The 64,572-nt window shown below is 39.8% G+C and overlaps 1 protein-coding gene across 1 annotated transcript; it reads right to left on the reverse strand.

The window, feature by feature from the left end:
- Positions 1-19,078: 19,078 nt before the first annotated feature.
- LOC127626544 (alpha-tectorin-like) lies at positions 19,079-52,788 on the reverse strand. The gene is given in 36 exon segments (XM_052102421.1): positions 19,079-20,234; positions 20,363-20,465; positions 20,896-21,058; positions 21,343-21,588; positions 25,874-26,034; positions 26,214-26,398; positions 26,507-26,629; positions 27,081-27,352; positions 28,563-28,852; positions 28,998-29,186; positions 29,337-29,546; positions 29,743-29,939; positions 30,137-30,692; positions 30,909-31,513; positions 31,610-31,702; positions 31,705-32,173; positions 32,262-32,845; positions 32,944-33,523; positions 33,610-33,756; positions 33,855-34,108; positions 36,593-36,746; positions 36,829-36,924; positions 37,034-37,312; positions 37,527-37,669; positions 41,212-41,292; positions 41,382-41,667; positions 41,669-41,775; positions 44,970-45,059; positions 45,149-45,556; positions 45,703-46,092; positions 46,195-46,266; positions 46,358-46,750; positions 47,063-47,479; positions 52,289-52,315; positions 52,457-52,520; positions 52,715-52,788. Coding segments are annotated over 35 exon segments (8,520 nt in total). The 5' UTR covers positions 52,503-52,520; positions 52,715-52,788; the 3' UTR covers positions 19,079-20,130.
- Positions 52,789-64,572: the final 11,784 nt, after the last annotated feature.

The raw sequence follows: 64,572 nt of genomic DNA on the forward strand, positions 1-64,572 counted from the left end.
GCTAGCCGCGTCAGCTTTTGAGCCACAGTTTGGCATAATGTGCTCTAAGAATCTGATTCAAATGACACCAAAGACTGTTTAGCCCAAACAGAGCACTCGAATGGGTGATATTGGAATGCCCAATATGGTGAATGTAGAAAAGGAAGACATCAGATAGCACACATACGTCTCCGAGATGTCTGCTTTAGATGTTTTCATCCGAAAAGCATCACAATCTAATTAACATCTGCTAAACATCTTAAAAAGATCAGAATCATAAACGTTTCTAGGACATCTGCTGAATGTCTTATTGACATCCGAGACATAGGCCTGCTCACTGACATCCATCATAGACATATTGCAGATTAGCAAACAATGTAAAAAATACAAATTACAGATGTAAACACACATAAAATAGATATCTGAGTTATGTATGTGTGTTATAAGGGTCCCATCATACAGGTAAAAGAGCCAATCACTTTTCAATCACCTGTCCATCAACACAAAGACAGGGTCCTCATTCCACCACCTGTACCTCATCCATTTTTTGGAGTTGTGCCCAAACCTCTTTATTGAGTATTCTTCAAACTATCCCTTATAAATAGTGTAACAAAAAATGATAATGTGTAAGTACCAAAAGTGTGTTGGGTCTCTAGAGAGCTTATGTATATAAAGAGTGTCGTTTTCCCCTTGCACTTCCATAAATTATATATTTTTTACTTATATATAATTTATATATAACATATCTATTTAAGTTTACTATTACAGGATATCTATTTCTATCAGGAAGACTTGGAGACTTGAGTGAGATTTAAGATGACATTTATTTGATGAATATAAAACAGAAATGTAATGTCTGTCTTTGGCGTAGGCCCCGTCTGGCGGTCCGAAAAAGTTGTACTCGGAACCGTCACATCCTGTCGGAGATAGGAGGCAGGGGCGAGGAGCCTACCCCCGTCCAGGACGGGACTCAACTGGTGGTGGTGGGGTGGTGGAGGTTGTTTGCACACTGAAACAGCAACATCTTACATGTGATTGGCTTGGAATTACCCAGCTAATAGTGCGATGATGCACAGCTGCTAGTCTTCCCGCTAGATCTAGGCTGCGCTTACATTTCTGTGTATTACAAGAGAAATTATTCCTATATTCATACAAATAAACACTATATCACATTGATTTTCTGTGCAACAATGAATCATCAACAATGATGAATTATCAGTATCCCATATGTGAGTACACATGCATTATATACTTGATGTGGTTCGCGTGATATGAGCCTGAAGTGATCATCTGTGTTCCACAATTGCTTTCGGGTCCTTGAATGACTTGCAACACGCGACAAAGGGCAGTTGTGCCCTCCAAGAGTAAGATGGTGCCCCCCTATGGAGTTGGTGCCCTACGCAGACTGCGTTGTCTGCTTATAGGGAGCGCCGGTACTGTATATTTCTTACTCAAGGTGGAGCTGAAGATTCAGTTATTGATTTGGGTTACGTTTGACGTAGAAATAACATTGAAGTAAACTATAGCAAGTTTAACACAGGAACATATAATATGACTATGGTCATTTGGGTGTACTAGTGAAATAATGTAAGTTGTTCATCTATTTAGACTCAACAAGTGCCTGCGAAAAATGCACATAAGATGCACATATACTACAGTTACATTACACATGTGTAGATTATGTGTTGCAAATTGCATCTCATGAAATTTTAATGCAAAAATAATGAACCCTATTCTTGATTTGTCCTGATTTGCTGCATCATCTCTTTAATTTATGAACAGTAAAACATAAATATATATATATATATATATATATATATATACACACACACACTCACCTAAAGGATTATTAGGAACACCTGTTCAATTTCTCATTAATGCAATTATCTAATCAACCAATCACATGGCACTTGCTTCAATGCATTTAGGGGTGTGGTCCTGGTCAAGACAATCTCCTGAACTCCAAACTGAATGTCAGAATGGGAAAGAAAGGTGATTTAAGCAATTTTGAGCGTGGCATGGTTGTTGGTGCCAGACGGGCCGGTCTGAGTATTTCACAATCTGCTCAGTTACTGGGATTTTCACGCACAACCATTTCTAGGGTTTACAAAGAATGGTGTGAAAAGGAAAAACATCCAGTATGCGGCAGTCCTGTGGGCTGAAAATGCCTTGTTGATGCTAGAGGTCAGAGGAGAATGGGCCGACTGATTCAAGCTGATAGAAGAGCAACTTTGCCTGAAATAACCACTCGTTACAACCGAGGTATGCAGCAAAGCATTTGTGAAGCCACAACACGCACAACCTTGAGGCGGATGGGCTACAACAGCAGAAGACCCCACCGGGTACCACTCATCTCCACTACAAATAGGAAAAAGAGGCTACAATTTGCAAGAGCTCACCAAAATTGGACAGTTGAAGACTGGAAAAATGTTGCCTGGTCTGATGAGTCTCGATTTCTGTTGAGACATTCAGATGGTAGAGTCAGAATTTGGCGTAAACAGAATGAGAACATGGATCCATCATGCCTTGTTACCACTGTGCAGGCTGGTGGTGGTGGTGTAATGGTGTGGGGGATGTTTTCTTGGCACACTTTAGGCCCCTTAGTGCCAATTGGGCATCGTTTAAATGCCACGGCCTACCTGAGCATTGTTTCTGACCATGTCCATTCCTTTATGGCCACCATGTACTCATCCTCTGATGGCTACTTCCAGCAGGATAATGCACCATGTCACAAAGCTCGAATCATTTCAAATTGGTTTCTTGAACATGACAATGAGTTCACTGTACTAAAATGGCCCCCACAGTCACCAGATCTCAACCCAATAGAGCATCTTTGGGATGTGGTGGAACAGGAGCTTCATGCCCTGGATGTGCATCCCACAAATCTCCATCAACTGCAAGATGCTATCCTATCAATATGGGCCAACATTTCTAAAGAATGCTTTCAGCACCTTGTTGAATCAATGCCACGTAGAATTAAGGCAGTTCTGAAGGCGAAAGGGGTCAAACACAGTATTAGTATGGTGTTCCTAATAATCCTTTAGGTGAGTGTATATATATATATATATATATATATATATATATATATATATATATATATATATATATATATATATATATATTTTATTTGATTATTTTCTAATTATCTTGAAAATTGTTTGAAAATTTGACACTATCTGGGCATTTTGTACACCCATTTTTAATGGTATAAGTGCCGGGTCTCTAAAGACCAGAATATGTAAGAGTGTTTGGGGAAATTACCATACATTTAATCCGATTTTAGTGCTAATTTGATATATGTTTTTATGAGCGTAATCTGTTTTGGAGATTTCTGTCTTTGCCCATTCAAGAAGTTAGGAGCTGTACTATTTAAGCGGCTTGTATCTTTGGAAATGAGTGGACTGACTTGCCTTGAAAGGGACTTTGATGCCTACAGTATTTCAATGGCATTAGTTTTCTCAGTCGGATGAAGTACAGGTTTATTCTTTAATAGGTCATTTCCTGTCATAATGCCGCATTAACAAACACACAGATTGTTTAAATGTTAAACTGCTGCACCCAACTTTACAGCGAGCAGCGTGACTAGTACTTTCTAAATCAAGTTTTGAATGTAACCATTACACAACATCATGAGCTCTAGTGTAATCCTCTGATCTGTGAGTTTGTTGATGCAGAAAAGAGAGTGAGGGGAGACGGAATCAGTCCATTAGGTGTGGATGCAGTCAGTGATAGCCGTGTCCCTGTGTTCTTTGACAGAGACAGAGTGCCTGTTCTCAGTCCGTTCAGCATCACAGGATGTGTGACGGCTCGCAGACACTCTAGAGGGGGACCATTTGAATTTCACATCCAGGAAGCGGCAGTTCATCATTAAAAACCCTAATTTCTGTGTCAGGTAGACTTACAGGTAATCAATCACTGTTAGGTTGATTTTATTCCTCCTATTATTTTACCTTTTGTTTCATTTTAGGCCTTTCATAGTGAATTCCTTCCAATTAAAGTTACTGCTGAGATGGATCAAGGAAAATGTCTTTGGTTATTGTAAAGCTACCTTTTTATCATTAAGCTCCTCCCTCTTTCTCTCTCTCTCTCTCTCTCTCTCTCTCTCTCTCTCAGGTGCTTTCCTCTGGATTATGATTGTAATAATATAATTGTTATATTAAGCACAAAAACGAAACCAAATACAAAAGAAGCAATATATATACACTTTATGTGTGTATATATATATATATATATATATATATATATATATATACATACACACACTGGCAGCCAAACGTGTGTAATAATGTACAGATATTGCTCTTATGGAAAGATATTGATACTTTTATTCACCAATGTGGCATTCAACTGATCACAATGTATAGTCAGGACATTAATAACATGAAACATTATTATTAAATGATTATTTATTGTCTTTTTAATATAGTGTTTTATTTCTAACACTTAAGCAATGCCAATGGTAGTTCCAAATGGTAACAAGCCAATTCCTGTCCCCTAGAATCACTGAATCTGTTCGGTTCTGATAGGGTGAATGGCCTAGGACAAGTTTTATTAATTCATTTTTTTGTTTGGTTGTTTTTCTCCAAACAATCCAAAATAGCGGGAAAATGAAAGAGCGGAGCACAAATGTGATGGTTGTCCAAAAGATTCGCCATGACGCAAGGAATCACAGGAAAATGCATCTGGCTAGTCAGCTGGATTATTACCATTCCCCAAATTTCAAATCTCTAGGTCGATCTGTTTGGTCTGCACGATCAGTTTTAGGGCAGAGTAATAATAATAATAATAATAATAATAATAATAATAATAATCCTAACAAATACAAAAGGGTTTCAACACTTTTTGAACCCCTAAAAAAATATAGGAAGAAACGTCTAGGTTACGGATGTAACCTCCATTCCCTGATGGAGGGAACGAGACATTGTGTCGGAGAAGTGACACTAGGGGTCTCTCTTGAGCACCGAATATACCCGTATGTCCGGGGGCGGGGTATGCAAATACTAGCTGCCAACTTCTCATTGGCCTTTTTTCATAGATCAGAGGTATATTTGGTGCTCAAGAGAGACCCCTAGTGTCAGTTCTCCGACACAACGTCGAAGACAGCGACAGACGGGGAACAAATGTTAAGAAATGTTACTGTGATTTATTCCCCTAATTCATATGTGAAATGCTAAATTACTTTAAATGTTCTTTTAAAAAATGTAAAGAATGGAGACATGACAAATGAGTAATTAATCAGCTAACAAATAACTAATATTGTGGACCAATACACTTAAGATGTGGTGTTCTTTTAACAAAGTTTTTGTTGCTTGATCATAAATTAGCTTGCTTTGCATATAAACTATCTGTGCTAATACATGCTTCACTGTCCGACAGCCTTCAGATAAGGTAGAGAGAGTTGGTAAGGAGATCCAGCAACATTGTTCTGGAAGTGCATCAACATCACGTAGACGTCTGAACGTATGGAAAACCTAAATTACTGGGGCTCACAACTTTAACTAAACATTTCAGGATAACCTGCTTTGACTGGCATGAGGAACAGGTAAATGTTTCTAAGACATTTATCATGAGAAGTATTTGTTACTCTAACTCTAAGAACACGATTATTAATATTTACAGGCTGCTTATTTGACTCTCATTCTGATGGCATTTTCAAATACATCTAACCCTGATTTCTCTTGCCTTTCCTACAGTTTGAGATTGCCTTGCAACACATGCATGTCTTTGCTGATCTCATTTTCTCTGGAATTGAGGAGTACAGATATGCAACATCACAATATAATTTTACCCTTACTGTATATTTGCATTCTGATTGCCTCCTCTGCCCCACCAATGCCCAGCTGTCAAGACATTTTAAAGAATGATTGATAGGTTTTGTTCACCAATGGCAGACAGGATATACTTAAGTATGGCAATGGTTCCTGATTTCATAACTAGACTTTCTTGGTAGATTTCGATCAAACAGACATTTATATTTACTAATGTGAGGCATTGTTGGCACTGAATGTTTACTCTGACATTCCCTCAGAATGGTTAAATTAATACTTTTAAAGAATAAAAACTGCATTTCGAGAGAATGTTTTTGAATGAATAGGATTTATGAACGTTGATTGACTAAGTAACAAACCTCAGGATCAGACTTGACAAAGGATTTCATGCGTTGTTTTTGAATAATAATCCATATAAATGTTCTGTTTTTACAACTTAACCAGTAGCGGTTTTAACCACCATGCAAACCACGCAATTGCGTGGGGCCCCGGACTTCGAGAGGGCCCCCACCCCTGGTAGGAAAGCTCAGCAAAACCACTTGAAGTGACATGTTGCTCTGGGTACACGTGCGAACATGCCGTCGTCAGTCCTCTCAGAGCAGATCACGTTAGAAGCTGCCCGGTTAAGGTCAGTAGGACTTTGGGTTTGTACTTTATGAAAAAACATACAGGCCTTCCAAACTTGTTTCACTCACACGCTCAGATATACGCCAAAGGATGAGTTTGGGGCCGTTCACACCAAACGCGTTTTTGTGTGCATATGCTCTGTTTCTTCATTGCTTTCATATGCAAACACACGCTGGACGGACATCCTTGACTGCTGCACCGCATCTCGCTGTTTCTTCAGTATCTCATGCAGTGACCGGCACATTTATAGAGACTGTTTGAAGTTAATAAGTACTTCAGGTTTCAAAAAGCATGTCAAGACACTTGCGTTCTGTTTCATTCGTTGTGCAGCATCTAGACTGTTTTTAGTGCATTTGTCACTATGATTTAACATTCAGGTTGCAAAGAGGTGACTGTTACAATGTTTAACATTATTCCAGATTGTTCTGCACCAAGCAAAGTTTCAACGTTTGATAAACGCTGATGTTTTTCCCCCTACTCTAGTGTAATGAGGGGCTGCTGTGCTTGTGTGTTTACTGCTACTCTTATGAATAGTGCCACAATGCCTACATAAAATACAGCCTTTTGCAACATGTTGAATAATACACTGCAGCATCAGAATATAACATCCAGGTGAAAGTAAAGTAAATAAGACAGTAATATAATACTAATGTATAAATCCTCAAAGTAAGAATAATAATACTTATACTCATGTTGTAACTGGACAACAATAAATACTGTAATTGATGTGTTATAATATGAATAAATGCCAACTAAATTCCAAAATTTTACTGGGTGAAGTAGTTTTTGCACACCATTTTCACAAAAAAATAAAAAATTAAAATACATGTAAAAAAATATATGTTGGATAGGTAAATATTGCTTTTTAACCTGTGGAAGAACTGGAAAACATGCATTAATTATAGTTAGCAAGATTTTTATTTCTTTAAACATTTTGAATGTACTTGGCTACAACGGCTGATAGGATGAATTTAAAATTATGATTTAAAATAATTTTTTTAAGCAAACATTTTCAAAATGGGGCCACAGGTTGGTTGCTTGAGGCCTCAGAAATCGTAAACCCGCCCCTGACCTTAACTAACATTTTTTTTTTTTTTAGTTCAAATTTGTAATCTCAATCATTGCGGCCATAACAGCTGTCAGATGAAGATCCGCTGTGTTCCAGGGATTCTTTTAAAGTGATTGTCAAAACGATATAAAAGGTTAACATAAACAGTCTTTATCTGAGCTATCTAGAATGAGAGTAATGTGACACAAAGTGGGCCATTTTTATTTATTTATTCCCTTTTGGTGGCACTTGTAATTTGTGTACAACTTTAATAATATTTCATTGTTCATGTTTATGTATCCCTTTGTTTAGATAAAATACTGTAAATCAAAGCTGTTTGAAAAATAGCAAAAATCAATGTTTAAGGCTTGGTAAACGTTTCCATTTTTAACATAAGCTCAAATCTGTTGGTTTTAATAACAAATAAACCTAGAACAAAAAAGTGCCTGTATTTGAAGTAAAAACCAAATACACTTTTTAACAAACCCTGAGTAAGTCAATTACCCCAGTAAATCCATGCAGACTGTCCCAGCATGGCAAGTGACACATTGCTATTAAGAGACAGTTCATATCTTTGTAAGTGAAAAATATTTCCTTTTGATTAGTGAAAATACATTTCTGCAGTCCCAGCGAAACACGTAACTTATTATTGCCATCGATTAAATTATGCATTTGTCAATAGGTAGTGTCACTTAAGCACAGCATTATTCATGTGACCAATCATGTGCAAGCATGGGTTGGATTTACATTTTAATTGGTTGGAATTCTGTGTAATGATCCATTAATAAGGTTATGAATATTGGAAGAGGAAATCAATGGAGCAGAAATGACACAGGGAATCCCCGGCCTAGAATGACTGACAGCTCTCAGCTAACATGTCTCGTGTGGACATCACATTATTCCTATCTAATATATGCTTGTATTATATATGAAGGGTTGTTCCTGTCCACATCTGTGCACAAACATATTGATTAATAAATGAAGAGAATAGGGAGACAAAAACATACGTTATGTGTGAGTGCAGATTGTGCCAAACTGATGCTCACTGGATGTTTTTTGTTTTTGGTACCATTCTTGAGTAAATTCTAGAGACTGTTGTGCGTGAAAGTCCCAGGAGATCAGCAGTTACAGAAATACTCAAACCAGCCTGTCTGGCACCAATAATCATCCATGGGATTATCTAATCAGCCAGTCATGTGGCAGCAGTGCAGTGCATAAAGTCATGCAGATAGGGGTCAGGAGCTTCATTTAATGTTAACCTCATCCATCAGAATGGGGAAAAATGATTTGATCAATGATTTAGGTTTAAGTTTCCCTATCTGTCACTCACTCGACATTGTGTTGATGTAGTACACTATTGGTCACACTTGGGAAACACAAACACCCATGATGATATTTTAGAAGGTCAATGAAAATTGGCGAGTGGAATTTGCATGACACTCCCCCGGACATACGGGTATAAAAGGAGCCGACTTGCAACCACTCATTTAGATTTGTTCTTCGCAGCCGAGCAGTGTCTATGTATTCCACTGCTTTTCCATTCACCTCAAAAGAGCCATTTAAGCTGTTGGATATACGGTGCATTGCAGCGGGTTCTCCCCCTGGATAAGTGCAGAGAATGCCCCTGGGTGCTTCGACAGCCACACTAAGAGAGTATATCTAAAAGAGAAATAGAGCGGGCTGGCACTTTCAGACGCAAATGACTCAGCTGGGTTCCCACTAGGTGTGGTCCCCAAGGCTGAGACTGACACAGAGCTGAGACTGATTGAGTGTCGGGCTGGATTGGAACCCTCCACCCTATCCTGAGCCCTCGCGGCTTGATGAATTGTTCCTGGGCTCAAAAAGTCGTGGCAGGCACCTTATAGTAAAGTTTATTTCTAAAGCGCTTTTCACAGATAAAATCACAAAGTGCTGTACACGAGAAAGGTAAAAGCAAAATCTTATATAAACAATATAAAAATATATACAATACATATGTAAAATCAAAGTGACACTAGTTAAAACCCATCAACCAAAAGCCTTCTTAAATAAACAAGTCTTCAGATCTTTTTAAAAGAGTCAACAGAGTCAGCCAGACGCAGAGACAGGGGCAGGGCGTTCCACAGTCTGGGGGCAACAGACTGAAAAGACAGGTCCCCACGGGTTTTATAACGAGTCTTGGGGACCATAAGAAGGTTCTGGCCAGAAGACCGAAGAGTGCGGCTAGAGGAGTGCTGACTCAAAAGGACCTTGATGTACTGTGGGGCCTGACTATTTAATGCCCTAAAAGTCAGCACTAAAATCTTAAAATCAATCCTATATTTTACAGGGAGCCAGTGGAGAGTCAACAAAGCGGGAGTGATATGAGACCTTCTTGGGGCACCAGTTAAAAGTCTAGCAGCACAATTTTGAACCATTTGCAGCTTGTTCACAGCAGACTTATTCATGAAGGTAAAGACAGAGTTGCAATAATCAAGTCTAGTTGATATGAAAGCATGAATAATAATTTCCAGATCCTTCTTTGACAACATTTTACGTATCTTAGAGATATTCCTGAGGTGATAGAGGCAGTTTCGGACAAGCTGTTTTGAGTGTATCTCCAAAGACATGGCCTGGTCAAACACAACCCCCAGGTTTCTGAGGCTGGATTTGACAGAGGAGCCAAGGGAGCCAAGGTGCTGTTTGATCACCGGGATCTTATGGTCTGGAGCAAAGATCAATGTTTCAGTCTTGCTTGCATTTATCTGCAAAAAGTTTGTGGCCAGCCAGTCTTTGATAGAGGACACACACTCTAAGAACAGTGACAATCGATGGAACTCAGCATCATTAAAAGAACAATACAACTGGACATCATCGGCATAAAGATGATACGATACATCCTTAAAACAACCCATAATATGACCAAGTGGCAAAATGTACAGTAAAAACAAAATAGTTTATACTGCCTGGACCCAGCTTCAGAGCTTCTCCGCTCTAACTACCCTCGACGGTGGGACAGCCAGGGGGTACACGGAGATTCCTCAGGTGGATAAGGCAGTTGCGTGCACTTGTGCCCACAAAATGACGCTACCTGGCGGAATCGCCCGAGACGCCCATCCAAGGCCTTGCATGCCATGGCCCTCCTGCAATTCGACCAGGCCAAGGCACTGAGAGAGCTAGAGGACGGTAGTCCTGACCCAAGAATGTTGCAGGATCTGCACTTGGCGACATGGCCAACAAAGATCTCGGGCAGGCAATGTCCAACATGGTGGTACAGGAGTGCCACCTGTGGCTTAAACAAGTTGAGATGAAGGATGCCGAGAAGGTTTGTTTACTTGACGCCCCCATTTCCCAGGCTTTCCTATTCGGTGACACCTTCGAGGGCTTTGCTCAGCAGTTCTCAGGAGTCAAGAAGCAGACAGAGGCTATCCAGCATATTCTTCCCCGTCGTGGTTTAAGGTCCTGCACCCCATCTGCTCATCGACGAGGCTATCCTCCTGCGGCAGCATCACCGGCTCTGCTGCAGCCTGAGCCAACCGCTTGGACCCTGCAGGAAGTCAACGCACCCCTGTCCCTCAATCCAGTGACAAGAATGCCAGGAAGGCTTCAAAGCACCCCTGAGATGTGCAACCCTGGGGGGAGGAGAGCCACCATAAGTTTGGAGGTGGTGAACAGACCACTCTATCACCCGGTGAAGGGCCGGGAGGAGAATCTTTTGTTTCCTTTTGTGTTTTCTGTGTTGGGTTTCCTCATTCCCATGGTCACACACTCTGTGTTTATGGCCGTCATTCTCACGACTGCCATACATCGAACATTCGCGGCCGGGGCGATTAGACTTGGCTACGCGATTATTATTATTATAGAGGCTATATACCATTATATTCACAGTTCCCAAATACCTTAGATGTGGCAGATATCTTTTGTCTTGGATAATTCTGGAACTTTGTATTGGTTCAACTGCATTTTCTTGTGTATGAGTCCCTCTTTTTTATGCATTTATTAACTTTTTCATAAGTAGGCTATAAATTCCCCTGCAGTGCCCCCTGGAGTGAGTTATTTTTGCATGTGGCACTGCACAGCCGGTAGAGGGGGCAGAGTGTAGACGAGAGTTTTTTTTATAGCTGTAAAAAACAATTGAACAAATAATATCAGCAGTCCAGTTTGCCTATATGCACTGTTTGACTTCTCAAACAGTGAGTGAGTGAGTGAGTGTGTGTGTGTGTGTGTGTGTGTGTGTGTGTGTGTGTGTGTGTGTGTGTGTGTGTGTGTGTGTGTGTGTGTGTGTGTGTGTGTGTGTGTGTGTGTGACGAGCACTAATGGAAACAGACTTGGCTGTGTGCATCGGATGATCACACTCAATCTGCGATGTTTTCACTGTGAGTATACTGTTATCGTGCTGCTTTTCTAATTCAGAAAACTAACATAGTATTTGCCTGACAAGTCTGAGTTGCAGTTTGTGTAATAATAAGCAGATGTGGCTGCGTGTATGGGAAGAATGCTTTTAGATATGATGGCTGTGCATATACAAGCTGTGAACTGTTATCGTGGTATTTTGGTTTGTTACATAAAATAAACATATTATATGCTTGAAAAGACTCTTTGAGTAGCTATTTGTTTGACGAATGACAACCGCTACTAATGCAAACAAATGGCAGCACGCATTGGAGGAAGATCGCATTTGATGTATTGACTGTGTGTATAAGATCTGTTAACATTTATTATGCTATTTTGGTGACGAGTTTGATGTATGTATATACAAAAAATGTAGTCTGTGGTTTAAAAGACTGTATGAGTAACTGTTTGAGTGAATATGAACTACAGATGCTTGACCAGCATAGTCTGTGTTGGCGTGATAGCCAATTTCAATTTGGCAGCTTGTAATGTAGCTGGCTGTTGCAGAAACACATATGTGTGATGCTATTCCACTGGGCCAATTATTAAAAATCACATATGTGTGACGGTACGTATGAAAGGGTTAAATAGTTTGAAAGTCTTTTGTTGTTTGTGTCTGCATTCAACAACATTACACAAGAGATTTTAAAGCAGTATTATTTCCTCATTCCCAATACTAGGGTACAAAGCAATATTTTACTTTATGACTGAACTTTGTTATCAATCTTGTTTTACTGTGAATTAAGACCAATGTCCTTCTTGAAAGAAGCATAACACAAAACACACATAGGTTTTAAAACACGTAATTTTCCTTTATTATCTTAATAACATTGTGCAAAAAGTGTATGGTCATTCTGTGGTCATGTACATACAATAAGTCATGTAATGTAATCTATAACTACTTACTTAAACATCTGAACTTGTGTATAATGTAACATCTCCTTATAGTTCAACACGCTTCTACAAACAACATAGAATGGTAGTGACAGCTATCCACTGTGCTCTCATCCACTTTCATTCATTTCTAGCTTTAATTTATTCATGGTCCAGGGCTCTTGTAGATCAGTGGTTAGATGGACCTATCAGATATCTGCATATTTTCACTTTTCTCAGTGCAAAGGGCAAAATGACATGTTTCCCTATTTAATTGAATATCAGATGCTGCTAAAAATACATTGAATTACAGTCCTCACCAGCAATATACTTTAACGTCTGTTGTTGTTTATGCTTGAGGACTTGCTATTAGCTGTTGTCATTGCATAATTAATGTGGTACGTCTGTGCATGTTTTGGGGAATGTTTGGGGGTGTTATTAATTAACAATTAAAATTTATTGGGGGTTATAGTTATGTTTTATATTCCATTTAATGTCAATTATGTCATGTTATGTTATGACACAGGTTTATTGTTTACCCTGGTTGAGATTAGTATTCCTTTTGACTTAGGTGTGATATTGTTTGAGGCAGTGATGGCAGAAACAAAGTATGTCATAGCATTAAGACAATTGAAATGTTTGCTTTACAACCAGCGATTGATTTTGGCATGGGCATCATGGGCAGCTGCCCAAGGTGGCATCTTGCTGGGGGCTAGGGATGCGCGATACCACTTTTTTAAAATTCAAGTACTTTTAGGCCATTATCTCCTATATCAATACCAATAACAATACCTCTTTTAAATGGAGTTTTTACAAATTCTTTGGATAAAATTAGTAACTTTATGATTACTTAATTATTTTATATATTTATGGACCTAAATGGAAAATTATTAGACTGCTTTTTTTCCCTTAAAAAATTAGTTAGTTTAAGCCACATATAAAATCACAAAATTAACCATAGATATTATTATAAGGGTACTATTACTAAACCCAAGTTTCAATATGGATACTACAGTTATGATGTAGTTAAACCATTGTTAATTGTATCAATACCGTGGTTATTGCCTAAAAAATATTTCACAAGATGTTCCAAATTTTATGAAATGTGTTTTGAAAGTGCCCATTACCAGATTAAGATCGAATTCTGGTATACTGATTGCTTGAGCATGACATCAGTTTGGTCTTTATTGTCTATAAAGAGCAGGAAATCAATGTCTTAAAGCAGCTAGTAGTTATTTCTATTCAGTCAATTCCCACAATATAGTGCTTTTAACGTGAGCACCAGAAGTGCTCATATTTTTATGATAAAAGTGGGGCGCCCCTGGCTTGATTGCAGTGAAGAATGTTTTTTTGTTTTATTTAAAAGTGCATACAGTAATTAAGAAATATGTCATTTTTGAAACATATTTTGCCAGTGTTACAATGGCATCAGTAACTGAAAACTGTTGTATACATGCCCCTTGGTGTCAGTGTAAGACCAAGATGACATAAACCCAAAATACTGAGTGATACACATTTAAAAGGGTCATGACATGACATTTTGACATATAAGAGGTAATTTACTATAAAATCATACTGTAAGTTTTAGAACTGAAAAATTTCTCCTCAATATAAAAAGAACAATTATTTAAAGCTGCACAACATTACTTTATGCTCTATAGTAATATCTGTGGTTGAAACATAAAATTGCAAGCAATTTGCAGAATACATTACGTCAGTCGTGTTCTGGTACCAGGGGCATGTCCAGGGAGTGGCCTGGGGTGGCACGGGCTACCCCTGGAATCTGACTGGCCACCCCAGGTGCCACCCCGTTATCTTAAATTATGATCATCAACCTTTTGTGTATTGGAGAGCCAGAGTATTGTCTAGCCTGCCAAAAACACATAGAAAGTTTTTGATTTCGAGGGGCAGTTATCGTTGAGTACCAGCTGCCAATAAATCAACAGAAGAAGAAGAAGAGCATTTGGTCAACCACACGTCAAGAAGTCTCCTGGATTCCGGGCTACATTTGTTATGCCTAGTCTTATCTCGCTAGTCGCTACTTACATGTCGCTCTTGAAAGATGTGAGTAGACTTGATAAACATACTGTGCCAGCGGTTAAAAAAGTTTTAGCTGTAGTAAGCTAAAAAGTTTCCCCCGTCTTTTTTGATTTCCATTATTCTTGCTAGCATACCTGTCATCATTGTTTGGTTATTGTCAATGAAGCTAACTCTAGCTATGTAATTTGACACATTGAATAACTGTCATGATTGCTTACACACCCACCCAGTCCGACCACATTTGGAAAAAAAACGCAATAGTGTATATCAGGCGATAGTTTTGCAATGATTAGGAATTGTTTTTCCATTAACTGTAGTTGATTACATCACTGGCCTCAAACCTGATTGTTATGTTTTAAACAACTAAAGTGCCTGTAGCGTTATTCTTTTTTCTTAGCAGATTAGTTATTTAACAGTTATTAGTTATTAGTCATGTTACAGTGTTGAAACAAGATTTGCCGTTTGTTAGGCGAGTCTGTTTATGTTGTTGTAAAATAGGCTAGTGTCAGTTCTGGTCTCTCTGCTGGTAAGATTAATACAGTGTCTGTTGTAGCATATTTGAAGTTTTGCACAATTTTGTCAAGGAAATATTTTGTCCACACAGGCTCATTTATTTAAATTTGTTTGTTGGCACATTATACTGTTACTGTATTTTTGAATGTGCATTGCTTTCTTTTGTATGTGGCCTACTATTTGAAGTACACTTTCTTTAAGTATGGAAGATTTATATTACATTTATATTACATTTGTTGGCATTCATGCTGTTACTGTTAAAGTATGGAAGATTTATATAACATTTTTGGCACTTTATACTGTTTACTGTATTTTTGAATGTGCATTGTTTTCTTTTCTATGTAGCCTACTATTGGAAGTACACTTTCTTTAAGTAAAGTTTGGATGACTTAAATTACACTTGTATGGTGCCACTCTGTTGTGTTGTGATTGGTATGTCTATTTACCTTTTAAATTAAACTTTAAACATAGGAATGTCAGACAATGTAACGCTTTTCAGAGTCAGACATAAGATGTAAAAAATGTAAAAGAAAAAAACAATACTCTAGGTCCCCTTCTGTCACTCACTCGACGTTGTGTCGAATGAAGTTACACAAGGGGGTCTTCCTGGGATGCCAAACGTACTTCTGAACCTGAGAAAAGACCAATGTCAAGTTGGCAGACAGAATTTACATGCCCCGCCACGGACATACGGGTATAAAGGGAAGCAGGGCAGCAAGTGTCAGTCAGATTTTTTCTTTGGAGCCGAACGGTTGTGCAACAAGCAAGCTGAAGTTCACTACTGTTTCACTTACCTCTGTCAGCGAGAAGCATTGTTTTTGGATCTACGCCGCATTTCCAGCTGGCGTTCTCTCTCTGCACGCTGTGCAGTCTACGCCCCTAGGTGCTTCGACGGCGCTTTGTCACTGTTAAAAGAGTGTTCTCCTCCTAAAAGAGTTTGATTTCTCTAAAAGAGTTTGAGTTTTCCACTCACAAAAGAGCAATACACAGCGGCGTTGAACGTCCATTTCAGGACGCGTCTTTTTCAAGATGCCTTTCCGCCCTGTGTTGTTCCTGGATGTGGTCGATTTCTCTCCAAGACCGATGGCCACAGATGCTGCCTCGTGTGCCTGGGCAGCGACCACACTGAGGCAGCGTTCGTGGATGGCTCATGTACTCATTGCGAGAACATGACCAGGCAGCGTTGCGGTCGTGGCTCTCCTTCCTCAAGGTGAATGCCACTTCAGCCGCACCCCCGCGTCGCTCCTTCTTCCCACGGGATTGAGGACGACACGGCTGGCAATGAAGGCGACATGGGGATAGGGATGGAATGAACCAACTGCCCCCCGATGCACTTGCGCACTTCCGTCCGAGCTCGGGATTGCGGCTCGCCTCACAGCCAGCCGGCATTCTCCCTTGAGCCCCTGGACTTGGATGATGACATCGCCACTGCCACCGGACAGGCCGCCTCCGCTCTACATGCCATGGCTCTCCATCAAGCCAAGGAATTTAAAGATCTGCACCGACGTGCTGCAGGAACTGCTGCGAGGTCTGCCACCGACCTCGCTCTCAGAGCCACGAAAGTCACAGCACAAGCACTCGGGTGGGCGATGGCCACCCTCGTGGTCCAGGAGCGCCACCTCTGGCTGAGCATGGTCAAGATGCCCAACATTGACTCTGCTCCTCAAGGATGCAATAGACCACTTCCCTGCAGCCGATATGGAGAAGGGTTTCTACAGCACTTGCTTCATCATACCCAAGAAAAGCGGAGGTTTGCGACCAATCTTGGACCTGCGATTCAAAATGCTCATGCAGAAACAGATTCTAACCTGCGTTTGACAGCTAGATTGGTTCGTGGAGGTAGACCTGAATGATGCGTACTTCCACGTCTCCATTCTGCCTCGACACAACCCTTCTTACGGTTCGTGTTCGACAGCCATGTGTATCTGTACAAGGTCCTCCCTTTCGGCCTGCCCCTGTCCCCTTGCGTCTTCACGAAGATCGCAGAGGCAGCTCTTGCCCCGCTAAGGGTAATGGGCATCCGCATACTCAACTACCTCGATGACTGGCTCATCTTGGCTCACTCTTGAGAGTTACTGTGCGCTCACAAGGACCAGGTGCTCAGGCACCTCAGCGGTCTAGGGCTTCAGAGCAAGCTCATCCTGGTCCAGAGCATCTCTTTTCTCGGCATGGAGTTAGACTCAGTCTCAATAACAGCGTGTCTCACCAACGAGCGTGCTCAGTCAGTGCTCAGGTGCCTCGCTCTCTTCAAGCCCGGCACAGCGGTTCCTCTAAAACAATTCCAGAGGCTCCTGGGGCATATGGCATCCTCAGACATGGCCGCGCCGCTCGGGTTGATGCATATGAGACCGCTTCAGCACTGGCTACAGACTCGAAGTCCCGAGATGGGCATAGCGCCATGGCACATACCGTGTGACAATCACCCCTTCTTGCTGTCAGACTTTCAACTCTTGGAGTCCCCTTGCAGCAGGTTTCCAGACGTGTTGTGGTAAACTCAGATGCCTCTGGGACAGGGTTGGGGCGGCGTGTGCAACAGGCAGGCTGCCGCTGGCCCCTGGAAAGGACCCCGGCAGCATTGGCACATCAACTACCTAGAGTTGTTGGCTGTATCTCTTGCCCTACGGAGGTTTCTCCCATTAATCCGGGGCAAACACGTCTTGATCTGTTCAGACAGCTCCGCGTCTCATCATATGTCACGACTCGCCCGCCATCTCCTCCTTTGGAGTCAGCCACGACTCTCACATCCCTGTCAAACGCAACACCACGATATATATCGATAAATGCTAATCCCAACGTGTCATTTTCATTATTTATGTGAAGGTTGAAGTCACCAACAATTAAAGCTCTATCTACAGTAACCACAAGATCTGATCAAAAAAAATTCAAATTCACCAAGGAAATCAGAATTTTAACTAGGAATCCTTGACCCTTCAGATGAGGCTCATGTTTATAACAATATCCTGGGGGAGTAGATTCATTCAAACTAATATATTCATCTGGTTTAAACCAGATTTAGACTCAATTTAGCCAGGCATACACCTAATTTATTATTCAACCCACAATTAGGCTCCTTTAGTTAGGTCTGCAATAAATTGAAAGGCTTCTATGCTCATATTATTTTATTTGTTTCCCTGTCTCAATCTCGGGACTCCTATCCTGAGGTCACCAGAACTGGCTGGATCCAGCTCCCTTCCCACTTCATGTTGGACTCCACTGCTACATGTCTCTGTTTGATGATGACTAATAGCAGCTGGTGCCAGCCAAACATCACATCAGTCTATTACAATGGACTTCAGAGGATGAACTGATGCCAACTCCAACCATAAGATATGGGATACATCATATGCCATTGTCTGAACCTTGGATTTAGGACGGACCACACCAAACCTCACCGAAATTACCGGCCAGGTTAACTGTGATGCACCTCACTGATCTCTGCCTGGTCTAATTATGGACTACACACTTGGAATGGAATACATAGGCTATCAATTAATTGCCAAAAAAAACCTTCATCACCCAACTAAAAAGGACAATTGTATCTATGTGAACTTCTGCAGTTAATCCAGCCATTAATCTTACAGTTCATACAAAATCGAACCAACATTTTACGGAGTTTTGTGTTCCTTGCCACAGTTACCTTCGGTTGCTCACTAGGGTTATAAATACAATTATTATAATATATAATACTTATTTTTAAACACAATTCACAATCGTATTTTATCAAACTACAATGATGACTAAGACATTCCAGATATTACAGTTTTATCTTCTGTTAATGCCTGATCTTCTGTACAGCTGCTATAAAATGATGTGTGTTGTGAAAGGCGCTATACAAATAAAAATGACTTGACTTGACATAAAGGGGTCATGAATTGCTCATTTCTATAATTTTATTATCTTTCCTGAGGTCCACTGATAATCTTTTGTGTGTGTGTGTGCATAAAACAGCCTTTTAGTAATATATGATCATTTTCCACCCTGTTTTTGGCCCTTTGTCCAAAATGCTCAGTTTTGGTTTAAAACTTCAAAACATTTTTGAAACTCAATTGGAAGAGAATGAACAAGCTCTACAACATTATAAAACTAAATGTCAGGGTTTACACATAACACACATCCAACACATTGTATCTGAATATATTAAACTGTTCATCTCAAGCACAACAGTTAACACTCACTCTCATATACAGCAGACGCGAGAGTCACGTCCAAAGCAATAGAACCAATTATTATCAATGATGCTGTCTACCATGGAAGCGTCCGTTGCAGCATGTCGCGTTTCGCCGACAGTAAACAGATGTCCTGTTTTATTTTATATTGCACATGGTGGCGCTATTACTGCCAGCAACACAAATAAACAGTTTAGAAAATCGTAGATGGGCCCAGTGTAGACAGACTCAAGCCAAGTCAGCACCATAAACTATCACACTGTCATGACATATAAAATACTCATGAATGAAACTGTTACTCCAAGTGTTTTAACTTCCCCAATAACAGTTCCTTTGCAAAGATTGAATCATATTGGTATGAGCTAAACATACTATCCACTCTAAAATACACTGATGACACATCCACATCCAGTTTCCAGTATATTTCCTATCTATCTATCTATCCATTTTTTATCAGTGGACTCATTTATTGTATGTTAATGGGTTAAATTTATTATCAAGTAATGCAGTAATTGTGCAAAAATTACCTTAAACGAGGTATAAAGTTAAAATGTTTGTCATTTTGAAGGATTTTACAAGAAAGTCAGAAGCAATAGTCAAATTCAGAGTTTCACCATACCAAACAAAAGATTATGATCATAAACAAATGCCATTTTTAAGCCCATCAAATAAAAGTTACATCACACAGTTCAATAACATGTAGTGTGGAATATAGACCAAAGAAAACTAATGTTACAAACAAAAAATCCTTCTTAGTGGAACAATACTAGAAGATGGAAAGAGCACTCAGGAGTGAAAGAAGCAATATTATCAAGGAACCACAGAGACCAGAAGCCCTGGATTCTTTCACTTTTTCTGGAGCCCATATATCTGTAAATAGAGGACATGATGTTTTTCACTGCATAGTAAAGTTGCAAAACAGAAATTAATATGCATCAAAGAAGTGAAAATAAGAGAAAGGAGCGTGATTCATAAACATTATTAAAGGAAATGTTTACCTGAGTTGCTTTCAGACATGACCAGAGGGCCCATGGAAATGGAAGCACTGTCATGGAAGTCCAGAGATCTGCCCACTCTCTGGTGGTATCCAGGGTAACAATGCTAAAGATTGGAAATGATAGTCACAATGTGGAAACGTTTTAGTTTGAATTTAATCAAAACTAATTGTACTATAAAAGAGGGTTAGCTGGTGCATTTAAGCAAATTTACTATAATAAATAAAAAAGTCTGAATCTTTCAATTCTGCTAAATCAATTAATGTAAGCAATGTCAGCACAGGACACTTTTACAGTTTTAATTTTGTCTAAAACTTAAAGTCTTGACTTTATTCATCTAAACATCTAATTTGCTCAAATCCGATGTGCATAGAGACTTACGCAGGACAATATTATTTACCAAATTGTAAACTTGTAAACAATAAACTTTGCAAGTGTGGCTTGTATTGACTCATTGACCTACTGTATGTCTTCAAAATGCAATTTTCAAACTCAACAGAACTTGTGAAAACTTGTGAGAGGATTTGTAAACTCACCGCTGAGCAGTCACTACGCGTCAGAAGACACAGGTGAATAGCACAGTGCAGGTAAACCTTAGTGGAGTTTGCAGTAAACACAAACATCCTGAAAGAGAAACGGCTTGATGTGGAGACTCCATTCTGCAGCAGCTCCACTGTGTCATCATTTGGATTGGGACACCTGAGAATATTTGGAAGCAAATTGACTTGATCGTTGGCAGTTTGTTCTATAATGCTGCATACATGTTAATTGATTTTAGCCAAATAAGGAATTTAAAAATTTAGGTCTGAGGTTAGGGATTTTGAAAACCCAAAACCATGTTTGTAAAATAAGAAAATAATAATAATGTTGCTTGTGTAGTAGATCAGAAAAGATAAGCCTAACTGTGGTGCTGATGTTGTTTATTAAGTTTAATTATCAGTAATAAAAAATTTTTTTTAAACTATTTCAGTATTGTCTCTTACTCTCCAGTAATGAGGTCCCAGCGGAGATGGTGATGTGGATCATTCTCAGGTGTAGCCCAACACGTGTCAATCACCACGGCAAACTGACGGTTATCGACCCCATCAACACGAACTTCCACAAAAATCTGCTGGTTCAGTTCAGCATCCACACGACCAGTGAAGGGGTTGGAGAACTGTGCATCGTGATATGGAACCATCCTGACCTGATATCTGCCTTCACCGACTGGAAGTATTCGGTGCACAATGCTGTTGAATAACAGATAGATCTATGTAAAATACTCTGTTTTAAGGGTTAAGTGTGTGTACCATTTACAGTGGCCCACAAAAGTAGTTGGACCATATGAACATTTACAGTAAGTCACTCTTAAAAATATAATGTGTGTCATTGCATTAGGTAACAAGATATCAAAGCAAGTGGCATCTACAAACAAATGCTTCTAGAGCTTTTCTAAAAAAAAACAAATTTTGAGCCATTGAATTTTAAGCAACTGGTTGGCAGAGCAACCACAGGTGTTGATCATCACAAAAACTATAGATATTAACTACTAACATTTGACCACAAAGTGTTCAAGATGAATTTTTTCTTCAGTTTGAATAGAAACTATTTCTATTGTTATTAGGGTTGTCGATTTAACGCATTAATTCAATGTGATTATTAAAATAAATAAATAAATAAAATTCATCATATGTATGGACCATAATATGGAATATTTTTTACCATCGGTGCAATTAAAGCTTGAAAGTACCACATGTTTTCATCATGGGGCAGTAAGTGAAACTCCAGCTGCATAGGCAACAAACCATGCTCAATCTTGCTTGAATTTATTGACAGCACAAGATGAGAAAACAGCTGATGGAGCCCAATTCCAAATGCAGGGATCTCGAGACATGTTTCAAACTATGTATAACACAGTAACCAAAAAACACTGTGTTTATGATGCCAAGCAACCAAAATGTCCCTTATAATAAATCTATTGTTTTTCGGACTGTAGGCCATTGATAAGCTCATGTTCAATAATATGGAAAGAAACAATACATTGCCTTCTAAAGCCACTATATACATATGTAACCGGTTCTGGTTGCCCCGCTCCGAACGGGACTCGAACCGATGTCTCCGGTGTGGGAGGCGGGTGCACTAACAAGGAGGCTAAAGGCTACAACCAATGACTGGGGGCACAAAGGGCAGACAGGCAGTCCGGGGGGCAACGAGGGGCAGACAGGCAGTCCACGGGGGGCACAAGGGACACGGAGACAGATCAAGGAGGGCGAGAGGGCAGATAAGCAGTCTCTGGGGGTGTGTGCTGGGAACCAGGTCGGGTGGCCTGGGGAGCTTCCACCGGGTAGGGGCGGGTTTAGGTGGACTGGGAGATGGCCGTAGAGCAGGGGCCGGTTCGGGGGGCCTGGGAGGTGGCCACAGGACAGAGGCCAGTTTAGATGGCCCGGGAGCTGGCCACTTGGCAAGGACAGAGACCGGGTCAGGGAGCCTGGGAGGAGGCCACTGGACAGGGACTGAGTCAGGGGGCCTGGGAAGAGGCCACAGTACTGGGACCGGGTCAGGAGGCCTGGGAGGTGGCCACAGGACAGGGACAGGTCTAGGTCTAGGAGGCCTGGGAGGCAGCCTCAGGACAGGGACAGGTCCCGGAGGCGGAGCTGAGAGGGGCTCTGGAGACGAGGCTGTGGGAGGTTCTGGAGGCCCAGGAGGCGGAGCCAAGGGAGGCGGACCCATGGAAAGCTCAGGAGGAGCAGGAGGCGGAGCTGAGGGAGGCTCTGGAGGCTCAGGAGGCGGAGCTGAGGGAGGCTCCGGAGGCTCAGGAGGCGGAGCTGAGGGGGGCTCCGGAGGCTCAGCCGTAGGAGGCTCAGGAGACGGAGCTGAGGAAGGCTCAGGAGATGGAGCAGAGGAAGGCCTAGGAGGTGGAGCCGAGGGCGGTGGCGCCGTAGGCAGTTCTAGAGGCGGAGGCCTGGAAGGCTCAGGAGATGGAGCCGAGGAAGGCTCAGGAGGCGGAGCCGCAGGAGGCTCTGAAGGCAGAGCCGTAGGAGGCTCTGAAGGCAGAGCCGTAGGAGGCTCTGGAGGAGGCTCAGAAGGTAGAGCCGTGGGTGGCTCGAGAGACTTGAGGGGCGGAGCCCTGGAAGGCTCGAGGGGCGGAGCCCTGGAAGGCTCGAGGGGCGGAGCCCTGGAAGGCTCGAGGGGCGAAGCCCTGGAAGGCTCGAGAGGCGAAGCCCTGGAAGGCTCGAGGGGCTTGAAAGGCGGAGCTCTGGGAAGCTCGGAGGGCGGAGCTCTGGGAATCTCGGAGGGCGGAGCTCTGGGAATCTCGGAGGGCGGAGCTCTGGGAATCTCGGAGGGCGGAGCTCTGGGAATCTCGAGGCGAGCTCTGGGAATCTCGGGCGGGCTCTGGAAGGCTCAGGAAGGCGGAGGCTCTGGACAGCCCGAGGCGGAGCTCTGGAAAGCTCGGGAGGCGGAGCTCTGGAAAGCTCGGGAGGCGGAGCTCTGGAAAGCTCGGGAGGCGGAGCTCTGAAAGCTTCGGGAGGCGGAGCTCTGGAAAGCTCGGGAGGCGGAGCTCTGGAAAGCTCGGGAGGCGGAGCTCTGGAAAGCTCGGAAGGCGGAGCTCTGGAAAGCTCGGAAGGCGGAGCTCTGGAAAGCTCAGGAAGCTCGGAAGGCGGGGCTCTGGAAAGCCCGGAAGGCGGAGCTCTGGAAAGCTCGGGAAACTCGGAAGGCGGAGCTCTGGAAAGCTTGGGAAACTCGGAAGGCGGAGCTCTGGAAAGCTCGTGAAACTCGGAAGGCGGAGCTCTGGAAAGCTCGGGAGGAGGAGCCCTGGAAGACTCGAGAGACTTGGGAGGTGCTGGCTCTAGGATGGGCTCGACCACTGGCGCTGGCTCTGGGACGGTCCTGGCTACTGGCGCTGGCTCTTGGACGGTCACGGCTACTGGCGCTTGGACGGTCACGGCTACTGGCTCTGGGACGGTCCTGGCTACTGGCGCTGGCTCTTGGACGGTCACGGCCACTGGCGCTTGGACGGTCACGGCTACTGGCGCTGGCTCTGGGACGGTCGAGGCTACTGGCGCTGGCTCAGGGACGGTCGAGGCTACTGGCGCTGGCTCTGGGACGGTCGAGGCTACTGGCGCTGGCTCAGGGACGGTCGAGGCTACAGGCGCTGGCTCAGGGACAGTTGAGGCAATCGGCTCTGACTCACTGACGTCTGAGGCTACTGGTGCTGGCTCGGGGACGGTCGAGGGCTCAGGTTCGCTCACCGTGGCTGACGAGGACTCAGGCTCACTCACAGTGACATGCGTGGGCTCTAGCTCGCTCACCGTGACATGCGTGGGCTCTAGCTCGCAGACCGGGGCAGGCGCGGGCCGGGAGGCGGAAGCCCGTCTTCTCTCCCTCCTCCGGGCAGACGAAGTGGGCCGCGCTGGCTCATGGAAGGTGACTGGCGACGCTGGAACGCTGTTCCTGGTCGGCGTGACTTCAGGCTCGCTGGCCAGGGCAGGCGTAGGCTCTGGCTCGCAAACCGGGGCAGGCGTGAATGGGGAGCCGCACAACAGCAAGGTTAACTCCAGGAAGTCGCGGAGAGTCCAGCCGCGTGTTGCCGGCGGCAGCCGCTCCTTCAGCCAGCCACTCAGGTTGTCCCTGAAGAAGACCACCAGGGAGGAGTCCGAGAAGTCCGCAACAGCCGCCAGTTTAAGGAAGTCGCGGACGTGGGCCTCAATAGGACGGTCCTCTTGCCTCAGGCAGAGCAGGTGATATCTGGCACGTAATACTGCTGGATCCATGGTGTGGTCTTTCGTTCTTTAACGATTGAGGACTGAGGCTGACAAAGGTTGAGGATCCAAGTGCAGTTAACTTTATTTAAACGAATGGAAACAAACAGAGATGAACAAACAAAACTACCACGATGGGCAAAAATGAAAACAAAACACGAGAACACTGGAACTGGGAACACAGGCATGGGAATGAACATCACCAACATACAACCACGTTCACAAACAATCAACGAAAGACAGGGACTAAACCAAAAACCAGGATATATATACATGAACATAGAACTAAGGGGCCAATGAACAAACAGAACACCAAACAAGATAACGAGGGACAAACAGAAGCAAATGGCAAACTTAACGAGGGCAGGTGAAAACAATGAACAGTGAACACGAGGGCTGACAGGAAGACTATGGAGGTACAAGGGTGACAAAAGTGAAAACTAAGGAATAACAAAAGTGACAAAATTACAAACAAAGGGCAACAGTGAGACAAGACAGGGTAACCGTTACACAAAGCTAATCTCTTTTTGTGAAATATTTTGCTTGAAAAGTCTTCTTGTGCCCCTCATAAAAGTTTAATCTCTCATTAAAATAAATGTTAGTTGGTTAGATTTATTTATATATTTTTGACATTTATTGTGATTTAAGTTTCCAAACACACTTAATATTCTTGGTTTAGAGAATATTTGCTCAAACTACATTTTATACTTCTGTTTTCTGCTTAAAAACGCAGCCTGGCTGGAGTCAGAATGCTGAATTTAAATATAATTCCTACCTCCCCAGTGGATTCATTTCTATATTCATTGAGAGTGTCTGGGTTTGTAGGTATACACAGCTGAAAGATAGCTTCAGAATTCTCTTCCTGCTTATGAGACCTTCAGATGAGTCTGGTGCCCCCAGAATAAAGTTCTCATAGATGAAGTGGGTTCCATTGGCCTGTGGACCACACACATAATATTTGAAGAATTTACTTTAAATTAATTACAATTTATTTTTAAAGAACAACCTCATGTGATAAGTCTTTTTTCTACCAAATTGACCTTCTGGAATTTATTCAGTCAGTTACAATTTAAAATGTGAGTTTGTTAAAGTTGCATACACATAATGAATCCTACCACAAGATTTGTCCCACAGATGTGCTCATTGTTATCAAAATGGAACTCCACTCTGCCATTCTGGACTGTTCCTTTGCAACTGGGCTCATTGAGGTGTAAGATTCCAGCTGGAAAACCAGCCTCAAAGAGCTGACAGCGAGACAGAGACATGGAGCCTGAGCTGCTTTCACAAGTTTCAAAGGAATCTTGAAAAAAAAAACATCACACACACACACAAGATTATCAGAATTAATAAAGAAAGAATCTGGCAATGAAAAATGTATAAGCCTATTTAAAATGTAGTTGATTCTAACCAAAAGAGTCGTTGATTTGAGGTCTCAAATGGTTTTCGTTGCAGAAACAGTCGTAAACACCATTTTTCTTCCCACACCATTCATCTTCAGTACAGTTGAGTTCAGCACAGGGATCTGTCACAGCTAAGAGGAGAAACACAGAAATATGAAATATTCATTCATTTTGGTCGCCACCATATTAAGATCACATGACCATCCTAAAAAACTCACTTCATCTTGAAACCCCTCCTGTTCCTTTTGTTCAAATTATAAATGAATTATGGTTAACTGCGATTAGCAAATTTTTATTAATTTTTTTGTTATGACAAAAGACACTGAAAATTATCGATTTGTCAAGTATAGTATCCACACCACTAGGTGTCAGTATGAGTCCAAGATGACCGCATATCAGCAAGCACAACATAGGAAATTACTTAGTACCCCATTTATCTTAAATGGACTAGCAGGAATATGACCAGAAAAAAAATCTCCACTGTGAAATAATTTTAAATATGATATGTGTATCATAATGATATATATATATATATATATATATATTTAACAACTGCAGTTGAAGTTGAGGATTTTGACTTACGGCACTGAAGACTCGAGCGCCATTCTGGGATCTGTATCTCCAACATTGCACAAGCCGTCTCATAGGCCTGAACAGCAGAACACAACATGCCATTGGCAGATGTGTAAAGACACAGGTCATACACGCAGGAGAAGTAGTAAGGAGCAGGGTCTACATGAAGGTGGCAATGTTGGAAGGGTCCAGTGGTGTTGGTGATAATGCTACAGATCTCAGAATACTCCTGTCTGAATGGACACTCATCAGCATTACCGATCTGGTCACTTGCACCACAACTGAAGAGGACACAATAATCAGGGGAACTGAGGGTCAGTAACATGCTATACTGTTGAATTACTACAAAGAATTATTAGGGGAGCCACACATAGCCTTGCATGTGCTACTGTAATCTTGCAAAGTGTTCCCAAAAACAGTGATTCTCAACTGGTTTTGCTTCAGGACCCACACTGAGTGTTGTACATCAGGCGGCAACCCAACACAGTACCGAAATGGTTTATTGTACAAAAGAAACCAACAATGTCCTTGTAACTAAACACTGAAATGACCAAAGTTCTACCATGCAACTACATGCAACGTGTTGCACAAACTGATAGGTTCTTTGACTTGTTTTCTGCTCTAGAGTTGAAGGGGTTGCCACCTGTCATGTAAAATACAGGATTTTCCTGTATTTAAAGATGAAATAATGCGTAAATTATTGTATCAAAACGGGGCACAATTTGTCCAGTATTTAAGCACATCCGATGGCATCATGGCAAAATCATTCAAGATCATTAATTTAACCTTGATATTCCTTGAAATTTTGTCTACGGTGGTTTACTGATAGGTCTGAAAAGTTTACATATTGTGCTAAATCTATGGTGGGTATGATAAGCAACCGTCTGAAAATGACTGAACTCCCCCTCCATTCACACACAAAATATTGCGGTTTGCACAAACCATCTTAATTCTCATTGCAAGTGAACCTGTATTTTATGTGGTCTCACTTTTCTTTTTTACCAAGTGTAGTTTGGTTTATGGTTTTACAAGATTAGGGCTTACAATTAGGCAGACACTTTGATACAAAGGAACTTACAGAGCCCTTATTACAGGGACAATCCCCCCAGAGCAACCTGGAGTTAAGTGCCTTGCTCAAGGACACAATGGTGGTGGCTGTGGGGATCGAACCAGCAACCTTCTGATTACCAGTTCTGTGCTTTAGCCCACTATGCTACAACCAGTCAATGTTTTGATGTCAATAACAAAAGATACGGGAAACCAATTTTATCCCATTTTGAAAATTGATAATCTAAGCCGAATTATTTTTCTGTCCTAACTATGCATCACAATGGTGCATAAAAGTTGTACAAAGTCGCATTTCAAATTTGTTTTAAGCAATGCTTTTCCATGCTGTTTGTGACCCTATCAAAACAGACATAAAACCTACAGTATTTTTGGGTCATGACCCACGAGTTATGAACCACTGCCATAGAGTCCCATGCATCTTACCCTGGGGTGCTGGTGTCTGAAATCCAGCTCTGGCCGAAGGCAGTGTCATCAGGAGCAAGATCTCCACTGAGCAGTGCTTTATCATCTGCAGGGTTGCCATTATAATTACCACACATTCCACATATAGATCTATAGAATTTTGTGCTCAGTCTGACTAGGAGGGTGCTATGGCCATCAAAATGGACCATGAATTCATTGAATGCATTTATGACCACAAATCCCTGCTCCTCATGCATCTCTACAAGATTATTGATCATTGAGGCTGGTGTGCCAATGTCATTGCCATCAACCTGGAAGGAAATATAAATCTTAGTCACCATCTTATTTGTTGGGAAAAGAACAATCTGGACATTCTGCTGAGTAAGATTATTTGTGTTACATGGAGAAGAAAATCATAACAAAGGAAACATAAGTCAATAATTATAAATTACTTACTTTGACTTTCCTGTTCTGTCCAATAGTGATATGCATATTTTCTCCACGCTGAGACAACCAAATATCCACTACTGATACAAATGACACCATCATGTTGCCACGGTGTCTGTTGGTCGCCACCACACGGAACGACAGATCATCTCCGGTAACATTACCACAGGTCTGTGCGATCTCATATGAACATGTTCCCTGGTGGGAATTGACATATTGCAAACCTCATTAGTCTCATAATCTTTTGCAATGTGTCCCACCTGAAAATATCTTACCAAACATTACATACATTCAGCAATCGCAGATTCTTAAATTTTTTATTTTTTTATTTGCTCTTTAAGTTCATACCTGAAAGTGGGCCAAAGCTCCATCGAAGGTTATGAAGTGGGGATCGCCCCAGACTGTGCACGTGGACATTTGACCATAGCAACCACGACGGCCATTTCTAACAGTGCACTCCATTGTTGATGGGCAGGTGTATGCAGAGCAGCGCAGATCATTTGGAGCAAAACACTCGCAGCGTTGGGAACATTCTGGATCCCAGAACTGTTCACCAATCTGTAAAATCATTACGATAATGATTAACATTATATTCCATAACAGAGACAATTAAAAAATTTACTATGGTATTAACATGTTTGTTTGGACTCATAATACCATAATATTATTTGAAGTATCATATAAATAATTCTGGAGTATGACATATTTCAATGTATTATTGTAACTGACAAAAACATAATGTTTTAATTCTCACATTATAGTAGAATCCATTATACAAGCAGCCACATTGCTCCACTGGTACACATAGACCTCCACTCCTCACAAATCCAGCATCACAGAAACAACCCTCTGAGCATGTGTGTTCACAACTAGCATCGATGCTACTGGCGCATGTATGGCCACAGTCTGTACCACACAGCTCATAGTGACTGTTCTCAGGGCAGGTCATGACTGGCAGAGGCAAACAAAATGTATTTATGATAAGCATATATACAATAACCAATTTTATATACAGTATACAATATTCAAGATTCAAAATGACCAATTATGACAAAAATCAAAATTAATAAAAATCCTTGAATAAGAAAAAATCTATCTATACTTTAAAGCAATTTAAAGCAATGGACTCTCCACTTCCAGTAACTTACCACATGACCCATTTGCTCTCCAGGGGTAGACAATAGCATTTGCCAATTGACAGGCACTCACATAGGATTGGATAGAGCGACACAAGACATCATTATTGTTCCCAGAAACACACACATCAAACACACAGTCATGAAAGTATACTTGTGGGTCTACAGAAGAATGGCAGAAGCTTAAGGGGCCCTGATTGTCCCTGATAATATCACACAAAGACTGAGAGATGGTCTGATCTTGACATAAAGGGCAATTGGCTCCACACCCATCATTGCATGACATATCATCTTCAAGCTTCCAAGCCGCCCCAAACTGGTCTACTGAAGGTACCAGAGCACCTGAACGAGTCATGAAGTCATCATCCCTCTGGCCATTAAAGTTGCCACAGAGTCCACACATAACTCCACTGTAGTTTGCTGGTACAATGATGTTCACTGCCCAGGAACCACTATAACTCACACTGACACCAAAGTCTGTTGTGACAAAGACGAACTGTCCAGTGGAGTAGATGGATACACGACCAGAGTCAAGTAGGATGGGGAGATTTCTGGTCTCTCCATCAATCTGATTGAAAGGAAAGTAAAAACCAACACATTGTTTATGCCAATATCCAGTGAAGTAAATACATAAGAAAGTGCACTGCTGCATGTGTTCTAGAAAGTTAACCAAGTCACAATGACGATTAAATTATTACTGAATAAATAAAATACAAACTTTACTGTAATTATAATGTTTTACATATCACATGTACTGCAAAGCAATTTACTGTGGGTTGTTTACCTCAACAGCAGAAGAACCATACATGTCTTGTGACATGTGCACGAGATGCCCAGAGACGTTGACAAAAACTTCAACAGTAATTGACACTGAGAGTCCATGCCAAGCCTCATTTCTTGCATCCACCTGGAAGTGTGGAAGCCCAACACTGTCATTACATACTGTAGCTAGCACATATCGGCATGTCCCTTGAAAATCAAAGAAGGCTCCATCAAAGGACATATAATGGGGGTCTCCTGAAGCAGAACAACTAGCATGTGGAAGGGGATGGCAGCCGAAATCTCCCTCCACCACTTGACAAATTTCCTGCTCACTGCAAGATGATGGTGAGCAATGGACGTTTCCAGTGATGCCATCACAGACACACAGCGAGTGGCACTGTTCACCATTCCAAAACTGCTCTCCAGGATGCCGATAGCGGCCAGCATAGTGGCAACCACAACCCGTTGGGGGCACACAGCGATCTCCATTCAGCACATTTCCATCATTACACTGGCATCCCCCCTGACATTGCAGAGTGCATAGAAAAGGAAATGAGAGGCTAGGGCAGGATGCAGGACAGGAAGTGCCACACAATTCAAAATGGGAATTTGGTGGACATTGAGGATCTGAGATGTTCCAAACAAAAAACAAAATAAGCAAAATTATCAACACTTTGCACTGCACTGAGAAAAATGCTGATTTTGTCACAATAAGATACTAACCGCAGTGGGTGAAATTCCTCCACTCTCCAACTGCAATGCCATTCTGTTGGCAGAGAAGTGTGTAGCCTCGCAAGGCCTCACATAAGGCCTCCCTGGCACCCCCGTCTCAGTCAGCATCTGAATGCAATGTAGCATCCTTTGTGAAGGGTCTAATATTCTGCTGCACTCAGCAAATGGTCCATCATTCCTGGCCATGATGTTGCAGTGCTCACTAAATTGGCTGCTGTTCTGATAATGTCCTGGTTCCCAGATATCAGCTGGGTCCTCACAGTGGGCTGACAGAGACCCATCCCGCCAGCTGTCCGCAAACAATCGAGAGTCATCCAACAAGAGACCATCTGGACTGTAAAACTCATCATCAGTGTTTCCATTCAAGTTCCCACATAGACCTCCAATTGTTCCATTGTAAGAGCTTGGTGCCGTGATTCGGACAATGTTTGGCCAGTCAGCTCTAACAGTCACCCCAAAGTTTGTTTCCAAAACAAACCCCATCACACTGTTGTGAAAGATCCGAATCCGACCAGAACCAACATTGATGGGCAGACCAACCATCTGTCCATCCACCTGTACAAGAGATTGAAAAATGTTAATTGATCCAGTACATAAAATTTGGCTGTTTTAATTCATGAAAAGCATCTGACAACTGGCGTACCTGTACATTACTACCTTCTCCCATTTCTAAGGAAACCTGAGTTCCTTCTGCCTCAAACTTCAGGTACCTGGCAAAGTTGTGAAAGCCTCTGGGAATTTTTTCCACTGTCAAAACAAAGTATGGTAGTTGGGATGGCCCCATTACCCTTGCAAGGGTCAGTCCACAGGCTCCCGGATATCTGAAAGTTAGTCCATCAAAGGTGTAATATGACCCCAGGCCTTCAACTGAACATGTGGAATAGCTGATGGGTCTGCAGCCCCGCACACCATCATGGACTTCACACACCTCTGCAGGTCCACACTGGTGCTGATGGCAGATCATTGTCCCACTACTGCAAGCACATTGCCTTCCACAGTTCCCGTCTAAAACTACTGACTGCCCCTTGGCATAATAGAAACCCTCAAAGGTACAGCCGCAGTCTTGTAGAGGCACACATTGCCCAGAACTGAGGATGTACCCAGCATCACAGATACAACTCTCCTGACTGGGCAAGGGACAGTTTATTTGAGCGGATGGATTGCTGCAGGTTGCAGGGCAACTTGTTCCTTGGGACTCAAAGTGGCTGTGCTCATGGCACAGAATCTCTGGAAATGGAGGTTATAAGTAAGAATATGCACAAATATTTCGGCTTGCAAAGAGATGTATTTTGTTACATCTAATGAAGAAATAACAAGGCACTTACCACAAAAGCCCTGATGTCTCCACTGCCCTAGTTGCACACCCTGCTGTTGGCATTGAGCAGCATACACATTGAGAGCCTGGCAGAGAATGGGCTGGTAACCTTGTCCTAAGCAGAGATCATAGACACAGTTCTCTATGTAGGTCTGTGCCGCAAGCACTGAGTGGCAAGCAGCAAAAGGGCCAGAAACATCTCCCAGGATCCCACAGTGGTTTGTGTCACTGTAAACACTCATTTCATTTGTGGTACACACAGCACAAGCCAGACCTGTGCAGCTGACATCATGGCATTCAGGATCTGTGTCCCCTTCTGCCTTCCACGAGTTGGCAAAGTCAACATCAGAGCTTAGGATCTCACCAGTGGGTGAACGGAAGTCATCTTCAGGATGCAGGTTAAAGTTCCCACAAAGACCACATGTAGAATTCTGGTACTCATAAGGTACAGAGATGGTGACATAGCTATTTGCATCATAGGTAACTACCAGACCAAAATCGGTGCTGATGGCCAAGGAAAAACCTGACTGATAGACTTGGATGGAGCCATTGCGGAGGGTGAATGGTGTTGCTGTGAGTGTCCCATTAACCTGTACAATGGTTAAATAAAAGAATTTCAGAAAAAGGACAGATGACCAAATTCAAGTTAGCATTACAGCACTATAGTGACACTGACCTTTGCCTCGTAATAGCGATCTTTGACAAGCTCAATTTCTTCTTCATAGACAAACACTCTGACCATCCGAGTCCATGACACATGTGTACTACCCCGGTGTTCATTTTTGCCTTCAATGCGATAAAATGGCAAACCATTTCCACAAGCCTAAACAACAAAACAAATTCAGCATCACTAAAACAATACCTAATCATATACATTTTAAAGTAAATAGTATACCATTAGAACAATTTCTATAAACTAACCTCAGACAGAACATAGGTGCAAGTTCCTTGAAAGTGAAAAATCTGATTGTCAAACGTGTAGTAGTGTGGATCACCGGAGATGGTGCAGGTTTGGCGTTGAATGTTCTGACAAGAGTATTGGAAAGCAGCTGAACGACAGGCTTGGGAATAAGTGCAGGGCTGCAGGCTGCACTGGAGGCCATTTCTGGTACAGGTGCATTTCTCCTGACAGGTGGCATCACGCCAGAAAGAGTCTCCTAGTTGCACTGGTAAATCTACATGAAATGTTTAGGTGTTATTGATACAAACACGAAAATTAAACATTTTTTCTTTTTTTTAGGGGTCCAAGGGTCGAAGAGACACCAAACTTGGCAGAATGGTTCTAAATCCACCCACTCTTTCGGAGGGCAAATTGATAAACAGTCAAAGTTTTAAAACACTTGGTTTTAAATCAACCTTACCATAAAACTCAATTTCACGTTTGCCACATTTCGGTCTAGGTTGTTGACCAATATTATTATAACATTTCCTCAAGAAAATCAAGATCTTTTCAAAGCAAAAGCAACAACAACAAAAAAAGAAAAGTAAAAATGTAATTATTGAGAGCACAAATGTTCTTTAGTGTGCTTCATTTTGAGATGGTAAAACAGATTGCTTGTTTTACCTAAAGTGATTATCATTGCACGACAGTTTGCAGAATACTTTTTTCTAAGTTGTGTCGGCTTTTGTGAACCTACAACACAGATGTCACATCTGTTTTAATAACAAGCTCCTATTCATTTTTTTGAATTTTCTATTCAATAATTCATCATTGCTGATATGAGTAGTACAGATGTACAGTGTAGTCAAGCGAACCTCGGCATGTTAAGAGACGATTCAAGTGTCTGGATTACAGTGACGCTGTCCCGGTAGAGTGTGTCATAGTGGACTGCTGAATCCTCCACTATAGAGTGCTCACAATCGGCCCTCAAATTCAGATTTGCATAGAACCAGCTACGAGTTTGTTGGCTCGTTTGCGCCTCTTCCTGATCTGCATGATTTTTTTAGTGAATCTGGCACTAAACCAATACGTAAATATTACTGGCTGTAACTTATTTGCTGCTCAAGCCCGGTTTCAGCATCAAGTAAAGCATGGCTACTATTAGATATGCACGTGTTGTGCACATAGTCAATTAAATATCGCAATATACACGATATACCAAAATCTCTATTCATCGACAGTATATATTCTCGCCATATCATATATATATATATATATATATATATATATATATATATATATATATATATATATATATATATATATATATATATATCGTTCATGTATTATCTAGGGACCATCCTGGCAAAAAAAATGTAAATAATAATAATAATGGATTTTTCAAATTGTTTCGAAGATATAAGCCAATGAATTCTTTGGGTTTGAACAGTAACTACTGCTATGCCTTTGTTTGTGTGCACAAGATCCAAACATGACAAAACTTAAATAATATGGACACCAGGATAGTCTGAGGAAATGTGCTAAGTTTCTTCAATTTCCTCTTGCCAAAAGCAAATACAATATTATTTATTTAAACTGTATTTGAAAGAAGAAGGGTGTACTACTGATTTTGTCCACTAGATGGAGAAGCAAGTTAAGAAATTCTATTAAATCCTCTGACATTGAGTTATTGTTCTTAAAAATAGCAACAGCTATCCAACAAATGAAGAGCCCTATGAAATCTGTTCAAGTTTTTCATCATGTACAGTTTTTCCTGATATAATTGTCCAACAATCCAAAATATCATTTATGAATGGAAAATCAAGGATGTTTTACCGATTTTGTCCACTAGATAGACCGTCAAGACTAAAAATGATAAAAAATCCCCTTTGAATCAACTTTTTGCTCTTTCAATGTGCTCTTGTCCAACAATCCAAAATCTATTCTTCTTCTTCATCATCATCATCTTCTATTGCCATTCTGTTGTCAACCAGCAACCACCGGACCTATTGTGTCCAATTGAATTATTTTGGCCATGTCCTGGCAATACGTGCTTGATCCCAGATGATTGCCGATTGCATCTCTCTCTCTCTCTCTCTCTCTCTCTCTCTCTCTCTCTCTCTCTCTCTCTCTCTCTCTCTCTCTCTCTCGCTCTCTCTCTCTTTCTAATATATATATATTATTATATTATTATATTATTATTATTATTATTTGGATAGCACTTTTAATATTAATTTCAAAGCAGCTTCACAGAAAACTATTCTGTACCAGAAAATGATCATGTCTGTAATGTCTTCAAGTCCTCACTGAGCAGGACTTTAGGCCCACAGTAAGCAGGTCTGTGGCAAGGAACAAAAACTTCAGAAGATGTCAGTTAATAGAGAAAAAAATCAATTTGGGAGAAACCCTGCTCAGCTGGAGGAGCCAGTTCTCTCTGGCTATACAGCATGAATGTAATGCCAATATTAGTTATCTATGAGTGATACAAATCATGTATTAATTGAGTAAACTGAATAGATGTTGGTGGACAATGTTTAAAACTAAAGGATTTTGACTGAACTGTAAGATGAATGGTTAAGTGTCTTTAAAGTGCATCTCGAATTGACTGTGGAAAATACAGTGTAGAACAATTCAATAAGGAATAGTTCAGTAACAATAAATAAAATACAGTAATTTCTTTTACATTTCTAGAAGTCTTTACGTAACGTTCACCTAACCATTCATAGTATAACTGCTTTCTATGGTTTACAGTAAGGCAGGCAACTGGAAATAACATTACCATTAAACTGACAACCCCGTGATCCATGATCTGTCCTGAAGGCCCATCTGCCTGGCACATCAACATTGCTGCTGTTTGATAGGCTTGTGATGTCACTCAGGAGTGATCCGGTTATTGAGAAATGGTGACTTGAGTCGGTAGTGTCATAACCAGCCTAACGATAAAAATATCACATGTCTATTTAGTCAGTTTCATTGATAATGTAATACTTCATTAATTTGTCATGTTGTGCATACCTGTATATATCGTTGTGTTGGAGCAATTGTGCCATAGTTCATTAAAACAAATGTGAGATGGCCATTTGAAATCAAAACCACTTGGAAAGATGTTTCCTGTGAAAAATAATAATAATAATAATACATAAAATATACAATTATATGGAGCAAAATTCAATTGTTATTTGAAGGAGGACAATTAAAAGGAGGACAAGGACAATCTTACTGTTCCTGAAGTTGGGAAGTATGCAACTCTGTCCCATGTTGCAACAAAGACCCATGAAGCAGAGAAGCTCAGGTGAGGGAAGTATTGGTTTATATCTTGTGTGGCCTGTGTAAGGACACTGTCAGAGGTGTACTGATTATATGAGACAAACCCATTCACACTGTTGTCAAGATCTGTCCAGAATGGAGCAATGAGGTCTCTCCCACTATAAGCAGGGAACTGGTACGGAGAGTTGCTGGACCATGCATTATCAAAAGTCAAGTGTCCATTGTTGTTGACCTGAAATAAATGTGGATTTATTATCATGCACAGAATTCTTTACAAAAACATGACAAAGGCAGCGATGTGATAAAAGAGCCATCCATTTCACCAGACCCATTTTCAAATGTATGCCAACTTTACAGCTTGCTATAAATACCATTGTTTTATTATGAGAATAATGATAGTTTTGAATGATAATTTTGAAAGTTGAGTGATTGACACTATTACTTACATAAGTTCGGTTGTATGTTTGTCCAAAATATATAAACGGTTGCAGGAGGTAAATCACTGATGAACTTCCATCATCACTGCGTGCATTCACTGTGTCTCCAGATCCAAATGGATAAAATGTGCCTGGGATATTGCTTCCATTGCCTGGAATAATTAATACATAGTATTGAATAGTAATAAACCTTCACTTTAACATATATATATGAATGAGTTCTTTACATACAGTCACAGACACAACAAATATCTGATCTGAAACTTTTTAGACTTTTTTTTTTGTAAGTAAGTATCACTATGGTAACTGCCTAGCAACCAGATGGGGTTACCCTAACAACCGAGTAACAAATCACATATCTCTGCACCAGAAAATCGTAGAGACTTCTGGGTTGATTTATTTCAATCAGGATGGCAAGGAGACTTGATAAGTATCACTATGGTAACTGCCTAGCAACCAGATGGGGTTACCCTAGCAACCGAGTAACAAATCACATATCTCTGCATCAGAAAATCGTAGAGACTTCTGGGTTGATTTATTTCAATCAGGATGGCAAGGAGACTTGATAAGTATCACTATGGTAACTTCCTAGCAACCAGATGGGCTTACCCTAGCAACCGAGTAACAAATCACATATCTCTGCACCAGAAAATCGTAGAGACTTCTGGGTTGATTTATTTCAATCAGGATGGCAAGGAGACTTGATAAGTATCACTATGGTATATATCTGAGGGTCCATATCTATCTATCTATCTATCTATCTATCTATCTATCTATCTGATAGACTGAATCTGAATGGTCTTATTTTCTTTAAACTTTTAACTTATAAAACTACTGTAACATAACTAATTCTAACTAAAAACCTTCAAACATCAAGATTTACAACTACTTCAAATTATCAGGCTAGGCTTTCTCAAGCCAACCTTAAGTTTGTACTCAAACTTTTTTATCTAGTTTCACTTTAGATTCTTCGTTCATCCAAATCAGTATAGGTTGAATTTTGGCAGCTTTATAATCATTTATTAAATTTGGGATTTCTAGTCCTCCAAGCTTTTTTTACAACTACAGAATTTTAAGACTAATTCTAGGTTTCCTGTTATACCATATATATTTATAAAGTAGTTTATTCTATTGTCCAAAAACACTTTTTGATACATTAACTGGTGGATTTTGAAAAAGTAAAATAAACTTAAGGTGAATATTCATTTTTATAGTCTCTATTCGTTTTGTAATCAATAGATGCCTATATATTTGTAATGCTTTTGACTGATATATAAAATTATTATTTCAAAGAAATATAAAAGCTTTTATGTTTTAAATAAATTTAAGCTTGTGTGTTCTTCTTGTGGGTCTATATGAACTCACTTATGAGAGAATAACATAAAAAAAGATTAAAATATGATACATACTCATTCACTGGCAAAACTAAAAGGACATATAAAGTAGTAAATGCGCAAATGTATAAAAGAGATTTGGAGTTTGAATTGATCACAACAGCGGTGTTGAGATCTTAAGTTTGCTGATTGGACCGGACTTTATATTAGTGAATTGTGAATATATACAGTAGGCCTATTGCTAATTACTGATTATTAATTAAGCAATGATATTAAAATATATTATATATATATATATATATATATATATATATATATATATATATATATATATATATATATATATATATATATATATATATATTTATATTCTTTATTTTTTTTTTTGTTTGTTTTTTTGTTTCCGGATTATATAGCTAATATATATGCGCTTTCTCAAGTTGATTGACAGGCGATGTCTGAATGAGGCTCTTTTGGCTCTTTTAACTGTAAGGCGGGACTTCCGTTCTACATCCCTTGACCGCTGATCTGTTCTATGAAATATTCTCTGATCCGATTATCCTTGTATTTCTGACATTAAAATCTCCTGAAACAGACATTTGTTTATATGTGATAACGTTATTCTGGAGTTTTATGATGTCAACAATTTAAACCATTTAATCGGAATGATTTGCAGCGTAAATGCAGCCATACGTGTTTTATATATATATATATATATTCATGTAATATTTTGCCACCTAATTTATATGTGTGGCCTATTATAACATTATAACGATTGCTTGTTTTAATGGAGCTTTAACACAAACATCATTTTTCAGAGTGACCTGGTGGAATTAAATATTGCTGGTCATGGGATTATTTCTCCATCCATGTAAAAACGTTTAATTGAAATAAAGAAATGTAATGTATAGTTACTGTAGTAATGTTTCTATTTATTTTATTTTCCCAATTAAATGAGTAGCCTATATTTACAGCGATACATTTCCCCAGACAATTTCGTTTTGCTGCTGTAATCTACATTATTAAAAAATAAAAATCTCAATCAAATTCAAAATCACAAGAGAAATAATCAAGACATCGCCTCATTGGTAAGTTGTAAAGTCTATAGTTTATATCGTATATGTTGAAACATGACACTGTACACAGGAAAGTGCGCCTTTAAATCGGGTTCATGCTGAAGAAGTACATTGTTTACATTTATGTAAAACATTATAATGTTTGTCCCGTAAATGTAAACGAGTATAGATGCCAACCTCATCATAAACATGTTGAAATGATTGGAGCCTGTCAATCAAAACAAGAGCTCGTTGATGTCATTAAATAACACTGCTTTTTATCCAATCCGTTAATCGTGTGTATATATATATATATATATATACACACAATACTTTATTTACAGGCAACTGTGTCATGATTCAATGTAAGATACACAGTAAATAAATACATTAAACCCAGTAACCACATGATAGAGCATTTTGTCTTTTAAAAAGTCAAAAGTATAATGTGAAGTTAATTATATTTAATGCTTAACAAAGTGGGTTATTCCTTTAAACGAGATTATTTTTATTTGTATCTTAACATGCTAAAAATCAGATGACATGAGATCTTTTACATTTGACATGTATATTTATTCATTTAATAGACGCATGTATCCAAATGAGGAATTTTACAACCGAAGCGATTCGTCCTATGAGGCAATAATAAGAGTGCTAGGAGGTCTATGTGTTGCACATTGCATTGAAAAGTTCACATATGCCCTTACACAAACCTTCTCTAAACCTAACTGATTAGTAGAGTGTGTAAACATGATAGGAAGCTGCTGTGTGTGACAGAAGCAAGTCATTGTCGAGTATTAGATGGAAACGACGTCCAGCGACGTCATTGTTTGCGGTGAAAGTCCTACGAATTCATAGGAGTGCAGTGGTACATATCATAGGAATTACCCAAATGTAAAAAAGTTGTATGCATTTTTAAGATTTCGCTATGAGAGTTTGTAGGCGTTTCCCTAAACTGCACTTAACATGAACAAGTGAGGCCTGCTTTAAGTGTGACTTAAGAGAGTCGCTGTCCATGTGACAGTGCTGAAATGTGACTCTGGAAACTTTTATATCGAGAGGAATTTGTGAAAATAAATATTACAAATCCAGTTTCAAATGGATAAAATGTGCCTGGGATATTGAAGCCATTGCCTGAAATAATTAATACATAGTATTGAAGAGTAATAAACCTTTACTTTAGCACATATATATATGAGTGAGCTCTTTACATACAGTTACAAACACAACAAATATCTGATCTGCACATTCAAACAATACTCCTCCAGACTGGAACACAATCGAGTACACAGCACATTACATTACCAGTCATAATCTGCATGGTTGTAGTTTCTGGGGTTGTGGATGTCTCTGGTCTCACAGTAGTCTGGGTAATGTTGCTAGCATCTAAAAGAAAATAAAGTATGAAAATGAATCACCAAATATGCAATTATCACTTACATATACGTACAAAGAGCACATGTAAATGTATATACCTGCACAGTATGCTAAATGACAGACAGTTGGTGCCACAAACTCATAGACATAATAATTTCCCGGGCAGGCTTTGACTTTAATGGGATTGGATTGGAAATAGCAGCAGTCATTGTTCCAGTGACCGCACACAGACCGGGTGACCTCTCCATCCTCAACACTTGGGTGTTGACCGTTTAGCCACAGTGGGGCAGTAGTGCCACAGCTATACTGACCAACACATGTGTCTGGCATCTGAACGCTCTGACCCTCAATGAAGAGACGGTACCAGCCGCTCCAGCTGACCCCAAGTGTCACACATTATCTGAGAGGAATATTGATTATATTGATTGTTGGTGGATCTCCAAGAATCATCCAGTACAGTGTAGTTGGAGCAAGGGTCAACAGGGATAGCCTCTGTTATGGAAACATTAGAAAAATAGATGTTTCTGAATTAGATATGTTATTAATGTATTCTTTTTAGAAACATATTTTTTTGATCTATTAAATAGTTATTTTCAAACTCAAAGTCACTACATCATGTCTATTAAAGGACACTTTACAAAATCGACTCTTCATGATACATTGTTTACCGTGAAATGAAAATTACTTTTCATTTACCCTCTTTAGACATAGTAAAAATATCTTTGAAAATATAAATATAACATGTTTGGCAATCTATAAAACAGCCAGTAACATGGATTACTATGATACCTGCAAAAAATTATAGTTTTTAAAATTGTAAAAGCTCAAGATTGCAATGGAAAGATCTGAATGCCACCCAAACCCATTCTTTCTTTCATGGACTTGAGATGAACATTCAGTATTTTATTTAAATTATAATAATATAAACAATAAACAATACAAGCAGTACACAACATACATATTTTATAAAAAGAACATAAATGTCTTAATTCTGCATGGCAATTTTTTGTTAATCTGTTTCAAAGCTGCTATTCTGATTATTCTAAATATATTTTGTTCAGTTTTATTTCTTAAGGACAATAAAGTCATTTTACCCAAAATAAAGTTTTTCTGGATGCATTTCTATTGTGCAGTAAATATTAAATTAGCCTTTCTAATCACTTCATTCCAATAGAGCACTCATGTAGTAATGAGAATGAGCCTTTTTTTCTCCACAATTTCTCCAACAATCCTCTTTTACCAGCAATTTTATTTACTTTGAATAATAGTTGTTATAAAAAATCTCAGTTGTAGTTTTCAATATATTCCCTCCAAACACTGGATTGAGTAGAATGGAATGTGTCATGATTCTGTGTTTTGCCTCTGTCATCTATTCCTCCCGGACTACATTTCCCATAATTCCCTGTTGTCTGCCCATTCCTTGTCAGTTGTTATGTGTGTTTTGACAACCTGTGTAATCCAGTTCTCATTGTATATGTTTCCTTTGTTCCTGTGTTATTCTGTACTTTAAGTTATTAAATACTTTTTAAGCTGCTTTTAGATCCTGCTCCTGTGACTTCCCTCTTTGTAACAGAACGTATGATATATCTTGTGTCCTGTATATCTCTTTCAAGTGCACGCTTTACAGTTCCTAACATTTTTATTGGATTAGTTCTAATGTATGTATCAATTATATAATGTATTAACAGATACATTTCCTTTTTTATTTATTTTACTTTAGCTTCTGTTAAAGAATATCTTCGTACATGGAAATAAATGAAAATCACGTGAATTAGGAAGTTCTTGCTTTTTTGATAGGTTTGAAAAGGTGTCATTTCTTAATCAGTGAACATTTGGTGATATATTTTCAGACCTCTATCCGCCCAAAACTGAAATGTATTCTCTAATCTATTTGGCATGAAATCAGGATTTTCTTTTTCTAACCAAAATCTAAAAATACGATTAATACAAATATTATCTATTGATTTAAATGTGTTGCTTTTTTTTTTGGGTAGGAACCGGGATACTAATAGTTTCCCCCATTTGAGAAATGTCCATCTTCCTTTATTTCACTTTAGATTCTTTGTTCATCCAAATCAGTAGGTTGAATTTTGGCAGCTTTATAATCATTTATTAAATTTGGGATTTCTAGTCCTCCAAGGCCTTTTTTACAACTACAGAATTTTAAGACTAATTCTAGGTTTCCTGTTATACCATATATATTTACAAAGTAGTTTATTCTATTGTCCAAAAACACTTTTTGATACATTAACTGGTGGATTTTGAAAAAGAATAAACTTAAGGTGAATATTCATTTTTATAGTCTCTATTCGTTTTGTAATCAATAGACGCCTATACTTATTTGTAATGTTTTTGACTGATATATAAAGTTTTTAATTAAAATAAATATAAATACTTTTATGTTTTAAATAAATTTAAGCTTGTGTGTTCTTCTTGTGGGTCTATATGAACTCACTTATGCATTGACTTAACAGCTATTTTATACATATATATATATTATTTTTTATCATATTAAGAGTTAGTTTGCAGCAGTCCTCTTGAGCTCTTGTAGCAGCCGCTGTTTCTTCTTGTTGTGTAAATGTCTTTAATTGCTTCATAATTGTACAGTTGTCACTTGTCCTCTGTAAATTATGTGTTTTAAGTCTTCCTGATTTCATGCTGAACTCTTGAGCAGTGTAAATGCATTTTATATTTTTAAAACAATGTCTTGTGCACAGTTTAAATGAATTTAAATGATTATTTTCATAATCATTAACCTTCAGCAGAGAGGTAAATCGAGAGAAGTGAATCTCGTGCTCCCACACGATTGGTTGTGCGCTGCCGATGCCCACTACGTCACTCATTCATTTGCACGAGCTCAATCTAATATTAAAATCTGAGTTGACAGAGAAAGTTGATGAGCTGCATCATGGCAGCAATTAAGCCCGACTGGATTGCTTTTAAATTTGTCAACCTGAAACCAATCCTAATACCCAGAGTTTATTCATGGTACATGCCTCTTGCTGTCCTCCAAAATCCACAACTTCCTTCATCTGGCCTCACCCCTAATCTAGTCCTAATTATGTTGATTGTGTGCACCTGTTCCTCATGTGTTCAGTCTGTATACAGTGTATTGTGCTCCCTTTCCTCTTGTGTTTGTCAGATCGTTTTGTATGCCATGTTGAGTCAGTTGATCTATGTCGGTTCTTTGATTGGTTGTATATTTTGTGCCTGTTTTTTTATTCTAGTTTTACTGGTTTTCCTCCCTTGTGAGAGTTTTTGGTTTACTTTTTGCATTCCTTGCGTTTAGGTCCCATTTCCTGCTAAATTGTGACAAGTTAACCATGTGTAATACAAATCAATGGAGTAGATTAAGTGATGTAATTATTTGGTAAAGACAATGTTTATTACTATGTTATTAACAGAACTGTAATGTTATTGATCAAGTGTCTTTAAAGTCCATCCCAAATTAACTGTAGGGGTGCAGGTAGATGCAGTGTCCTTTGCTGTTTGGCTGGTAATGGGTTTAGTTGGGCAGTCTAAAATGTTTTATAATGTGTGTTTTTTTTTTTTGGTTTTTTTAACAAATTCATTTTGCATTGAAATTGCTACACTCATGTTATAGTGGGATAAACAAAAAAGTAAAGACATCACATCTCAAACAAAATGCATGTGTTGCTCATAAATGAAGTAATATGATACTTTACCAGTGGTTGTGATGGGCACAGGAGTGGATCCTACTGGAAGGATTGTTTCTGTTGTTGTAGAATGTGATGAGCTGTTGAGACTTGTGACATCTGTATCAGGAATATTTTATATTAATGTCAGTTATTTTCAATTGAAACCCAACAAGCTTAATGAATAAAGTGCATATGAGTAAATGTACCTGCACAGTAAGCTGAGCAGTATATCGGCCGGACAAACTCATAAACATAATAATCTCCTGGACAGGCTTTGACTTGTATGGGATGAGATCTGTAACCACAGCAGTTACTCCCATCGGAACCACAGACTTGGCGGCTGACCACTCCATCTTCCAGCTGTGGATGTGAGCCATTGAGCCACAGCGGGTATTGAGTGCCACACATGCCATAATTAACACATGACTCTGGCATCCGGATACTCTGACCACTGTAGAAGAGCCTGTACCAGCCATTCCAGTTGACATTATAATCACACATGGTGTAGTAGTAGTAGTTGTAGTTATTATAGTAAGGATTGTCAGTGGCTCTCCAAGACTCATCCAGACTGGTATAGTTGTAGCAGGGGTCAACACTTGGCGTGGTGTATGAAACTATAGGAACAGTGCATAGTATATATTGCATATTAATTTTGTATAAGATAATAATACATACATCTTTAGCAGGTCTGCAAATATGGTTGTTATATAAAAGAAATTTCATGATAAACACGTAAAAATATCAAACAGAATGACTGTACCTGCACAATATACAGGAACTGGGATTGATAGTTTTGGTCTGGTAAATTTGTAGACATAATAATTTCCAGGACAAGCTTTGACTTGGATGGGTTTGGATCTGTATTGATTACACTGGTCATTAACTGAGCCGTAGATTTCCCGAGTAACAACTCCATCTTCTATCTGAGGATGAGAGTCACCAAGCCACAGAGCACTATAACCTCCACATGACATATAACTCACACACCACTCAGGCATCTGAGCACTCGATCCATTAATGAAGAGTCGATACCATCCATCCCATTCTACACGAGTGTCGTCATTTCCAGATATATATCCATACATATACCAGTTATTGTGTGTGTCTCTCCAGTAGTTATCAAGATTGTTGTAGTTATAGCACGGGTCAACTGTGATGAGACCAAAACAACAGATGCAATTTCATAGCAGGACTATTGAGTACAGTAAGACTAAAATAATTCCTTTGAAAACAAAAATTGCAATTAACCTACCCAAGGTGATGCTGGATCCAGTAATGAGAGCTGGACTTGTAGAGGAAACCGTCTGTGATATAGTGCTGACATCTAAAAAAGGGGGATTTTTCAGATGTGACTAAAATAATTGTGAAAAGCTGCTAAACTTTACTTGTGAAAAAGTGGAGGTAAGACTCTGTACCTGTGCAGTATCCCGCATTCCAGTTTTGTGGTTTCACAAGTTCATATACGTAGTAATTGTCTGGACAGGCTTTCACTCTGATTGGTTCTGACTTGTAATTACAGCATTCAGTCCAATAAGTTTCCCCACAGACCTCTCTGGTCACAACTCCATCCTCTATCTGAGGGTGAGGACCATTGAGCCACAGACTCATGTATGAATTACAGGCCAAATATGACTTAACACAGCTCTCTGGCATCTGGATGTTCATTCCATTGTAGAAAAGCCGATACCAGCCATTCCAGGAGAAAGATTCATCACCAATGTACAATCCACTTTCATTATTGGCTCTCCAGGGACGGTCCAGAGACTCATAGTTGTAACATGGATCATTGCTGATGCTTTTGAAAGCAACTGTCATGGACAAGAGAGTCATTGGTACAAGTACTGTTAAAACACATTATTTACATGCAAGGCAATCTAGAGAATCATAGGCCTATTCAAAATGCATAATGATGGAGTTTCATGATTTTGAACAATTCTGTTGTAATTGCTCAACAAATGCTTAGTTACATTATGCAAATAATTTTGTCAAACAAATAAATAAAAAAGAGCATTATCTTTAAATGGAGCATTTACTTGTGATATTGGCCTTTTGTTTTTAATCATGTTGTCATCACTGAAAAATCTCAGAGTAATAAAAGAGCACAAGAGTTTGAACCGCACCTGCACAGTATGTGGGCATGTTGAGTGACACATCTGGCTTGACGAGTTTATAGACATAATAATCTCCCGGACAGGCTTTGACTTGGATGGAGTTGGATCTGTAGTTGCCACACTGGTTCGAGTAATACCCCCAATAATTATTAGTCCCCAGGACTTCACGGGTCACCACTCCATCCTCAAGTCGTGGATGAGAACCATTTAGATACAGTCCAGTATAACCACCACATCCCACATAATTCACACACCACTCCGACATTTGAGCACTTTCTCCATTCAAAAACATCCGATACCAACCACTCCATTCAACATGGGTGTCATTATATAGTCCATAGTATTGGTAAATATTTTGGCGCATGTCTCTCCAATAGTCATCAAGAATATTATAATCATTGCATGGGTCAGAGCTGGAAGTTGACACTGAGAGAATAATATAAAAAAAGAAGAAAATATGATACATTCTCATTCACTGGCAAACCAAAAGCACATTTAAAGTAGCAAATGAGCAAATGTATAAAAGAGATTTGGAGTTTGGATTGATCACAACAGCGGTGTTGAACTCTTTTTAGTTTGCTGACCGGACCGGACTTTATATTAGTGAATTGTGAATATATAGAGTATTGCTAATTACTGATTATTAATTAAACAATAATATAAAAAAGAGAAAATCAATCACTACTCTTCACTTAATAAAACAAATCTGAATTCAGGAATAATTCACCCAAAATCATCTACTGATTGTCATTCTGAATACATGTATTTAACCACTGGAGTCGTGTGTTACTTTTATGCTGCTTTATGTGCTTTTTAAGCTTCAGAGTTTTGGAACCTGTATGAACCTTCAGCGCTGAGATATTTAAAACAAAACAAAAAAGCAAAATAATTTTGCATTTTTGTCTAATTCTTATCAGTGACCTTTGAACTAGCATGCCCCAAAATATGTTAATATTAAGCAGATAAATGAATAATTAAAACATGCAAAACTTCAACATCCAAACAGATTTGCTTTAATAACCCATTTAATCCAACATTTTCTCCAGAGAAGTTGCCACATAAATCTATAACAGCCCACTGAAACATACCAGTTTTGTTTTTGTTGTTGAAGATGAATAAACATTATAAATTAGATTTATGTACAAACAATAATTCTATATTTGAGTGTGTGTGTGTGTATATATATATATATAAATTATATTTAGCCTTTGGTACACATCTTTTTTTTATGAGATAGAAACTACAGTAAATGACAGAAACTATCTTTGGAAAAAAGATATGTGAAGTGTAATTTAATTGTTTAGTTGGTCTCACGTCCCGTTGAATAACATGGGGAGGCGGGGTTTATGACCTATACTAGGACCAGCCACCGGGGGGCGATCGAGACGTTTTGGCTTCACTTTTGAGGGCTTGCGTGACACGCTTGCTCAGAACACACTCTTAATCGGTACTGTCTCTTTAAATTGATAACGGTGTCTGAGCTCAATGACAGCAGATTTTGTTCCTCACATATTCTTTTTATGGCTTAATGTGAACATTTCAAATGTATCTCATGAAAAACAAATAACATTTAGGCATCATAGATGAACATCTGAAGTAAAACATGTTTATTCAGTAGATTTGTGAGTAGCAGCAGATGTTGGCAGTTTGATTTGTATTGTGCATGTCACTTTATTAAGCAGCATCTGAATCATCTGATTGTTTTTCACTGTTTAATGAAAAGCATGTAATGATGCAGTTGCTAATAATGTTTCCAAAACCTGGTGAATATTTCCATTACATTTTTACACCAGGAGCTATTATATTTATCCTACTTGCCGTGTGACAAGTGTTCATTTTGGATCGAGTTTACATGCATATTAAAGAAATATTCACAATATTCACATAAATGTTCCGGCACCGTCGATTAAAAAAATCTAATAAAATATTGGCAGCTTGTTTGTCAATCTATTCCATATCTTGTATGTTCTGGTCCAGTTTTTGTTTGATCCATTTCACACATTCTGTGTTTTTAGCAAGTGAACTCAAGGTCATTACATTAAGCATTATGCTTCCCTCTATTTAGCGAGACCAGCACATTTCTCTAGTGTTTTCAAACTGGGGTCCAGGAACCAACAGGGGTGCCGCGATGGGGTTTTAGGGGGTTTTAGGGGGTCCATAGGCGATTTCAGAGAAGGCCTGAGGTGATTGATTGAGATAACAGCAATTATTGTGCACTTCAACTTCCAAGAGTTTTACTGTCCAAATAAGGGAATTTTAAGTAAATGTATAAAGCATATTTTCCAATTCCATTTACCTTCAATTCAGATACATCTAATGAAAATTATCACATTTATTTTGAGCCAAAATAGCCCATTATTTGTCATTTTCAAATGTTTTTTTTTTTTTTTTTTTTAACTGCCAAATAAGTGAAATGATAAACCTGTGTGAAAGGAAGTACATATAGTTCTCACCTTTGGGTATCAGTCAGAACTCAAGCAGAGGCGGGAATTAGTTCAAAAGACTTTACTGACAGTTCTTAGTTGAACAACACAGACATACATTAGACTACAATGATGATGGATGAAGATGAGTGAGTTCAGGAACTGAAATTGACTAATTAGTTGAAGCTCATCTTATAATGGTGATCAGGATGCAAGGTTGGACATGGGTGTATGTGTTCTTACTAAACACGACTGCATCGGAAACACTCTTCTGTCACACACAGTTACTGTTTCTGGCATGTGTGTAACTCTTATGTCTCGTGCACAGTTCTGTAGAGTGCGCACAACAGTTGCCACTAGATGGCGCATTTGCGCTGCTTTTGTAAGTTGGCCGAATAGATTTATTATGGAACAAATACAAATAAAAGTGGGCTCATTAAACGATCACATCGGAGATTCACTTGTTTATAGAATAACTGTGATGTTATTAAATGCCAAAAGTCACTTAAATTAACAGGAAATGGTTAACATTTTCTAAAGTAGGCCTAGGTATTTGAATAAGCATTACCTTAATTAGTAGGCTAACTTTAAAATAAATGTTACTGTATCAAAAATTATTTGCCTAAGTTGACAAATAATAAGTATTTGCACTATAATTATTGTCCCTATTGGAATTCTACACAATATCACTATATGCCCCTGGGGGCTTTTTACCCCGAGTTTCACCTTTAAAAATATATATAATAATATATATATATAATAGTAATAATAATAAACCTCCGTTATTATTTATTTTCAAACAAATAATTTTGTTCCAACTATAATGAATAAAAATGAATGTTTTTCCAATCTTGATACACTTTGTGACCAGAAAAAAAGGTAATTTTCCTGGAGGAATCATGCTTTTGGACTATTGGTTGAAACTATTAAACGACATTATAATGGTAAATCAAGAATATGGACAAATATTTAATATACATGTAGAAAAATTATTATTTATCCATTTCTTTAAACAATATATGGCATTTAAGATGTAAGTTTATTTCATTTAGATTTTATCTTTCTAACACAAGACTTAATTGCATTTGTGGAAAAATACATACATTTTAATGTCACGTTTATTTCAAAGTTTATCTTAAATAATAACACTAATCAAAATCAAAATATAGACATTCAGTCTAAAAATTAATAACTCTCAATGCTGCAATATTGTAAACTACACAGCAGGTACTATTTAAAAAAATATTAATTATATAATATAAAAATTATATAATATAAAATAATATTATATATATTTTCCCGGCTTATATAGCTAATATACATGCGCTTTCTCAAGTTGATTGACAGGCGATGTCTGAATGAGGCTAATCTACATTCGGAATGTAAGAAAAATCTCAATCAAATACAAAATCACAAGAGAAATAATCAAGACATCGCCTCATTGGTAAGTTGTAAAGTCTATAGTTTATATCGTATATGTTGAAACATGACACTGTACACAGGAAAGTGCGCCTTTAAATCGGGTTCATGCTGAAGAAGTACATTGTTTACATTTATGTAAAACATTATAATGTTTGTCCCGTAAATGTAAACGAGTATAGATGCCAACCTCATCATAAACATGTTGAAATGATTGGAGCCTGTCAATCAAAACAAGAGCTCGTTGCTTTTTTATTCCATCCTTTAGGCTACTCGTGTTCGGAGGCCTCCGTAAATATTGTGTTTATACGTTGGGTTACGTCCTAAATTAGCCTAATGGTGCAACACTCAAATATTTAGTAGAGCGCAAATTGTGTTGTAACGTACGCATAGCTGGTGCAAACAGCCCCAGGGTAGGGTAAGTCAGGACGTAAAGTTCACACTAACTACTTGTTAATTTGTATCTACGTCAGTGCTTAATTTGGTTGCTCCACCTGTTCTTATAAGGTAAGACTAAACTAGTAGGTCGTAAACTCTTCGTAAATTCATGCGTAGTCCCAAAATTTGACGTTTACCTGTATTATCCAATAAACAGCCTTCAAATGTGTAAACTGAAGTGTTAAGAAGCCATGAACTTCAATTTCATCTAGTCACGGTTGACGTTCAAACATTGTTTGCTCACGTAATTGTCAGCTGTAATAAATGATATCCCCATCAAAATATAATAGGCTACGTAACCTATTAAAAATAGATTTGATAAATAGTAGCCTATATTTGCCCAGTGTAGATAAAAATACATAGGAAATGTATTTAAAATAATTAAGCGGTGATAAATAAATACTAATACAAAAGGCTGGAAAAATGTAAATGTATTCATTTTAATATCCTATATATTTTTTTAATGTGTTGAAACTTGACACCGGGCAAGTCGACACACTCTGAAAACGGCACTTTTATATCGGATTCATGCTGAAGAGCTGCTTAAAAGTACTCCAAAGGCTTCTGTAAATATTTAGTTTATACGTTAAGTTAATTGGTGCATCCCTCATATTGAATAGTGCGTAAATTGTGATTTAGTGCCAGGGCTGGATTGGCAATCTGGCATACCGGGTATTTCCGCCCCGGATTGGCCCCAAAGTGCGTCGGCCACCAGGGAAATACAAAAATGTGCCGCCGCGGACCGCAGAACGGACCACAAAACGCTGCCTCGATGCGCGATGCAAAACGCCCCACCCCCTGAGCACGAGTAAATCTGAGAGCATTTTCAAGTAGGCACTACTACTTAATTTATGATGCTTTTGGGAAACGAGGCCCTAGACGAGTTTTAAAAAAATGCATCAAAGGGTGAAGAAATAAAGGATTATAATTGAATATAAAGTGGAGGAATGATTACCAGATGTTTGTCCATTGATCAGTTCACCTGTTAAACAGAATATAAGCATAATCATTTAATATTTGGGTGAGGATAATCAGTTCATTTATTTGAATCCTGCATCATTGTAATGTATATGTGACAGATATTGATCACAGGTGTGTATTTAAAGATGTTCAAAACACTTACAATTAATCAGCAGAAGTGACACACACAGCGAGATTAGAAACCTCATTGTTACGAACGCCACGTCCTGTACACACACACAACACACACACACACACACACACACACACACACACACACACACACACATATATATTTATATATAAACAACTTTTAAAAAATGTTCAATTCATAATTAATTTGTTATACAAAAAAATTCATATCCATAAAGTAAAGAGTGAGTACAGCCCAGATGGATAAAATAAATGGATGTAACATTACCTGAGATTAAATGCTGCTGCAGAGCAAACTCAGGCAGATTCTCTCTTCAGCAGTTTAACCAGAATACAGAGATGCTGAACTGCATCCTCAGACTCTTATTAGTGCCTTTATTAACACATATGGGCGGACTCTTACTGGAATCATGAGTAATCTCTTAACAATACCTTAAACCAGTTTAGTATATTACATGAATTTGGTTATTTGAACAATTTGCTTCCTTGTACACCTGTCACTCAAAAATACATTCTTCATTCTGTGATTGAATAGATGAATGCAGAGGGAATGACCACAGGTTGAACAACTGAATCACAATTATGAAGATACCCTTCCCATACAAACACACACAAATGAATTGTTACAGACTATAAGGCTATTTTAACTTTGTTTGCAGTAATGAAACCATAAAACACAAATTGCAAATATACGTACCCAATTAACATCTATTTTTGGTTTTCAGACAGTCCTAAAATATCTAATCAAATCAAATCACTTTTATTTTTCAAACTTCTGTACATAGTTTCAATGTTGCAAACAAATAATGCCTTTAACCTCATGTGAGCAAGCACACAATGATCAACACAATCTTTACAAATTTGATTTACCAGCAATTGGAACTAGTAAAACAAGATTACGGTGACTTTGCAAGGGTGTTTCTGTTTTAACAGTAACGTTACATTAACCAATTTAGTACATTCTTTAATGCCATGCCAAGACTAAAGTTTTGATTATACTTTATGCACAATATCATTTGTAACCAAAGTAATACGAATAAAACAATAAATAAGTCATAAAGAATGAAAAATGGAACAGCACTGAAAATTAGGACAACATCACTAAAGACAGACAGACTTCAATATCAGTGCTTGTTTCTCTGAGAGTCAAAAAAGGTATATTGTATTTGTTCTGTTCATATAAATCACAGTCCAGTAAATACTTTTGTAGCGGGGGTATTTAGTCCCGCCTTGTAGGGGAATTAGTTAGTGCTGCCCTGGAAGACTGAGTAACGAAAGGATCTTAGTCCCCGCTCCCAGTGCTTTTGGTCTCTTTACACACACAGGTATGTATGTTGTTTCCTATCTTATTGTGAAGTGACACTACAGACCTGAAAGGGTAGGCTTCGGGTAGTGTAATGTCATACAGTGGCTTCCTGAGGTGTAAACGTATATGTGAGACACAGTCTAATATACTCCTCCCTCCCCGAGTCTAATAAAGTAGGTGAGACGCCCCTACTCCCCAATAGTATCCAGCTGCAGACCCGCAGCACCACCAGTTTCAGAACCCCAGCGCCAGAACCTGAAGTGAGGGGCGGAGCTTACGTTCTAAACCGAGTAGCGCCACCTAACGTTTTGGAGAGTAGGCTACACCACCAGTTTCAGAACCCCAGCGCCAGAACCTGAAGTGAGGGGCGGAGCTTACGTTCGAAACCGAGTAGCGCCACTTAACGTTTTGGAGAATACTTTGCTTTTATTACAAACGAAACATCATACTTTATACGTATGTTATAATGATACATTAAGGTACAGTACAATAAGCATTTTAAAACATTGATCTTGTGTAATATAATTGTATATAGTTATCCGTTTCATTGTATTATGAGAGTTACTTCCTGATCATGATGGTGAAAAATAATGCTTGAAACTTATGGGCATTTTATATAAAATATACTTTATTTCAAAAGAACATGTGCAGCATGCATTTTTCTTTATGTAAAATAAAACATGTCAAAAAACTAAAAAAGAGAGAAAATTCAGCATCATTTTAAAAGAAACAATAAAAATATATACAACAAATGACCAATTCACCCCTAGGCCCATTTTATCATGACAATCCTGTATAAATTAAACTTAAAATGTATCAAATGAGGAATTCACTCTCAGGCCCATTTTGTCATTACATTCTTGCTAAAATAACTCCATGTCATCCCTGAACACAAAATGAAATAGAAAGGGCTCTCTGGAAGCTTCTGACTGTTCCAGGAGATTGTTGTGGGCCTTTTCCTTGTGGTCTTCATTCATTCGAAATGTCTCTACAAGAGATGAAAGCACCACACAATAATCTCAACGTAAAAAAAACCTCAACTATAAGGTAACATTAACTCACAAACAATGCATATAACAGAGGAACGTGGAACAAACACTTTAACACCTTCACAAGATGTCTTCAAAACGTCACCGCAAGGCTCATTTACAACACGCAAAAATGTATCGAACCATCCGTAGAATTTTTTTTTAATACAGTAAAGTATGACAACATATTCAAGCTTCATTAAGATGATAAAGTTATGCACAAAATTAAATATTTAGCAGATAAACGCTGAACTTAATATATGCGATAATTTTTCACAACATGATGTCAAAAACGTTACACAACTCACCATGCTCTCCGCCATGCTTGTCTCATTGTCAATAACTCCGCCCCTCACTTCAGGTTCTGGCGCTGGGGTTCTGAAACTGGGGTTCTGAAACTGGTGGTGCTGCGGGTCTGCAGCTGGATATGTCTCCTACTCCCTGACAGCTCTCAACAAAAGATACACTGTAGATAAGTACAAAATTATAACAATATTTATTTTCCTTTAAATATTCTATTTTCTTAAATCAAGTATTATTCTAGTTTGAATAATCAATTAAATAAAAAAAACGAATAAAAATTAAATTACAGTCTTTGTGTTTTCTTTTAAACCCAATAGAACACAGTCTTCACCTTCAATGTAAAAGTTATAAACGTTTCACTAACAAAATAACAAATCCTAAATGTTACCTCAAAAATGAAAAAACACTTGTATGGATTCTCAATGTAAACACAACCTAGGATAAATCCTCACTGTTCAAATGATCACTTACAAACACATCACATTTGAAAAAAACATACACAATGAAATCTCACTTCAAAATGAGCACTTGGATGAAATGTTCTGTTAAATGTTCACTCACAGTTCACTTTACCTTCTGTAGTTCACTTGAACTCTCACAGTTCACTTTTTATCAGTTCAATAATCAAAAATGAATAAATTGGAAAAAATGCCAGTCTGCAGAACGATGAGTAGTGATGAGTTGTCTTGACGTAGCATGCGTTGAAATAAACTTGAAATAGCATTGGGGAAGAGGCTAACTTTAAAGTTCACTCAACTTCAAAGAAATGTCCAAAAATGAAATATATATTAAAATGAAATCAAACTGGAACCTCACCACCAAGGAGATGAATGAAACTGGAGATGTCGTTTGGATGGCAGGGAAAAATAATAATAAAAATAAAATAAAAAAACATATATAGTCTGAAAACTTGAATCTCCTCAAAATGATGTCTCTGCCGCAACTGCGTCACGCAGCAGTTTCAATCTCACGTGCGATGACATGTGGAAAACTCAAATACATGTGATAATTCTCAGCAGTTATTTCTTCTTGTTGCTTCTCAGTCAAAAACGTATAAAGTACAAAACACCGCAAAAACTCTTCAATTGTCACTAACAAAGCAAACTTTACTTTATATGCACTCACAGTTCTCATGGCATTCACAGTATATCACTGTCACTTAGCTCCAGCAGCTAATGCAATCCACTGGAAAATTATCCCAAAACTTTAAACAACTGCGAAACGCGGGTCACGATTTAAAAAAAACACTTAGTGCTGTCGTCTTTTGTCTGAATTAAGCCTCGATAATCTTCCGTTGAAGTAACCTTATCGAACGAGCTTTTCAAACACGACACGACACTAACTTCTGCCTACAACACTCACACACACCGCACTCTCCTTCATCTCTCTTCGGCTCTCCTAAGAATGCGCATAATATTTATTCACACACACATATATATATATATATATATATATATATATATATATATATATATATATATATATATATATACCGTTACATTTCCCCCTGCTAAACCCTGCCACGCCATAGACATCTCCAGCAGGTTCATCTCTGAAACACAAAACAAAAACAACATGTTAGAAAACGTCACATTATACACATATGCACGTATAATACCATATCTCAATACCTCAAAGTTATAGAACCTTTCACACTCTTATTTCACAACAGGCAAGGTACCCTTATTTTGTCTCTGAGAACATCTAATCTCAGGAACACTCTCTCTTTCAGTTTCAGAAACATCAGCATCATCGGAGTCATTTTGTATACTCAATTCTGATTCTGCTACTACATCCTGATCCTCACTGTTACCATCTTGTCCCACTTCCTCTAACTCCCCTTGACTCACCCTTGTGTGTGTATGGTAAGTAGAGTGTAGTGAAGTTTCTGGAAAGCAAACCATGTCTGACATGTCTGCGTCTGATTCTGTCTTATCACTCACCCTACATCTAGGTGTACGCTGTATTGCAGGTGACAGAAATGTACAATGTCGCAACTGATCTCTGTGTACTACCTTCGTGGACCCTCCTTTTTCAGGTTTGATAGTAAAGACAGGTATGTCCGAGTGGTTTTGTTTTACCACAATGTACGGTACATGTTCCCACTTATCTTGAATTTTATTTCTACCCCTGTGTTTGTGATTGCGCAGTAGCACTCGATCTCCAGGCCTCACAAGAGCTCCAAACGACTTGCGGTCGTATGCCCTCTTTCTTCTTTTGGAAGCCTCTTGAGACACTGTGTTTGCAACCTCCACAGCTTTTTTCAGTCTTGCATGATGACCTTTCACCCAATCATCTAGGTTGTCAACATCATCCTCTTCTAATTCCTTTTCCCCAAGAACATCCATTGGTAAACGTGCATCCCTCCCGAACATTAGATAAAATGGGGAATAACCAGTGGATGAATGGACATGACTGTTGTAAGCCATTACCAGCTCTGGAAGGTGAGTCTTCCAATCTCTTTTTTTCTCTGGTGGCAAGGTTCTTAACAAGTCATGCATGGTACGGTTGAATCTCTCACATTGAGAGTTTCCCTGTGGATGGTATGGGCTTGTGTGGCTTTTCCCTATACTATAGATCTTACAAAGCTCCTTGATCACATTTGCTTCAAAACACCTGCATTGGTCTGAATGCAATCGAGCTGGACAACCGTAATAAACAAAGCAATGCTTAAACAAAGCTTTCGCCATTGTGCTTGCTGTCTGGTTCTTGGTAGGAACAGCCATTGTGAATCTGGTAAACATATCAGTGAGAACAAGCACATTCTCATACCCTCCAGAGGACTGCTCAAGCTGTGTATAGTCCATGGCTAGAACCTCCAATGGGGCTGAGACATTACTACATGTCATAGGAGCTCGAATTCTGGGAAACACATCTTTGGCCAGAGCACATCTTTTACACAGCCTTATCCTGCTTGAAATATCCTTGGACATGGTAGGCCAATAGTAACTTCGTCTCATTAGTGTCAATGTACTTCTCTCTCCGAAATGTCCTCCGTGTTCATGTTGGCCCTCATACACTTCATGCTGCAGAAGTTCAGGGACAGCCATTTGCCATACCTCCTCTCCATCCCTAGGATCAAAGATTCGTCTGAACAGTACTCCTTGATGCAATTTAAGATGATCAAATTCCTTAGTAAGCTTCTTCACCTTTGGAGCCATACAACTTTGAGCCTTTTTGCCTGGTCTTTTGTTTTCAGATACAGCTTTGTAAATGGGACTGATTACAGGGTCCTTCCTCTGTTGCTAAGCAATCTCGCTCCAGCTATAACCATTGATTCTTCCTCTTATCGATGCATGCACCGCAGCTTCACCTTCAGATTTTTCTGGGTCAACACTCTTGTTCGGCCACAAACATGCTCTCACTTCGTCGGTTCCAAGCCGGATGAAATCCTTCCCATCATCGTTCCTCTCTGGTTCCTCTTTAAAGGGGATTCTTGACAAGGCATCGGCATCTGCATGTTGTACCGGCCAGGTTTGTAACATACCTCAAAGTTGTACTCAGCCATTTGCGCTACCCAGCGTTGCTCGACTGCTCCAAGATTAGCTGAGTTGAGGTAACATAGCGGGTTATGGTCAGTTATCACTGTGAATTTTGTGTACATAAGGTACTCCTTGAATTTCTTTGTGACTGCCCACTTTAATGCAAGCAACTCCAGGTTAAATGCACTGTAGTTTTTGTCATTTTTCTCGGATCCTCTCAAACCTCTAATTGCATATGCTATGACACGTTCAATTCCTCCTTGCTTCTGGCTAAGCACGGCCCCTAATCCATGATAACTTCCATCCGTGGTAAGTATAAACGGCACACTGAAGTCAGGAAATGCAAGTATTGGAGGTGACATTAAACTCTTCTTCAACTCATCTAATGCGGTCTGGCATTCTTGACTCCAGGCGAAAGTTACTGAGGTCCTGCTTTTCTTTCCTCCACCTACCAACGCATGTAGTGGCTTGGCAATCTGAGCGAACCTGGGTACAAATCTCCTGTAGTAGATCATAAAACCAAGTACTTGTCTCACGTCTTTTGCTCTCTTGGGAACTGGCCATGTGTCTAATGCTTTAACTTTCTCGTTATCCACTTGTATTCCTTCAGAGGAAACCCGATGCCCTAAAAACTTCACTTCATGCCTTAGGAGAAAACATTTGCTTTGCTTTAACTTCAGACCATGCTGTTTCAGCCGGCTGAAAACAAGTTCCAACCTCTCACAGTGACTCTCGAAATCTTTGGAGAATATAATAATATCATCCAGATAAACCAGAAGAACGTCAAAGATCAAGTCACCAAGCACCACACCCATAAGGCGCTGAAAAGTGGCAGGGGCATTGCACAATCCGAATGGCATCCTGGTCCACTCAAACAGCCCAAACGGAGTGGTAACAGCTGTCTTCTCCCGATCCATTCCACTCACTGCTACCTGAAAGTATCCAGCTGTCAGGTCTAGTGTAGAGAACAGCTTGGCATTACCCAAAGCATCCAAGGACTCTTCCACCCGTGGAAGCGGATATGCGTCCTTACATGTCACTTGATTCAGCTTTCGGTAATCACAGCAGAAACGTACACTACCATCTTTCTTCATAACTATAACTGCCGGTGATGCCCAGGGGCTACTGCTCTCCTTGAGGATTCCCTGGGATACCAGGTCCTGAACATGTCTCTTGACCTCTTGAAATATCTGCGGTGGTATTCTACGATGTCGCTGCTTTATCGGTGGCACTTCACCGGTAGGAATATCATGCACCACAGCCAGGGTATAACCATAATCGTGGTCGTCCTTGGAGACAACATCTCTGTGCTTCGATAACAACCCTATGATTCTCTCACATTGTGCCTGTGTGAGTCCTTCGGAGTTCACTTCCACAGGTAGCAGTAGTTGTGCAAGTAAGTTGTTTTCAACTTGAACCTTGTCTTGCATCAACTCCTTGACATGAAGTACACCATCATCTTCCTCAAACTCGAGCACATCCTTTGTGATCATTTCCTTTGGCTGGTAAACTGTAGCAACTCTAGTTCGGGGTACGAGTCTAACAGTCTTTTCACTCAAGTTCAGCATACGCACAGGGACTCTTCCACCTTCAGCTTTAGCAAGAACATGAGCTACCAGATGTCCTTTTGGTAAACTTGCCTTAGCTGCAGGCTCTACAAGTACATGGCTTTTTACTTTAAGTGACACTCCACAACGACCTTCCAGTACCTTCTCATAGTGACAGCCTGTCTTCCAGCGATCTTTACATAACCAATCCTTCCGTCAGGTCCTGAATGTCCCATTTCCTTTTCAACTCTAGCAAGCACTCTCCGAACCTGAGCTTCAGCTCGCTGACCATACTTGTCGGCTTTTTCCATCCCCTCTGCTGAGATGAACAGGGACTGAACTTCCTTGAGCACATTCATCCTATGATCCCCGACACCCCTTTCATTTCTTCTACGCCATGACTTGTGTCGGTCAGAATGAATATACACTTCCCAGGAAGTACTTTTCCCAGACATTCTACATCAGCTTGCAAGCATCCCATGACAGGAATATCCAGTCCATTAACCGCAGTAAGCTTAACCCAGCGAGCAGAGGATAACTTCAGCTTTTGCCCCTCAAAGTGCTGTCTGAAGTGCGACTCAGATATGGTGGACCCTGTATCTAAAAGGCACTTAGTCTTGACACCAGCTATCTTCACTTCAATGGTTAGACAATCCCCAAAAGCACCGTCCTTCAGTTTCTCAGCAGTCTCATCAGCCAGCCATTTTGCTGTATGACATCTAATCAATGAGGGACCTGGGCTTTTCTGCACTGCACTTCCTAAATCATTCTCCAAAACTTCAGATGATTCCACTGTACGCTGTGCAGGAACTGATCTTTTACTCGACTTGCCATTCTGTGGACAATAACGACTGGTGTGCCCAGGTTCACCACACGTATAACAAATATAATGACCTTCACTGTCTTTTAAAGGTTGTTTCCTTGTATGGCTCTGCTGTAGCCTATTTCTCTCTTTCCCATGAACAGCCTGATATAGTTCCTCTTGACGAGCAGCAATTTTTTTAATTTCTTCATGCAATTTCTCCAGCTACAGAGTGGAAGGAGCATCCTGTGCTGCAGCAGCATTCACAACCCCTCTGGCACGGGTACTGGACCTTATATTACTAGGAGTTTTAGTTTCTTCCTCTTCTGACCAGGTAATTGCTGCTTGCATAAACTGCACAAAACTCAACTCTGGCTCAGCCTTAACTCTGCGCTTCATCTCTCGTCGCAAGAAGACATCTTTTAGACCTAACACCAACTGCTCTTTCAGTACATTTTCAGCATGCACGACTCTATTCGGTTCTCGGTGCTGAACGCGATTAAGTCTCTCCTGAAGATCATATGCATAGGAGCGTATTGTTTCTCCAGCATTCTGTGCACGATCATAGAAATCTTTAAGCCTTGTACCAATAGGCACTTTATCTCCATAGGTGTCAAGGAGAACAGTGAACAGAGAACAATTCTTTTTAGAGAAGTAATTGCCATAAGAAAAACCATCTTGACAGTCAGAAGTTTATCAGACGCTGACTCTAGAGGTTCAAAGGGGGTCTCAACCAGACCCTCAACGACCATTTCTAAGTCCCATGAGGGGATCCTGGTCCTAGCAGGAGGTCTCAGTCACATGGCTCCACATATGAAGCGAGCTAGCAGAGGGTGTCTCCCCAACGGCACCCCATCAATCAAGGCGTGGCAAGCCGATAGACGTAAACCCTGAGAGTGGCGGGGCATGTGCCTTATGACAATTTTTCCTGCAGAAAGTCCAGAACTGAAGCAATCTGGAAGTTAACTGGATCTACATTATGTGCACTGCACCAGCTTTCAAAGATACCCCATTTATTGGCATAACTTCATATAGTAGAGGGAGCCCTAGCACTTAGAATGGTCTCAATGACTTCAGGTGAAAGCCCAGTGTCCCTTAGTTGGTACCCTTCAGGGGCCAAACATGATAATATAAAAATATTGTCCCCTGTGTCTGAGACAGAAGGCCCTTCTGTCCGGAATCGCCCAAGGTGAGCCGCCGAGGAGAGACATTATCTCCGAGAACCATACCCTGTTTGGCCAGCACGGCGCTATCAGTAAGAGGCAGGACCCTTGCTGGCGAACTCTGGCCAAGACTCCTGGGAGCAGAGAAAAGGGGAAAAAGCATAAAGGAGCATTCTGGGCCATGTATGCGACATCGTGTCCAGACCCAGGGGGGCTAGGTGACTCAGAGACAAGTAGAGGGGACATTGCGCTGTCTGTTGAGAGGCGAAGAGGTCCACTTCTGCTCTGTAAAATCTCACCCAGATTTGTTCCACTACCTTGGGGTGGAGTTTCCACTCCCCCGTCAGTATTTTCTGACTGGACAGTAAATCTGCTCCCAAATTCAGGCATCCAGGGATATAAGCTGCTCTTATTGACAGGAGCTTGCCCTGGGCCCAAAGGAGAATCTGACGTGCCAGTCTGTTCAGCTGGCGTGAACGTAGACCTCCTTGATGGTTTATGTAAGAGACTACCGCTATGTTGTCAACCCACACCAAGACATGTCAACCTCTGGAGGAGGTATTTCAGGGCCAGAAATACAGCCAACTCGAGACAGTTTATGTAACAATCAAGATGACAATCCTCCCATTCCCCTTGAGCTGGACGACCACTTAAGACCGCTACCCAGCCTGTCAGGGAGGCATCTGTCTTTAGCAACTTGCGACGGCAAGACACACCTAGAGTGGGACCAAAATTAAGGAACCGAGGTCTGAACCACATAGAAAGGGTACGAAGCACGCGGCACATAACCCTTATTAGCCTTAGGGGACTGGCCCTTGGACGAAATCCCCTGGATTTGAGCCACAACTGAAACGGTCTCATATGCAAAAGGCCCAAAGGGATCACCGAGAACGCAGGTGCCAAGAGACCTAGTATTCGTTGATACTGACGAACAGTGCAACCTTGGCCTATCCTGAATTTTCTCAGGGTTTTCTGATTGGACGCGATTTGAGCGGGAGACAATTGTGCCCGCATCGTGATCGAATTCCATACAACACCCAGATAGGTAATTCCCTGCGTGGGAGAGAGAATGCTCTTTTTGACGTTGAGTCTCAGATCCAGAGAAAGCAGATGAGCTAAGACGATATCCCTGTGCTGAACTGCCAGTTCCTGAGACTGTGCTAGTATCAGCCAGTCGTCTATGTAATTCAGAATGCGGATGCCCCGGAGCCGCAAAGGAGACAATGCTGCATCCATGCATTTTGTGAATGTGCAGAGTGATAGGGCTAGGAACGAATGGAAGAACCCGATATTGGAAGGATTCGCCCCCGAAAGTGAACCTCAGGAACTTCCTCTGTTGTGGCAGAATTTCTATATGAAAGTATGCGTCCATGAGATCAATTGTGACCAACCAATCATGATGTTGGATTTGGGACACGACAATCTTGCTAGTTAGCATCTTGTACTTGAATGCACTGACTGAGCAATTCAAGCCTCGAAGATCTAAGATCGGACGCAACCCCCACCCTTCTTGGGAACCAATAAGTATCTGCTGTAATAACCTGACTCTTTCTCTGAAGGGGAACATGTCCTATGGCCCCATTGTCCAAGAGATTTTGCTGTTCTAACCACGCCGTTGAAAGGTGGGAACCACGCCGTTGAAACTTCGGAAGGATGGCGAACAAATTGAATTCTGTAGCCTTTTTCTGCTGTTCTTAAAACCTAGTTCTTATGATTTAAGCCAATGCAAATAAATTGCATGTGGATAGACCCACTTCAGTGTAATTGGACAAAAAGACTTACTGCCCATTAGCAATTGATTATATAGCTGTATGTGTCCACCAACAGACTATCTGCCCATTCATTTGACTGGAAGTGGGACTACCCACGTACAATTTATTTGCATTAGCTGAAATCATCACTTGGTGGTCAGTGGGATTTTTATGTTTTGAAGGGTGCACTATGTTCAAGGGGAGTACTACAGTCACCTAAATGTGATTATATGTCATGAATTTGATCCTGGAGTTATTAAAATGAAGTCTACCAAGTGATGATTTTTGCCCCATTAAATTGATTGGAAGTGGGTCTACCCAGGAGAAGAACAGAAACAGAGGTTTGAGCACACTAAGTCTGTCCAGAGCTGAGATCTAGACATCCCACATGCTATTTATTTGCATTGGCTGAAATCATCAATTGGTGGACATATTTTATTTTAACTCCTGGATCAAATTTATGACTTAAAATCACATTTATGTGACTGTAGGACTCCCCATGACAACATAATCCCTTCAAAACATAAAAATTCCACTGACCACAAAACCTTTATTTCTGTGAATGGGACAAATTGTTCTTGGGACGACCAGATCTCAGCTCTGGACAGACTTAGGAAGCTGAAACCTGTATTTCTGTTCTTCTCCAAGCCTCCTCTTTCTATGGTTTACATTTGAAGAAGATCTGAGGATGTCAGAAATTTCGTGCGTACTCCTTTCAAGGTTTTTTGAGCGAAATTTTCGAAT

The sequence above is a fragment of the Xyrauchen texanus genome, chromosome 33, assembly GCF_025860055.1.
Source record: "Xyrauchen texanus isolate HMW12.3.18 chromosome 33, RBS_HiC_50CHRs, whole genome shotgun sequence".
NCBI lineage: Eukaryota > Metazoa > Chordata > Actinopteri > Cypriniformes > Catostomidae > Xyrauchen > Xyrauchen texanus.